Raw genomic sequence first — 72,089 nt, forward strand, 5'->3', positions numbered from 1 at the left:
CAAGAAAGTGATCGGTCCTCAAATTTGGTTTTAAATTTGTATACAGATAGTACTGGTTCCGCCCATCTGGGTTGTGCATACATTCAAGGGCAATGGTGCTATTTTCCTTGGCCACATGAATGGGTTAATTCAGATATCTTGCATGACATGACAACACTAGAACTTATCTCCAGTGGTTTTGGCCATCAGTTTATGAGGTAGTAAACTCGCAAAAAAGTACTATTCATATTGATTGATTGCATATTGTTTTACGTCAAGTCAAGAATTTTTCACTCAAATAGAAATGTCACCATATATCGGTGAATGGCTTCAAATTTAGACCTTTACTCGGCACTCAGGGTCATTAAGCAGTGAGGGTTCTTTATCGTGCCAATGCCTACCGTGACATGGGGCCTCGGTTTTTAAGGTCTCAACAACTTTCACTTAAAAGTACCAAGCTCTTGGCGAAGGAACAGTTGCTTCCTATTTTTTATCGACTCATGTCAGTCGCGGCCGTGATTCGAACACGACCTTCCGATCACGGAGCGAGCGCTCTACCGACTGAGCTATCGTGACGGAATTTCATATTGATAATGAGACATTGGTTGCAGTTTTGAATAAACAGTCAGCAAAATTCAATATAGTTATGGAAATAATTCGTCCAATTGTGTTAAACAACATTTTTTCCGTGCTGCTCATATCCGTACAAATGATAACATTATTGCTGATTCAATTTCTCGTCAGCAGTGGCACTGTTTCTGACAGGCTGTACCAAATGCACATACATATCACCACAACTTGTACCAATCAAATTCCTGAACCTCATATCTAGCATGCCATAAGCAAGTTGTTATGGGCAGTATTATCTGAAAACAATTGCAGGGCTTAACAAATTGGTTTAAGAGCATACTTCAGCTGCTGCATGCAACAGGGATTGAGTACACCTTAGCCACCGGCCTGTGAATTGTTTGCCACTTGCTGTGGCCTTCAACTCGACATTTCGATATATCGAAGACGTATATTATCAATTAACAATAGTTACTTTCATTCATATGTGGACTCGATATATCCCAGAGAGCTTGAAATAAAAAATACCACAGATTCTGACACATCTGTTTCATATTTAGATATTTACTAGAAAAAGACGTTTATGGTAACCTAACAACAAAGCTTTATGATAAAAGTGATGACTTCAACTTTTCAATCGTCAACTTCCCTTACTTATGTACATGTAGCAATATACCCTTATCAACTGCCTATGGGGTTTATGTCTCTCAGTTGATTCGATATGCCAGAGTATGCTCTACGAATGAACAATTTCTAAAACGAGGCAAGCTATTGACAAACAAGTTGACGAAACAAGGATATCAGCAGTCTCGTTTGAAGTCATCTTTTCGCAAGTTTTTCGGTCTATACAATAACCTTGTCAGTACACACACCCTATCATTGAGTCAAATGCTGACTGACGTTTTTTTTATACTAATTGTTAGGCCACTATTTATACACTGAACTGTCTACGAATTTTTCCCGGTTTTTGTTTCCCGATCATGACAAGGAGCAATCGGTGGGTGTGACCGGTCGGCAGGGGATGCTCACTCCTCCATGGCACCTGATCCCATCTCTAAATTTGAGGTTCGTGTTTGCTCTGCTCCAAATTTGCATCGTTTCATTGGGCTTTCGAGAATGAATACTGTTCGTTATCTTCATATTTCATTGTCAGATTTGTTGCACATTTGTCACTTAAGGACCTAGTTTTTTCTACAGTTCGATCTTACTTAGCTTCTGTAATTTATAATTGCAAACTTCAAGGTCACAAAAATCCAACAGAGGAGTTCATGGTTAAAAAGTTGTTACAGGGGTTGAAACGCACAGCTCACAGCATTGACAGTAGGTTGCCCATTACAAAGTCCATCTTACAGCAGATTCTTAAAACTCTACTCAGTGTATGTAAAAAATTATATGAGGTATCATTGTTTTTGGCAGCATTTTTTTATTGCATAATTTGTTATCCTTAGAGCAGGAGAACTTGCGGTTGTCGGCAAATCCTCAGAAAGGGTTTTTGCTTAGTATAAAGTGCTGTATGCATTAACTAAAATTCTCACTTCTCCTTAGATCGATGTATCAAGATTCTTGTTGTTCATACCTTAAAATATGAATTAATAATAGGTTAATAATAGAATTAATGTCATTTGTTGAAATGATCAAAACTCCCTATTTTTTATATTTCGACACTTTTTTCCCAGTTGGGAATCGGTATTGGTACCATTCCTTTTTAGAAAGAAAAATGATTAGCAAACTAATGCTGAAGTGTTACTAGAGTTTTTATCATATTAGTCAAGTTTGGATATTAATTTAAAATCTTACCAATTACAGTTGCAGATCTATGAGTAAGGATCCAGGGAAGGGGGGGGGGGGCAAACACATGTATATTTATACGTGCTGTTTTGGTAGCGTTGTATTGTGGCAGCCGTTTGAAAGGGAAGAGTGTTAAAACCATTGATAGTAAAAAAATGTTTTTAAATAGCGATTTTAAAAAAATTCTTATGTTTTGGCAAAGGATATAAACACAGAAAACACATGATAAATAGCACATGTATTATACATATGGTTAGAATGGTAAAGACCACACGTACATGTACATGAAAATATCCTAATTTATATTTATTAGGATTTGAGCGATAAATCTCTGTCATGAACGGGTGACGAAATTTGTTCATCTACGAGTATATTCAAAACATATTTCTCCTGATATATATAACATTCATAACTTTCATAACAAAAATATCATAAAAATAATATAAAATGAGATACCCAGATCTGAAGTTCTTTAATTGTTTTCGTACTCGCCATATCTTCTAAAATCTGTACATGCAAGATATACACTTAAAGCAAACACAACAAAGAAACAGAGGATAACTGCATTAAATTTATCATAAATACTATTTTTTTTTGTTTCAGCAATCCCTATTTCCTATTTCAATATATGAAGCACGATTCATTATTAGAAAATAGAAAGTGTTCTAAAAAGCTTAGTTAGCGGGTAAACCAACACCTTTTATATCTCAATTTTTCGGAGAGAGAGAGAGAGAGAGAGAGAGAGAAACACAGAATCCTCTCAATTTTTGTTAAAGTTTTTAAACATGATATCATATTTAAAGTACAATAACATTTCCTTTGTCAAAGCCGTTTTATCAAATATATGTTGATACAAAACTATATCAGTAAATCTTGTATAATTCACGGTTCAGATGACTCCATTCTATGTCCATGTACCAAAAAAATCTCCTGATTCAGCTATACAATTTACCAGTGTAATGCATTTTCATGTTTTCTCATTGGAATGATTGGAGACTGATGGGTTTGAGTAGAGCTTTCTCCTGCTGCTACAAGACTGTCGTCCGAATTTAACAGTCGTAGTCATCGATGTTTGCCTCGACAGTGGAATGTCTCCGTATTTAAACCGACCAATTCTTAAACAGCAAAAACATTTCTTAAAGAATGTTCGAAAAGCATTGCGAAATTTTCTGTTCATCCAAAAGTAAACAAATGGGTTGTAACAAGAATGGCTGGCGGAAATGACTTCACACGTGATCCACATGTACCGGATGTTCTTCACGTTAATGAATATGTCTGGATTTTCGTCAGTCGCCAGTTGCAGAGTATGCAAAGGGAGCCAGCAGATAGCATAAAGAAGAACTACTACGATCATCATTTTCACCATCTATTAAAAAAATTAAAATCAGATCAGGATAGAAATTAAATCAGATTGATATATCTTATTTTTTCCATATCTTAAATTTGTTATTACAATCTTCGAGATATATGCTATCTTTTTTTTATCAGAAGAATTGATGGTACATATCAGAATATCCAATGTTCTATGTCGAATACCAAACATTTATAAAAATAAAAAACTCGTTAGAATCAAAGGCATTTAATTTAATTATTTGCTGTGTTTTCAAATAATCACGACAATCTTTGACATCTAAAGTAGTGAGGATTTTGAAGTCTTCGTTTCCCTACTGTTTATAATGATAGAGCACTTATGTAAATATAGGTAATAAAGTATATTGTTTCAATAGATTAGAGGGAAATCGAGCAATGTATTAAAATGATTTGGTCCCGACTACTATGCAAGTGTATCAAGCTTAATACTACAGAGGTATAGTCTTTTTCAAACTTTTTTCGGGCAGTATATTTTCTTGGTCAAGTTTTTTTTAATTCAATAAACAGATATTTTGAGATTCTTAAAAACGTTTGAGTGTGGTTTCATATGTGTAAGAAATTACACGCTTAAAATATATCCGATAACTTTAGCATAATTTAAACGACAACATTAAGAACCCTCTATACACCAGTGCAAAATATTTTTTGGACATTGAGAAAAATATATTGTATGAAGGTGTTAATACTGAGCTTTTCTATTTACTTTTCACTATATGGTACCTGGCATTTACCCCCAGGAAAAAATGCTCAAATACAACACAGTATCAGTGAATAGAAATCATCGTTGTTTACCTCCATAGAGAAAATACATGTAAATAACGTTCAATTAATTTATCTTGGCCTTTTAAAATGTTAAGAATACTTGAATTGATTACAAATTGAGTAATATACTGTAAATTTCTATTTTTTAGAATTTAAATCTAAGGGTAGATCGATCACTCTCACTGCAGAAAAATACCATAGAATCAGAACTCTTTAGTGTGCAGTGTACAGAGGGTTCTTAAAGAGAATGTTCATTAAAAGATTAAAGTTATCTTTTTATGAACGATAAGCCTGACATTTATTGCCTTTGTTGATTATTCTGATTTAGGTTTGGTCTTTACATATTTTTTTTTTATATTTTTTAATTCTAATTGCATTATGTGTACACAAGCTGGTCGAAACCAACAGATAGTGTGGAACATAGGATTTCTAAATATATTATATCATACAAACCACTCTCCAACATTTCAGTAATCAACATCTACATTCATAATTCAAAAGGTTCCTATTTTAAACTAGAACAAGCGTTCTTAGAGCATTGCATAGTTATAAGAATTGCTGAATCTTTCTTGATTAAACTCTTGATGTTTTCTATTAGCGATTGCATCTGCACTTCATTATATATACGAAAGAAAATGCGCTCTGCAAACACTAGTTCCCTTTTAATTAAATGTTTTTAAAAAGACAAATCCTATTACATGCGAACAAGCTTGACTTAGAATTACATGTTTAAAATAATTTTTAAAAAAACGAGAGTTCTTAGACATTTCTATTTCATTACTTTTAGTTTTATGAAACATGTACATACCTATTCAACAGCACAAGAACAAACGGCATCAGTTATTTCTGCTTTCAAATTAAAGTTCTTTGCAAGTTTTGGTATTCTAATACAATTAAATACATTGATACATAAAACAATTGATAAAAATGCTCAGATGAAGGCATGGTTGTTTTGTTTTAGTTTATTTGAATTTTGAGAATATCTGTATGCTGTACTCTCCTGGTAGTACTCACACGACCATCTCAATTTCAATGCAGGATTTAACTAGCTTATTAAATCAACTGAAATTAGCCATTCAGAACTGTTTTTTCTGATGTGTAAAAATGATTTTCGTAACACAGTCGAACTTCATCTTGATCGCAGAATGATTACTGCTTTGGTTAGAGGTCAAAGCGTTTGAATCATTATGATGTTATTTGCTCAACGATAAATACATACATTCTTAAACCTCATAAAAGATAACTACCTCATTAATAATCCTGATAAAACACCAAATGGCAAGAATACTGAATCTATTTGAAACTTTTTAAATTATTTTGAAGTTTAATTGAAATTATCCGAACAAATACTCGTAATCAGACATTTTTCAAGTCGAGTTTCGGCTTTGTAGGGTAGTTGAACGAAATGATGTTGATGATGTAACAAGTTGATTTTTTTAAAAAAAGTTTATTCATTATTAGGCTATATTATTACTCTAATAAATTATGTAGAAGGTTAGGTAATAAAAGACATATCATGCATGGCTACTCGGGGTATAGTCAAAGTGTTGTCCCTCGAGTTTGATTGTATGAAAGATCTGAAATTATATCTAGAAGGCTGCTTATTTGATCTTACCAAAAAAAAAAAATATCAAGGAATTGGTAATAGTTTTATTTTAGGAAGGAACATGCTTTTTTATAATTGTCATTTCATACAAAAACCGTAGGATAATTTTAGTGGAGAAACATACTGTTACATTATGTATCTGATTTTATTTCCTCGGGGAAACATCTTTTCGTAATTAGAGGGTATTTAATCAATATATGAGAACTTTTATTTATGACTATATTTTACTCCGAGATCCTCATTATAAAAAAGTTAATAAAAAAAATCAATATTGCAGACATATGAAACGTGGCAGTTGAAAGACGGTGAAACATTTTAATCAAAGCACTGGAAGGACAGAAAAAATTGACATAACATTGTAAAAATCGGTATGATATTAAGCATCTGAAACAATGATTGATCATTTATACTTTTTCTTTTAAAAAATGAAAAAATTCATCCTAAGGATTTTAAGGTATGATATAAATCAATGCAAAATACTGTGAAGATTTGGTTAAACCATAGCATCACACTCATATGGAAGAAAAAAAAAAATCAAAACTAGCATTTGAAATATTAGGGAATAAGAATCTGTGCATGTAAATTACTGTATTTTTTTTTTAATTCTTTATTTATTAATTTTTTATTTATTTATTTTGTATTTTGTTGATAATCCGTACGTAAAAACAATACAATAACTAAAAAAGGATAAATAATTTTTGAGGAGATATTCCTTATGAACAGTATATTTAAAAAGTAAATTGCTGTGAAGGAGAAACTTCAGACGCACTGTGCTACAGCATATTCTACAAGAGGTGTGTAAATCAGATGTGAATTCTCAAAATCCCAAATAGATTTCAGAAAAATTAGAATGACCATTTTTTTCTAAAGCCAATAACAACAAAATTTTTCTATACTTTAACTATTCTTCGCGATAAATTAAAAACTACGCAATTTAATATAGACGACTGCTACTTCAATAAAAATGAAACTAGAAAATTTTCGTGCCTTGCAACAAAATTGCTTCTATAAAAATTTCACTGATTCTAAACAAAAGTACTCTGAGGCTGATATTAAAAAGATGACAACATTTATGTAGTCTTCAGAGACTGGATCTTCCTACAATCCGTTAAAAAATCCAGTGGGCACTAATTCTGTTTCTTCATTGGCCGACCTGTTTTTATATTCCCGTGAAGCTTGATTTATTCCTATAATTCTATACGAGGAGAAAACACTTGTGATCATCAACTCGACATTTAGATATATTGGCTATATTTTATCAATCAACAATAGTTACCTCCATTCATATGTCAACTTCAGATATCAGAGTGAACTTGAAAAAAGAGACCAGAGTCTGTCACTCTGTTTTATATTTGGATGTTCTACTGACTATAGACGATAAGGACCAGCAAACCCTAAACTGTATGGCAAACAAGATGACATCAGCTTTAACATCATCAACTTTCCTCATTTATGTATTAATATTCCATTATCAACTGCATATGGTGTTTCCAAAGTCTCCCATCCATGCTCAGAAGCATGCTCTGTTGTACGATCAGTTTTTAAACCGAGGCAGGCTATTGAAAGATAAGTTGATATTACAGAGATTTCCTCGGCTCCTTATCCCACCTTTTTAAAGTAAGCCTCGTTTAAAGTCAGCATTTCGTAAATTTTATGGTTGTTTAAATGTCATGTTAACAAATATAAACTATCATAGGTCGTATTTTTGCTGACGTGTTCCATACCAATTGTTAGGCCTTCATATTTATACTGAATTATACTACGGAATGTTCCGTCTACCTGAAAAATATATAGGTCTCACGGCGGGTGTTAACGGTCAACAGGGGATGCTTACTCCTCCTCGGCCCCTTATCCCACCTCTGAAATTTTCGGAGGTCCGTTTTTTATGACCTGTTCACATATTTGTATTGTTTGTAGGTTTTTGAAATCGATCACTGTTCCTTATCTTCATTTTTTTCATGAAAAATAGTGGTCAGTCTCATAAAACAATACGGTAGGTTGTATATACAAATAGGTCATTATGTTGAACGTAGAATTTGCTGATAACGGAGCTGTTGAAATTCTTGTAATATCATCCCTATTTGTCAGAAGCTTGTCTCGGCTTAAAATTGATCGTAATCAAAACATTCTCTTGCGTTTTGAATCATCTGGAATAGAAAGACACCATATGCAGGTGACAGTAGAATATTACTACTTAAATGAGAAAAGTTGACAATGGAAACGCTGAAGTCATCCCGTTTGTCATAGAGTTTAATCATTAGTTGGCCATTATCATCTATAGTCTGTAAAAAAAAAAGTCCAAATTGGAAACAATTGTGACAAGGATGTCAACAGTCTCGTTTATAGTCATCATTTTGCAAGTTCTACGGTCGATACAATGACCTTGTCAGCAAATTGAATCTATACATTAAGTCGAATGCTGACTGACTTTTTCATACTAATTGTTAGGCCATTATTTAAACACTGAATTGTCTACGGATTTTTCCGTTATCCTGACATTGACAATGAGCCCAAGATTTATCTGACTGGTTGTCAGGGGATGCTTACTCCTTCATGGCACCTCATCCCACCTCTGATGTTTTTTTAGAGATCCATGTTTGTTTTGCTCCCGATTTGTATCGTTTCAATGGACTTTTAAGCTTGATTACTGTTCGTTATCTCCATATTTCATGTGGGTGACTCTGTCATGTCTTTTATTTCGAGTTCACTGGGATAGATCGAGTCGACATTTGAATGGAGGTAACTATTGTTAATAGGTCAAACGTTGTCGATATATCTGAATGTCAAGTTGGAGGTCAACACAGGTGGGGTTTTTATGTAGAAGTTTTTTTTAAATAAATCTGCTTCATAGGAATATGAAAATACGTCGGCTCATAAAGGAGCACAATTACTGCCCATCGAAATTCGAACAGATTATTAGAAGATCTGATCTCCAAAAACTACATAGATGTTGTCTTTGAGGAACCCCAACGTCCTTTTAATATCAACCTTAGAGTACTTATATGAGAATACAAAAAATGCTGTAGATGACTGCTCGTAAGATGTTAAAATTTCAGAGTTCCATTTTTATTGAGGAATCAGTTGATTGTTATTTTTAAAAGCTTGCTCTTTAATTTATTGTGAGAAATAGTTCCACATAGCTTAGAAAAGTGATATGTTGATATTTGAAAAGCTTTGAGATTTATGTTTTCTAAAAGTTTTTGGAGTTTTGTAGATTGACATTAGCTTTACAACACTTCTTGAACAAGTTGTTGCACAATACGCCCGAAGTTCCTCTTTCACAGCAATCATTTTGAGGAGTAAGGATATGGGCTATAACTATAAAACACGAGACAGAAAATGCTCTTTTTGTTTGGGAAAATGGATGAAGAGCAACAAATTACATCGGTTTCACAGTATACCTGTAAGTGGCAATAATCTATTGATAAAGGTACTACATTTTAACCACTTACACCATTTAACTGGTTAGGCGGGATATGGATGGCATCTATTGTCAAAGAGATAATTTGCTTAAAGAAAAGTAAAAATATTTTGTTCCATTATAGCCATTTATCACAAATAGTACACAAATGGTCGGAAATTGAAGGTAATCCATCAAGGTAATCTGAAGATAAATTTTGTATAAAGACAAAGGCCCAACAATTTGTATGAAATACTACGGAAGCGTATAAGTTTTGTTTTTGTTTTTGTTTGTTTGTTTGTTTTTTTGTTTTTGTTTTTTTTTTTTTTTTTTGTTTTTTTTTTTTTTTTTTTGTTTTGTTTTTTTTTGTTTTTTTTGTTTTCTTTGTTTTTTTTTTTTGGTTATTTTCAATTGGAAATTCCAACGTTAATATTGGCTTTTCCAACTTTAAAAATGGTAATTCCAACTTTAAAGTTGGCTTTTCCAGCTTAAATCTTGGAATTTCCAAAATTAAAGAAAATCATTACGTAGCACTTATACAGTTTCGTAAAATACACTAGACGAAATTGCTAACGCACCACCAAAGAAAATTCATATTTAATTATTTTCAAAAATTATTAATGATATCGATGTGCTTAAAACATAAAAATTTAAAAATTCTAAAGTTCAATTTAAGTCATTTAAATGTCTAAACTGATACAGAAATGCAATGTTTACTGAAGCAAAACCATTTAATAATGGACATGAAAATCATGCTAATAGTTTTTGGAGGAATAAATTTTCATATTCTTCTTTGTTTTCTAAGCTTGTTCTAATAAAATACTCAGAACAATATTTATAACATATGCTAGGTTTGACCCGAGAAGAGCATGCTAAAATTATCATTGTGGTGTCTGCTGGTTGTTCCTTTGCAAACGTTTGATAAAAAATCAAATCAATTCAAAGAATTTTCTCTTTCTTCTAGTGAAAAATTGTTGCAGATAGATTAACACACCTTAGAATGTTTTCTACAGAGGGTAACAGCAATCAATTGTCCCCACACGACAATTGCAATATTGTTCCATTAAACTGGGACAACCAGAAGTGTGGTGGACGAGGAAAGGACACCAAAGTACTGGATGATGTAAATCTTATACGGTATTAATTTTGATGCACTAGATGTGCATTTCAACAAATTATGTCTCTTCAGTGACGCTCATGCCGAAACATTGCAAATTTGAAATATTTAAATATCAAAAAAAAAAAACCAAAACAAAACAAAACAAAACAAAAAAAATTTTGAAGAGCTGAAGAGGGGGTGCCAAAGGCACAGAGCTATGCATGAGGGACATAAAACCATCAATTTGAAATAGAATTCTAAATTTTACCACAGCAATTTTATATATCTGTATTTTCAAGCTAATAGTATCGAAGTACTTAACTACTGGGCTGTAGAGCAATTTTGTCTAGTGTATGTCAGTCAAAACAGGACTCAAAGATAGGTTGTACTTGCTAGCAAAGTCATTATAACAACCATAGATTTTAGGAAATGTTGATTTTAAGTGAGGTTGTTGAAATCCTTATAACATCTACTTATTTGTCATTAGCTTGTCTTGATTAAAAAAATAATCGTACTTAGAACGAGTTCTAGAGTATATACCTTCTTAAAAAAGGAAAATTTGACGATGGAAAGGATGAAGTCATTTCGTTTGTCATACAATTTATTTGATAGTTGGCCTTTATCGTCTATAGTCAGTAAAACATTCAAGTATGAAATAGTAGTAGCTCACTCTGTGGTGTCTTTCATTTCAGCTTCAGTCGTATATATCAAATCGATATATGAATAATAGATATTGTTGTAATTGATAAACCATCATCGATATATCTGAGTGTCAAGTTTGAGGCCACAGCAAGTTTTTTTTTCCCTTTTCATGTAGAACGTTTAGAATAAATTATGCTTTTTAGGAATATAAAAACAGGGAGCATTTTCATTTTGGACTGCTTAAATTCTAAATAATTTTAGTGCCATATGCATTTTTTTACTTAAGGTTAAGATGCTGTATGATCATCGAATGTGTAAAATTTACAATCAATTCATATCAATACTTCGTTTCATTTTTGTGCATTATTATATTGATGTACTAGTACTGATGAAGTCTAAAACCATTTCCTTATCAGATTCCCTGCTAAAAAACAAAATACTAAACACATTTGAGCCTGAAAAAAAATTTACCTTTCTTACCTATTAAAAAATATCAGTTCCAAGTTGGTAATAGTGAATTACACCTTCATGAAACTGATAAAAAACCATTTCTGTGTAAACATTACTCCATAATCATTCACTAAATTCGACTCTCTAGGCAAACGTGTTCTAGCTATACGTGTTCAGTTACCTACAAATTGGCGATTGCAATAACCTTAAATGAATCAGAAAGCATATCACTTGAAAATGTAATTGTAACTGTATTTAGCCTGGGAGAAAATTAAATAATTTGTGTTGTTACACGCACTCTTATTAAGTAAAATACACTTTAAACGTCAAGTTACGAGGAAAGTAAGGCATTAATTATTCCTTTTCCGTTTGCTATTTAACAAGGTATGAATTCAAACGTTTCTAAGATTTTTCAGTAATAGAAAACAGTTTAGATATTTTAAAACTTGCTTGACCATGATAGTGAGGGAATTGCAATGCCAAGTTTTAATTTCTAAAAACAATTACTGTGAAATCATTAATATTCGTTTAATGTTCGTTATTTTCGAGGGGTAAAAAGACCCACGAACGTAAGTCCACCTCGAAATTGAAAATTCATGTGCATGACTACTCAACACCTCTCCAAGTACGAAGTCAAATCCCCACAATGGTTATTATTTTCTCAAACCTCGAAAATTTGACCCAATGAAAAAATGGGATTTTACAAAACTTTTGTAATTGTATTTGAAAATGCCTTTCGGCATTTTGTAAGTACCCCTATAGAAATTACTAGTTACTAGTTTCAATGTCATTCTTTTTAAAATAAAAACATCACACTAAATTCTTTCCTTGACGTTAATATACAGTTAAAGTATATCACTGAGGGAATTAGCAAGGCCAGGATTATTTCCCTCGGCTTCGCCTCGGGAAATAGTCCTGGTCATGGGGAACTGGAATCTTGCTAATTGCCTCCATGATAAACTTTTAATTGTTTTATTATACCGATACAAAAGTAAAATTTAGAGGATTGAGGATAACCGGGAATTAGCTTTTGAAGCAGGGATTAGCCCATCCGACTAACGCACAAGGATTACTAAATTCACATCGATTTCTAGGGATTTATTTTCATCCATTATCAGAACATGAATGGACAACCATTTAGACATTTGATATCAATTTTCGTTTGCGTAGGAAAGCTTTCTTAGTCCGCCTCATCATCTGCAGGCTGCAGATGTCGGATCCCACATTTGTGAGAAAAAAATTTGTCAGCTGCATTGAACTCTATGTGGAGGCGACCAGTTCCCTTACGGGTATGTGTAAAAATGAAACAAGAAACAAAAAACGAAAAACAATGGAATGAAAGAAAACAACTCATGACCTCAAACTGTCAAACAAGGGAGCAGCGTGTGCTTTTGATTTTATTTTGTTAGAAAAACAGATGCTGAGTGAAATTGAACATCTAACATATATAATTAGGTCAGATTTATCAGCGACTGCGTACTGCAAACCCATATAGATTTGAAAGATTTAATTAGATATCAAACAGCTGAAAAGTACACAATTAAGGAGGGACCTATTTCGGTCAGAGCAGCGGTGTTTGATGCCATAATAGAGACTTTCGTTTTGGAAAACACAAGCTGTGTCCCTCAATTCGACATTCAAATATACATCTGATGTTTTTTTTTTCAATTAACAATAGTTATTTTCACAATAACAATTGTTATTATGTCGACTCGATATATCCCAGGGAACTTGAAATAAAAGACACCACAGAGTCTGCCACATCTGTTTCATATTTAGTTATTTACTGACTATAAACGATAAACGCCAATTAACAACTAAATTGTATGACAAACGAGATGACTTTAGCTTTTCTTATTTAAGTAGTCACATTCCACTAATCACCTGTTTGTGGTGTTTATGTCTCCCAACATATTCGCAACTCGTAAGCTTGTTCTGAGTATGATCAATTTTTAAAGCAAGGCAGGCTACTCACTGATAAGTTGATGTAACAGAAAATTCAACAGCCTCGTTTAAAGTCAGCATTTCGAAAATTTTATGGTCGTTATAATGACTTTGTTAGCAAATATACCCTATCATTGGGTCGTATATTTGCTGACTTGTTTCATAACAATTAATAAGACTTTGTATTTTGTACTGAATTGACGACGGATAGTTCTGCCTATCTGATCAATACTAAGTCTCATGGTGGGTGTGATCGGTCGACAGGGGATGTTTACTCCTCCTAGGCATCTTATCCCACCTCTGGAATTTTCAGGGGTCCTTTTTGAAGTCTTCTTCACATATTTGTATTGTTTGTGGATTTTTTTTTTATGTCGATCACTGTTCGTTATCTTTAACTTTTACATCCTTCATACAGGGGTTTGGAGTTGGGTCCAAAAGTTAGTAGCTTGGTACCTATAAATACATTTATCACTAAATAATAAATAACATATAGGAATTTCAAATGAGAAAAAAATTCAATATTCGAATCAGAGCAAGATCAGTCATATAACTAAGGGCTCAAAGCGACGTAGCACATAAAGAAATTGTTAATTAATGATATACAGTCAATTTATAAGAGAAAACGGATCTGGACAGCATGTGAAATAAATGCCCTGTTCACACGGAGAGTTTAATTCGAATTAAACGTAAGTTATCGATAATTCAACTTGAACCGCGTTCACATGGAGAATTTAATGCGAATTTGTTTAATGCGAATTAATTTACTGTGCATCAAATTATTTCGTATTAGCTCCATGTTTACGAGTTTCCTGTTTAGGAAAGCTGCGTGGGTCGCTGATAAATCTGACCTAAATTAGAGGTTTCCATTTCACTCATCATTTGTATTCTAACAAAATGAAAAAGAAAGTACAAGCTGTCTCCCCCCTTTTGACATTTTAAGTACTTTTGTTATTTCAATGCTGAATTTCATTCTGTTGTTAATCACTTTTTGTTTATCGTTACGTGTTTTTACACATACTCTTAAGGATTCAAATGTAGATGCAATGTGATCCCCGAAGTCAAAATGAAACAAAATGCAAAAGAAAAAAAAATAATGTGGAGGTCTGACCAACATTTCTGACTAAACATTCAATTTTTCTTTTTTACAAAAGAGTAAAGAGTTTGTTGCAAAAATCTGGCACATGAAAAGCTGTTTAAGTGCATAGGGAAACTGATGTTTGGTTTAATTAAAGGCGTTATTTCAGACATGAATTCATCATTACAGACTCAAAAAATTCCTTCAATTTGAAAGAATCAGATGTGTGGTATGGTAAGTTAATGTGAAGTGTATTTACAACTTACAAATATTAATTATACCTTTTCTGCACTCACCCTCCTTAATGATTGCGTATTTTTCCCTCTATTTTCAGGAATGTTATGTTCATGTATAAGGGAGGATACAGGGAAAGGATAAGATGAAGTATCCTGTAAAAATTATTTTCATTCAAATGTCTATTACAATATGTTGCTGATTTGAACTTAGGATATTATTTCTATTTTTTTTTTTTTAATTTTAAAATGCTATACATGTATATCATTTTAAAAAATCGAATATTGAATTATCACTGGTGCAACTCTTTTTAAAGATCAAATAACATGATCTGAAGATTTAAAATCCGAAAGTGACACTTTAAAGATATCTCTGTATCCTGAGCTCCATTTGTGATGATGTCTTAAACCTTAAAGCCGGAATCTGACTACCATCGTCGGATCCCTACGGGTGATCTCGTTTATTTATCATCACCCGTGGGCAAACTCGCCGGAGAATCGTCATATGTAATTTATATGCGCAGGTCATTTGATTGGCTGATGCACAGAGTCGCGATGGCAAACCAATAAACAAAAGTTTACGTTACGTATGTATGTGCGGCAATGACAAAAACTTTTCCGTAGTTATCACACCGATTGCAAATAAATCCACTTACCGGTGCATTTCGCAGTTTGAGAAAGATACTTCCATATAATTTCTAACTGGTATTTGATGCTAGTGTCCTGTGCGATTTGTCTTTAATCGTTTTAAAACAAAATTCGCACGTTTAACGGGTGTCAAGATATTAAATAAGTAGCAAGCGATTAAACGTGTTTTCAAAATTGAAGAGTTCTAACTTTCTGATGGTTCTCTATAATCTACAAATCATCATATTTTATGACGATATTTCATTATTGCCCACGGGTGAGGAGTAAAAGATGAGATCACCCGTGGGTATCCGACGATATTTGACCACGTATTTAAATCTTTCCACAATAGCAAGTACGATTCATGACCAAAGACTGAAAGACATGATTTTGAAGTGTCCTTGCCTTTTTATCTGTTTCCAAAGATTATGGAGTTTAGTCTCTGTATAAAACCTTTAAATTATACATGTATGTCACCATCTCTTTCTTTTTAAACTGTATGTCAGGTTGCAAAGCAGGTCAGGTTGGGGAGTAATTTCATCATAAATGAAATATGGAGATAACGATAGGTCCAAACAATACAAATAGAGAACAGAGCAAACACAGACCTCTAAAACATCAGAGATGGGATCAGGTACCATGGAGGAGTAAGCAGCCCCTGCCGACCGGTCACACCCGCCTTGTCATGGTCGGAAAATAACAATTAGTATGAAAAACGTCAGTCAGCATTTGACTTAATGAAAGATTGTATTTGCTAACAAGGTCATTGTATCGACCATAGAACTTACGAAATGACGACTTTAAAGGAGACTGGTGATATTCTTGCTTCAATAACTTACCTCGTTTTAGAAATTGTCCATACGTAGAACATGCTGAATGAACTGAGAAGTAAGGGAAGTTGACGATTGAAAAGTTAAAGCCATCAGGTTTTTTTTTTCATAAAGCTTGGTTGCTAGATTACCATTAACGTCTTTTGCTAGTAATATAACCAAATATGATGTGTCAGACTCTGTGGTATCTTTTATTTCAAGCTCACTGGGAAACATCGTATCGACATAAGAATGGAAATAACCAGTGTTAATTGACGGTACGTCGTCGATATATCTAAATCTCGATTTGAATGCCACAGCAAGTATTTTCTTCTTTTCATGTATAAGATTTTGAACAAATTCTGCTTTTAATGAATACAAAAATAGGTCTGCTTATAACAAGGCGCAATTGGTGCCCATGGAAATTCCAATAGATTGTTGGAAGACCTGGTCTCCAAAGACCACGTAGATACGAGGGGTGATCAAAAAGTTTGCGAACTATCTCTGTATTTAAAAAAACCCACAATTCAGATCAGAATGAAATTTGGCACACATATAGTCATACACATGTTCTATAAATAGCAGATGTTAAATAATGTTTTGCTCCGTGTTTGTGATGTCACAATGTGAAAATGACGTCAGTATATAGGTCACTTTTGATAAAAAATGGTTGACTCAGTCGTATTCGAGCAACGAACGGCTGTAAAGTTCAACGTATATCTCGGAAATTCCTTTGCAGTGGAATATGATAATTTGTAAAAGGTTTGTGAAGACAAAAGACTTGCCAGAAGTTCAATCATTTATTGGATTGAATGTATTAGTGAAGGCAGGGAGATGGTTTAAAATGATGTTTGTTCTGTTGCCTAGCGAAAGCAAGCCGTAAAAAGATGTGTCCTTAGTTGAACAATTTGTTTTGAAAGATCGCCAAGTTACAGTAAGAAAAATAGTTGAATATCTGAGCAATAATATAATTATTAAATCCCTAAAAAATCGTTTACTTTAGACTTCAAACATATGAGATATGAAAAAAAGAAGACGCCTATACTTTTTCCACATTGGATAGACGACGCTCCCGAGACAGAGGACTCGGGTTGTGATGGTCACCATGCTAATTCTGGGAAGGGATATCCTTATCCACCCATCCTATTGCCGAGATTTGGCCATTTCTGACAGATGGTCTCTTCTTGTTATACAAAATTACTTGCATGGTAAGAAATATAAGACTGGAAAAATCTCTTAGCTTCTGTGAACAGACCGCTACGAAGTATGTCACGTGATCGCCTGGTTCACGTGATTCGCGCATGGGCAGAACAATGGCAGATGTGCATTAAAATTGTAGAGGACTACTTTAAAAAATAATGAACACTGAAACCTCATTTTATTTCTTTTAAGGAAGTAATTCAATTAGTTCGCGAACTTTTTGATCACCCCTCGTATTGTCAATCAGAAACTCAGCATCTTTGTAATATCAATTTCAGAGTACTTGTGTGCAGTCAGAATGTTTTTAAACAAAATAATTTTGCAAATGACCAATGACAAGGTAAGTAAATTTACGAGATCCATTTTTATTAAAAAAGATTTTTTAATTCATCGTGGAGAATGGTTGTATATAAAGTGGAAAAGTCATAAGTTTTTATGCTGTTGATTTTATTTAAATTTTATGATTTCAAATTTTCCAAAAGTTTCTTGGAATTTTTAAGTATCAACATCTGATTTACACCACTTCTCAAATATATTGTTGCACAGTACTCCTGAAGTTTCTCCTTCACTATGAGCGTTACAAAGACAATGTTGTTTTCTGCTTTGTCAGCTGGAACCAGTACATACTGATCGTGTTGTCTATCTAATTCTTTTTTCACTTCTGGATTATTGATAATAGAAGGATAGATAGTTTTCATATTGCCCCTCAATCGCTTAGATTGCGAGACTTTAACATAGATCTGATACATTTAATCCAAAGTGTCATGGCCTTCTTTTTCATGTTTGGCCCATCGCCTGACGTATTCTTCCACAGAATTCATAATATTTATGAAAATAGGATTCCACTTGAAAAGATTGGGGTTCCTTAAATTTTGGCCCTTTTAAAATAAGTGATTTAAGTCCTCATTATTAATTATATTTACATCACCAGTAATTACGTGTACAGCAGGACTATAGTTGTATGGTGAGGAAGAACACAAACACGATGCAGGATTATGTTTCAGATGTGCAATATCCAGGCTTTGTAAAGTTTTATTGTAAAAAAAAAAGTTTGGAAGCAATAGTCGATGTATATTTATATAAATACAGGGTTTAGTCTTCAATTGGAAATATGGTGAAATACAAGACAGGACCCTTTTGTGATTAAGATTATCACTTATATTAACCGCTTAATCGCGTCAATTCTTTTGTTGAAATATTGAAGTTTAAGGGAAAAACGGGTAGGTTTAGTTTTATTTTCTTCTGTAAAATGTGGTGGTTTAAATAGCCATTGATTTGCAATATCCATAACCACAGATCCGAGCTTGTATTCTTTTGTCGAGGAATCCAAATATGGACTTTCCTTGACTTTTAAAAATAGACTATTCCAAACTTTCAAAGGGACAGCGTAAAGTTTGGTGCGAATGTGATGAAGACCTAATTGTTTATCTACATAAGGTAGTAGTGAATCAAAGGAGACATCGTGTATTAAAAGGTTTATTATAAGATCGATGTCCTATGCGTATGTCTCTTTGTACTGTTAAAAAGTCCCATCACATTCACATTGCTACACTGCGGCAATCCACAGTAAGCATCCCTGTTGACCGGTCACACCCGCTTTGAGCCCTATGTATTGATCAGGTAGACAGAATTATCCGTAGTCAATTCAGTACAAAAAAGGCCTAATAATTGGTATGAAAAAGTCAGCCAAAATACGACCCAATGATAGGGTATATTTGCTAATAAGGTCATTATGACGACCATAAAATTTACGAAATGCTGACTTTAAGCGAGGCTGTTGAAATCTTTGTAACATCAACTTATCAGTGAGTAGCCTGTCTCGCTTTAAAAATTGATCTTACTCAAAGCAAGCTTTTGAGTAGCGAATAAATTGGGATGCATAAACACCATAAACAGGTGATAGTGGAATATTACTACATGAATAAGGAAAGTTGACGATGGAAAAGCCAAAGTTATCTCGTTCGTCGTACAATTTAGTTAATTGGCCTTTATCGTCTATAGTCAGTAAAATATCTAAATATGAAACCGATGTGTCTGACTTAAGGATGTATTTTATATCAAGTTCACTGGGATATTTCGAGTCAGCATACAAATGAAAATCACTATTGTTAATTGATAAAACATCATCAATATATCTGCTGTATGATTTACATTATGACTCCTGGGTCAAGGCCTCTGCTGGTGGACTGTTAGTTCCCGAGGGTCTTTACAGCCCAGTAGGTAAGTACTTCGGTACTTGCTTGAAAAAACAGGTATATATTTAATTGTTGTGGTAAAATTAAAAAAAAAAATATTTCAAATTTAAGGATAATCTCCCCCATGCATAGCTCTCATTCTTCGATGTATTTGGTTCCAGTCTTTGGCACCTTTTTCAGCTCTTCAAAGTTTTTTTATTTAAATATTTTGGATTTCCGACGTTTCGGCTTGAGCATCACTGAAGAGACATAATTTGTCGAAATGTGCATCTGGTACATTAGAATTGGTACCGTATGCGATATATCTGAATGTCGAATTGAAGACCACAGCAAGTGTGTTTCTTTTCTCTTTTGGAAGTTTTTGAATAAATTCTGCTTCATGGTTATATAAAAACAGGTCAGCTAATAGGAGAATGATTAGTGCCCATCGTAATTCCAACAGTTTGGTCTCCGAAGACTACATGAATGTTGTCAATAAGGAACTCCAGCATCTTTTTTATATCAACTTCGGGGTACTTGTGTGTACAATCGGATTGGTTTTAACGAAGTAATTTTGCTGATGATCAATCACAATATGTAAACACAAGATTTGACTGAGATCTAAAGTAACTTTAACGTTTAAGAATTAATTGATATCTATAATTTCTTTTCTTTTTTTTATCGAAAATACTAAGTGCAGTAGATACTTAGTCACAGAAAGAAATCGTTCAGAAAAATTTAAGTGGTCTTTCATATATGTATTAGTTATTTCTAATGTCTATTCAGTAACTTTATACACCTATTTAAAGGTCTTTCCGCTATTCTTATAGATTCAGGTACAATACATTAATGGCTTAAAAGTTACTTAAGAATGAATTTAAATCCTGAATCAATTGATTAATTACATTAAAGCTTCGCATTCAAATCATTAAATCGATTAAATTCATAAAATCAAAGAGAAATTTAAATTTCTGGTTCATTGCAATAAAAATGGAATTAGCGAAAAAAAATTATAGCAGCTTATAAAGTAAAAACAAACAACTGAAAGATAGCTGAAAGGCAGCTGCAATGTTCCTGTCATTACGTTGACTTAATGGTCAATGAAATGTCACAGACAGGCTACTTTAAGAGATATTTCAGTGACATTTAATTAATTATTGTTTCCTTTCAGTTACCATTCCCTCAGCTTAAAGAAATAATTTCATTCCATGACAATGCTTTTTGTATCTATGTGCTTTTGTTTGTTAGGTATACTTGTAGCTGTGAATTATTGACTAAATTATTCATAATTACATCTACATTTCAATTGATATAATAATTTTTTAGTAACAAGGTCCATGATATTGTTTGCGAATACAACCTTTCTTTGGGTCGTATTTTGACTGACATGTTTCCAACCAATTGTTAGGTCATCGTTTTTATACCATTTTGAGTACGGGTTACTCCATTAACCAGATCAATGCGAGGCTCACGAGGGTGTGTGACTGCTTACCAGATCAATGCCAGGGCTCACGAGGGTGTGTGACTGCTTACCAGATCAATGCCAGGGCTCACGAGGGTGTGTGACTGCTTACCAGATCAATGCGAGGCTCACGAGGGTGTGTGACTGCTTACCAGATCAATGCCAGGGCTCACGAGGGTGTGTGACTGCTTACCAGATCAATGCCAGGCTCACGAGGGTGTGTGACTTCTTACCAGTTCAATGCCAGGGCTCACGAGGGTGTGTGACTGCTTACCAGATCAATGCCAGGGCTCACGAGGGTGTGTGACTGCTTACCAGATCAATGCCAGGGCTCACGAGGGTGTGTGACTGCTTACCAGATCAATGCCAGGGCTCACGAGGGTGTGTGACTGCTTACCAGATCAATGCGAGGCTCACGAGGGTGTGTAACTTCTTACCAGATCAATGGCAGGGCTCACGAGGGTGTGTGACTGCTTACCAGATCAATGCCAGGGCTCACGAGGATGTGTGACTGCTTACCAGATCAATGCCAGGGCTCACGAGGGTGTGTGACTGCTTACCAGATCAATGTCAGGGCTCACGAGGGTGTGTGACTGCTTACCAGATCAATGCGAGGCTCGCGAGGGTGTGTGACTGCTTACCAGATCAATGCCAGGGCTCACGGGGGTGTGTGACTGCTTACCAGATCAATGCCAGGGCTCACGAGGGTGTGTGACTGCTTACCAGATCAATGCCAGGGCTCACGAGGGTGTGTGACTGCTTACCAGATCAATGCCAGGGCTCACGAGGGTGTGTGACTGCTTACCAGATCAATGCCAGGCTCACGAGGGTGTGTGACTTCTTACCAGATCAATGCCAGGGCTCACGAGGGTGTGTGACTGCTTACCAGATCAATGCCAGGGCTCACGAGGGTGTGTGACTGCTTACCAGTTCAATGCCAGGGCTCACGAGGATGTGTGACTGCTTACCAGATCAATGCCAGGGCTCACGAGGGTGTATGACTGCTTACCAGATCAATGCGAGGCTCACGAGGGTGTGTGACTGCTCACCAGATCAATGCCAGGGCTCACGAGGGTGTGTGACTGCTTACCAGATCAATGCGAGGCTCACGAGGGTGTGTGACTGCTTACCAGATCAATGCCAGGGCTCACGAGGGTGTGTGACTGCTTACCAGATCAATGCCAGGGCTCACGAGGGTGTGTGACTGCTTACCAGATCAATGCCAGGGCTCACGAGGGTGTGTGACTGCTTACCAGATCAATGCCAGGGCTCACGAGGGTGTGTGACTGCTTACCAGATCAATGCCAGGGCTCACGAGGGTGTGTGACTGCTCAACAGGGGATACCTACATCCCCTAAGTACATGATCTCGACTCTGTTTTTCCAGGGGTCCGTGCTTTTACCCTGATCACGATTCGTTTATAAGATTAATCAAAGTTCCTTATCTCCACTTATAATACATTTATGAAATTTTCTATGAACATCTCCATTTATAGACATTATTGTAGAGTATATTTAGATTTGTACAAAGACCTTTTTGAACTAAAATCGTCGATAAATAATGGCCTAACAATTAGTATGAAAAACGTCAGTCAGCATTTGACTCAATGATAGGTTGTATCTGCTGACAGTGTCATTGTATCGACAATAAGACTTGCAAAATGATGAATATAAACGAGACTGTTGATATCCTTGTTTCATAAAGTTGTTTGTCAATGGCTTGCCTCGTTCTAGAAATTGTTCATAAAGCATGTTCTTGCCTATCGAATCAGCAGAGAGACATAATCCCCATTTGATGGTGTTTAGGGTATATTGCTACATAAGTAAGGGAAGTTGACAATTGAGAAGATGAAGTCATAACGCTTTGATGTTAGATTACCATTTACACCTTTTCCTAGTAAAATATCTAAATATGAAAAAGGTGCGTCAGCCTCTGTGGTTTCTTTTATTTCAAGCTCACTGGGATATATCAAGTCGACATATGAATGGAAGTAACTATTGTTAATTGATAATACGTCGTCCATATATTTAAATGTCGAGTTGAAGGCCCAAGCAAGTGTTTTCTTCCTCTCATGTAGAATGTTTTGAATAAATTCTGCTTTATTTGAATACAAATATAATTATGTCTTCTAATAACGGGACGCAATAGGTACCCCTGGGAATTCCAACAGATTGTTTGAAGATCTGATCTCCAAAGACTACATAGATATTGTCAATTAGAAACCCAAGGATCTTTTAATATCATTTTTAGAGTACTTGTGTGTAAAATCAGAATACTTTTTTTACAAAATAATGTTGCAAATGACCAATGACAAGGTAAGTATATTTCCGAGTTCCATTTGTGTTGAAAAAGCAGTTGTCTATGATGTAAAAAAGCCTGGAATTCAATTTATCGTCGGGAATGTTTTATAAAGTGGTGAAAAGTCGTACGTTTTGATGTTACTGATTTTAGTAAAAAAAAATTGTGATTTCAAATTTTCTAAAAGTTCCTGGAGTTTTTAAATATGCACATTTAATTTACACTACTTCTTGAATGTACTGTTGTACAGTACTCCTGAAGTTCCTCCTTCATGACAGTAAATATTTTAGTGAGGAGTAAAATAACAGGCTTGGTAGAACATTTACTGGAACTTGCTATGTATCTTTGTAAGGATTTTTATGAAGTTTAGGAGTCCAGTAAAGGTATGCTAATTCAAGTTCAATCATATACGTATAAGTAAATATAATAATGAGATTAACATCCAACGCGTACAGTATATATCAATTTTCAATAATTCATAGACAATGTTCTTGTTGCATTAGCTAATTGCAAAAAAATTCCTAGATTACATAATTCTTTCAAATTCTGTGTACTAAGTAATAGTACCAATGCATGTATGAATTAAAGAATATAAAATATAACAAATCTGATCGAATTCCATGATATATATATCTTGATTAACTATCGTTAAAAGTTTGATTTACTATTGTAAAAACTTTGATACTATAGTAAACTATAGTTGTTTTTTTTTGTTTTTGTTTTTTGTTTTTTGTTTTTTTTGTTTTGTTTTTTTTTTGGTTATAGTATTTTTGGTTAGGATAAATAAAGGAGAGACTCATTTTCAAAATGAAACCTGAAATAGTCAACACTTAATTAGATCAAAATGTATGAAAACTTTACAAACATAGTAATGTTAAAAATGAAAGGCTTTAAGGGACAATTAATCATTGCAGAGCAATATTAAGAACATCCTGATTGCTATGGTTTGATAATCAAAGACAGACACAAATTGAATTAAAGAAATCAAACTGACGTGATTTGATTCATTAAGTGAATTTTACAAAGCTTTATTAACCTAGGTTCGATACGACTGTTTGTCAAATATTTATTTCGTGCTAGGAAACATAAATTAATTTTTTTTTCTCACATTGCCGCTACATGTTTTTTATCATATCTACATTCTCTCTCTCTCTCTCTCTCTCTCTCTCTCTCTCTCTCTCTCTCTCTCTCTTTGCTAATTTAACGTGTTCTAGAAACTCTAGCAAAAGGTTAGGTCTATTCTGAAAAAAATTAAAATTTCATGATACCATACTTTTGGGGTTTTCCTAGGAATGTAAGAAGATTGAAACTTTGGAATGCGTGTTCATGTGATACCAATAATATTTTATAGAAAAACATTATGTATTTGATAAAATAAATATTAAATATTAGATTCTATTCTATAATTTTAAAAGTAATATATAGCCCTATCTTTACTCCTCACAGAAATATCAACTACTGTAAAAAAGAAACTTCAGACATACTGTGCTACAGCATATTCTAAAAGTGGTGTAAAAGAAATTAAAAAAATTAAGATTTTTCGATAATATAGACAACTGATTTTTCAATAAAAATATAACAAGGGAATTTAATACTTTGAGATTGGTCATTAACAAAATTACTTTGTTAAAAATCCGTCTGATTCTACATACAAGTACTCTGAAGTTTATATTAAAAGGATGCTGTAGTTCCTCATTGACAACTTCTATGTAGTCTTTGGAGACCAGGTCTTCCAACAAACTGTTGGAAAATCGATGGCCACTTATTTTGCTCCTTTATTAGCGGACTTGTTTTACATACCTACAAACCAGAATTTATTCAAAAACTTTGAATTCTACTTGAGAAGAAGAAAAAACTTGCTATGGCCTACAATTCGACATTCATATATATTGACGAATGTTTTATCAATTAACAATAGTTACTTCCACTCATATGTCGATTCGATATATCCATGCGAACTCGAAATAAAAGACAATACAGAGTCTGCTACATCTGTTTCATATTTGGATATTTTACTGACTGTTGACGAAGGGCCAACTAACAACTAAGTTGTGTAACAAACGAGATGAATTTTAATTGTCAACTGTCCTTATAGATCGCTTGATCACAAAAGGACGATCATGTTATGGTATCATTTGATGATGTTTATATTTACAATTATTTCCTTTTTGTAAAATCAAGGGAAAAAAATAACATTTTGTTTTGTGATTCATGTAAATGAAATATGGAGATAACGAACAGTATTCAAGCTCAAAGTCCATTAAAACCATACAAATTAGGAGCAGAGCAAAGAGGGATCTCCAAAAACATCAGAGGTGGGATCAGGTGCCATGGAACAGTGAGCATCCCCTGCCGACCGGTCACACCCGCCCGTGTGTTCCTTGTCATGATCGGGAAATAGCGAAAATATCCGTCGACAATTCAATGTGTAAACAATGGCTTAACGATTAGTATGAAAAACGTCAGTCAGCATATGACTTAATGATAGATTGTATTTGCTGACAAGGTCATTGTATCGACCATAGAACTTACGAAATGATGACTTTAAACTGTTGATTTGTTCCATTCAATTGTGAAGTCTTAGTTTTGTGTTCAACTGATTCAACATGCATTGATAAACTTTTGAAAATAAATATTCTTTTGAGCTTAAGATTTATTCCAAGTCCTGACAAGACCAGACAAGGGCTTTTCGAACATCATTTCACTGACTTTAAGCCGATCACTTGTTCATTAGAGTGTTTTTAATCTTTTCTGGTCACGTAACATGTCGTCTGATTCTTCGCTGATAAACCAAGCAAACATATTTTTTCTCGGTTTCTATCAGATATTCAAGTGCAATATGCTACAGGACATCTGTGGTGATATTCAAATGGCCTATTTCAAACTCTGTTATCTATCTATAAACGACTTTACTACAACTCCTCGCTTTTCTTCTTGTGATCGAAAAAGGCAATTTCAGGGACAATTGATTGCTAACGTATTCGTGATTGTCATGGTTTTACAGCGAAATCTAGATGTAAAATCTCTATATACAACAGTTTCAGCTCCAAAAATGTCGTTCTGAAAAATTGCAAACAAGGAATAACAAACTACATGTAAATGCAAGAGAGAGGACAAGACGACGATTTATCACATTATTATTTCATTTGTTTTATTTTGTTGCCACTACTAGTCAAAGACAGAGAGTAACATGTTGTAGGAAGTAAACCGCAATAATATAATATTTCCTTGGAATTTTTTCTCTCTCCTGAAATGGTAAAGGTTTCACAATTAAGGTTTTCAGGGGGAAAAATCCATCATTAGAATTATTTAACGAGAAAAGTTAACTGATGTTTTTACAATGCAGTAGCATCATCGTTAAATCGATTTATGTATTCATTTTTTCTTGATCCATAAAGTTAGTGATTGGTAACGAACGTTGTAACCTTTTGGAGTGATGCATAAAACTTCCACAAATGAGTTTACCAGTTTTTTTCCAGTGCATTGCAATTTTTGCATCACTGCCAAAGTGCGCTTTGAAAAACCATACTTTGCATAAATCCTATTAAACGGATGAAATATGAAGATAACAAACACAACACTAATCACTAATTATTATGAAACAAAGATACAAGACACATGCCTGAGTTGTGGTTTTTTGTTTTTTTTTTTTTAGATCAAACTAATGAAATTAGATTAAGTTTCGATTGGGATATAACACTTTGAAGATGATGTTTATGCTTTGCTTTTATTAGTGAATGGATTTCCCAGTAGTTTGACAACATCAAGTGGTCAGTCGTTTGATCATTGAATTTCAGATCCTACATGTATACTTTTGTCCAGTTAGGATTTCCTCACAATATAAGCACTGTGTTCCAATTCCAAATATGAGAAGTGAAAGTCCCATATGAGAAAGACTTTATATATCGATTTGTCCAAATCAGACTTTTTCGTCTTTAGTCTTTGTCGTCCCTTGTATCCGATGGGAAACCCATAGCAGGATCGGTTTCTATCCGCAGCTATTCAAATGGAAGCTTTTTGGTTGGTGGCTACCAATGAATGGAAGGGATCCCGGAGCAACTAACAGCTTTTTAAAAAGTATACTAGTATTCTATTCTGAACAATATAATCTGAAATTTAAAGAAGCACCCTGATATAAGAAATATACTGAGTTCCCTAGCGTATGGGTAACAATTCCGGCAGAAATCCTCAAAACCAACGCCAACACAGATGTTAGCTCTGTGACAGATTTGTGATCAGGCTCGCAATGCGAGCATTTATTCGTGATCACCCGCTTGGCGCCATATTTTTATTTTGTATTTAAAATGTTCTTAATTTTGTTACACTTTAGTAGTGAACTCCCTGCTATCGTGGCGTAATGGCAGGGACTTCGTCTGTACATCTCCAGATTTGAATGGCCAGGACTCTTGTGTAATTAGTTCTACATGCTCCCAACAACGTTTTTACCTGGAATAAGTTTGTCAAATTTACATAGAGAACCAATCGAAACAATGGTGACTTTATAAATCTGAAACTGTAAATTCTATCAGAAACTGGAAACAAAGTGAAGTATATTCATTATTTCTTATGTAAACTTTGCTGCATTTTTACCCCATGGCGTAAAATGGGCCACAAAGTCGAAAGCTAACCTAGGAGTTTGAAGATGACGATGACACAATTCCAGAAAACCAACAATGGACAACAAAGCAAAAGTCAGCAACACTAGATCTTAATCTTGGTCAGATTATTAATTACTGTCCTATGATATTGTAAGAGTATAATGTAAGAGTGAAAAACCTCGACTTCTTTAGAGCAAATATGACAATCTATAAAGCTACACTTCGGCTTTAAGTCATTCGGCGCCCATTTCCCTGATTTTAATGACATTATTTGAGTCAAGATGAGCGTCCCGATGACCTGTATCAGAGCCTACTAACATCCACTGTCATTACCAACACTCACAATAGCCCACAGTTAAGAACATTATGTTCTGACCTGATTTTCGTTGATAAACCCCTCACTGCCTCAAATTCCGAAGCAGCGTTAACGTTGTGGCACAGAACTCAGTGTACTAGTGTATGCATTGGTGTAAATAAAAACTGAAATATATCAGGGTCTCCCATCACTCTTTGAGGAAATTAGCAACAATAAGGATACCAGAACATTCCGCACACTCACACATAATAAGGCTATCTGTACTGCACATTATCAAAAACCAACAATGAAGTCATAAACCGTTCCTGCAAAGCGCACAAATACCCATTTTCTCTGCCAGTGCCGTTTTCTACCAAACAGTGACCTCAGACACATGGCAAAACAAGACAAATCCTCGGTATTCTTGACACAGATCAATACATGAACTCTGACATTGAACACCCTAATGAGAGAATTGTTAGTTTAGTTAGCAATTGAGTATTTATTCGAAAGTATCATATCTAGATATTTTCTCTCAAAATTTCATTTACGTTTCACATTTGAATCTTAAGCTACAGGTAACATCAACTGTGCATCAGCTGTGACTGACTTGAATGGTAAGGTCAGTCCCACTAACCAATCTCTTATTCAAATCTTAGTAATCTGAAGGTTTGAAGGTTGTGGACAAAACCAAATTGTGCTTCTCTGGAGATTTCCACTCATTTTTCTTTGAAGAACTTGTGATCAATAATCTAGATGTTGATGCTCTTGTTGGTATTCCTTTTATAAAAGTAATCGGCATTGCTGTACGATCTTCCGAGCGTCAAGTTCTTTGCGGAAACAACATTGTATACAATCAGTTACAACCTCTAATAGAACCATCTTAACAGCAACAAAGAGCATCATCTTTGTATACATTAGCCTCTTTAACAGTGTGGCCAGTGGACTATCTAGAGGTAGAAATGCCCGAATTCTTACTTTATCATAATGGTCTACTCGCCATAGAACCTAATGTATCAGGATCTTTTGTTACCCTTTCTATTTTTTCAAATTGTTGGAAATATAATTTTATGCATTAAAAATACTAGCAGTGGCCAAGTAACGATTCGTAAGCATTAGCAATTCACTTCTTTGATGTTTGGCAGGTTTATATTCCATCAACAGACACAGTAATTATCATGCCGATAATTACAAACACTAATTCTAGGAGCAACTCCATACATTCTACATTATATTTCTAATAGCAACTCAAGACATTTCACACCATATTCAGAGTTAGTTAATTACAGTAAACCTTGATGGCTTCTTCCCTCAGAGACAGTTCAAGCCTTTCGGGATATCCTTGCAAAACAACGGCATGGTTTTAAGTCCAGTTTCGGAAGGTTAAATGTATATGCTGGATACTTTAAGGCCGAGGTCAACATTGGAACTGTCATGTCACCACAGAGAAAAATTGTCGCCTGCCGCAATATTCTCGTAATCAACTAGAAGTACTTCAAATTAGATTATTCCACATGAGGCCATGAATATATTCAACAAACCTGAAAATTCAGGGGTCATAGCTGAGTAGTCCAACCCCCTCATTTCTTGTTAGGAAAGGATTTGGTGGATTCCGTCTCGTGACTGCCTTCTATGAGCCTGTTTCTGCAAGCTGCGACCCTCCTTGATGCCAAATGTTGATTCAATACTACGGAAAATTGGCCAGTGGAAGTGCCTTGGTGTGATAGATCTTACAAATGTATTCTATCAAATTCCTCTTGCCAAAAGTTTCATGAAATACAGTGGAGTTGTCACTCTCCATTCAGAGGCACCGGAGTATACAACCTTTTAGGCATTGAAATGCCCGGATGTAAATCATATACATTACTAATTTTGACGCGCATTTCGACAAATTATGTCTCTTCAGTGATGCTCATGCCGAAACGTTGGAAATCCGATAAGTATAAATAAAAAAGACTTTGAAAAGCTGAAAAAAGGAACCAAAAACTGGAGCCAAATACGTCTAAGGATCAGAGCTATGCGTGAGGGAGATAATCCTTAATTTTGAAAAAAAAATCTTTATTTTACTACAGCAATTAAATATATATATACATGTATTTTCAAGCAAGTATCGAAGTACTTAGCTATTGGGCTGTAGAGACTCGGGGACTAACAGACCACCAGCAAAGGCCTCGACCCAGGGGTCATAAAGTAAATCATCTGAGACAGCTTAAGAAGAGCTCACATACCCTGTTTTAGTCGACCTACTCGAAGGTGTGGTCATCAAGCTTGCAGGTGTTCATTACTGTGGACCAGACACACCGAATCGGTTCCTCGATAATTTTAGCAGGATTCTTGCAGTTTTGAATAAATTCAATCTAAAATCAGCCTAAAAACAGTTTTAGCGCTCTACATAACAACAGTCTTGGTATGGATTTGGCAACAAGGTCCCTTAGCGCTATCCCCACTGTACAGCTTCTTGATCATGAAATGTCCTATAAGGTAAAATCCATGCTTAGCTTTCAACATGCCTGTAAAGTTTTGTCACGAGTAATACCAAGCTCCTGATTGTTACCTCCACAGGAGGAAAGCATTGCAGGTTTCAAACCAAAGACACTATTTCGTGGTCTGATGATATAATTCATGCTTTTCTTCTAGCCCAACAAGCCGTGAAGGCTACTTAAACTATTCGTATACCATACTGGTATCGGTGTCTCTCTGTATGTTTCACCAGGTAACAACAAAATACTTCTCGCGGGATTCTTCAGTGATATAAATTCTCAAAACTTTTCAAACAACAATGCCACTAATCCATATTACTACGCTTTATACAATTCCTTATGAAATATTAAAGAGCAGGCTTCTTGAGATCAAAGAAAACTCCTTTCTTAATTAAAAAAACCTCGGTAAATTTTCACATCTAGTGATAGTCGTCTACAAAATTACTTCGTAAATATTATTTTAAATTCTACATACATGCCATCTGACCTTGATATTTACGAAGATACTGGATATTTGAAAATTTTTGTGTTGTCTTTGGAGACCAGGTCTTGGAATTTCGATGGACACTAATTGTACTTTTTATTAGCCGGCCCATTTTTATATTCCTTTGAAGCAAAATTTATTCAAAAACTTTTATTTGAGAAAACGAAAACACTCACTGTGATCTTCAACGCGACATTCAGATATACTGACGACGTTTTATAACTAACTGTAGTTACTTCCAGTCATGTATCCCAGTGAACTCGAAATAAAAGAAACCAAAGAGTCCGCCACATCTGTTTAATATTTGGATGTTTTACTGACTTTAGAGGATAAGGGCCATCTAACAACTAAGTTGTATGACAAAAGAGTTGACATGAACATGACCTTGTGGCAGAGAGAAATATTACTATGCGCCTCCTCTTGTCGAAAAGATAAGGGAAAAATTCTGTATTGCAGGGTTTTTAGCGGGCGTTAAATTTGGCGTTTTGCTTGCTTTAATCTATACCAATAATTTTGGAGGAAATGTGTTTGGCGGTGGACACACAGTTCCATGAGGTTGTAAAAAATACAAAGCCCACATCTTTTATATGAGTTTTCATTGCATTCTCTATACGTTTGAATACCGATTTAGGCAAGAGTTGAGTAAACACAAGACCAGATGAAAGATATTTTGTTTGAAATAGACTGATCAAAGTTATTTTTCATGTATTCAGTACTTGTACGCAGGTGTATAAATTTATCAAGTTGCTTCAAAACCGCTAAATTAGCCAAAGTTAGCACTCTTTAAAAATCCCTGCTTTACCGTTTTTTAGGCATAGAATAAATTCGAAAAAAAAATATTTATAGTGTTCATTTTTTGTGCTATGTATGAAATAAAACAGTATTTAATAAAACTGATAACTCTTTAGTAATTGTGGAGTAATTCATGACTTCAATGGTATTAATTCGACGTAAGTTGCGTGTGAGACACTATAATATGCGTTTTGCAATGCGTGAAGGACACCATAAAACATCTATCAAATATAAACTATGTTACATGTACACCAAATACTCTGCAGATTAAATACCGACGGGAAGATGTTTTCAATTTAATATTATGAAACTCCTGTGACTTCACAAAGATGAATCATCCTGGTCCTCTTTAGATAAAATGTATTTAAACATCATACTTTCAGTAAAACGCTTGTTCATTATCCGACGATTGTTTCGTAATTTTTAAGCCTTTTTGTGTACTTAATCATGTTAAGTGACACCATTGAAGTTTCTTTGTATGCATGCCGATATTTGTGTTATGAATTTGTCGAAATCCTGCAAATTGTCTCCCGCGCAAAGAAATATTCATCTATCTTAAGCAGTCAGTAGGATTTTCATTGAAAAATCATCTACTCATGAATAAATCTGTCTTGAGTTTTTTTTTAAACGATAAAAAGAATCAGTATTTTATCTCTATCCGAAGGGCTTCTAGTTGTCCATTCATTGTTATTCTTTCTGGAAATACTTAATAAATTAGTCATTTCTGCTATTAAAATCACAAAACTTATCAAAACTCAATACCACCAAAACATTTGACTTTTCATCGTTTTACACAACCATTCTTTAATGATGAATCACGGAGCAGGCTCTTAGACATCACGGACAACCGATTCTTAATAAAAAGGGATGGATTATACAAGTACTTTGAAATTGATATCAAAAAGACGCCGGAGTTCCTCATTGACAACATCTATGTAGTCTTCGAAGATCAGGTCCTCCAACAATCTGTTGGATTTCGATGGGCACTGATCGTGCTCCTTTATTTGCTGACCTGTTTTTTTTATATATAATCTTACGAAGCAGATTTTTTTTTTGGAAAAACTTCTATATAAGAGAACGCTTGCTGTGGCCTTCAATGTAGCAAAGAAATATGTGGACGTTTACATTTTATCAACTAACAATATTTATTTTTCTTTCATATAGTATCAAAGTGGCCTCTAATATTTAGGTGTCAGCTGGTTCTTAATGAAAATAAACGCTTATGCATATTTATTACAAGTAAAAGTATTACATTCCTAATTTCTAAAGAAAGTTGTGGTATATTGCTGTTATCCTGGTCCATTATTCCGTCCGTCAGTCACACTATATTCTTCCTAAAATTTCTCTTACAGAACCCATCTTTTGGAATATAATTGGGAAGGTCCTCTAGACTCGCAGTAAGGTTTGTTTTCATTATTCATCCGGGATCTGTATGGGGTCAACAAATTACGTTTTTCTACAAAAACCTGGTTCCCAGGAACTCATCTTACATTTTAGGAACCAGTAAAATCATCTTTTGCAATGTGACATGTGGTGTCCTATTGATATGCAATGAGGTTTCAGAATTGTTCTTTTCATCTTGGATGGAAAAAATGATGTTTATGTCTAAAAGAAAAGGTTACCGGAACTCAACTTGCATTTTACACAGTAGCCAAATCAACTTTGGAAAATTGTTTGTAATTTGATTTATTGTATGTTGCCAAATGTTCTATTCGAAAATGTTTCACTTGGATAGAGAAGTCACATGCTTTTACGTGAAGTGCCACATATTTTGACATATGTATGATTCTTAAGACCGTAGCAGTCAGGAATCTTTATCGTTGCAACACGTACCCTGACACGGAACATCGAATTTTAAGGTCTCATCCTAAGGACTCGTGACTTTCAAAGGAGCAGTCACTATCTATGTTAAACGTCTTAAGTTTGACGTGGGAACGAGAATCGACCCCCCCCCCCCCCCACAAAGCGAGCGCCCTACAACAAGCTCGAGGCAATTGCGACTGATTGTGTCTTATAGGTGTGCTATAAGGTTTCGGAATTTTTCATTTTCATTCTTGAAATCAAGTTTTTTTTTGTTCAAAAAACTTCGTTAGTACCCAAAACTCCTATTCCATTTCAAGCAGTGCCCAAATCTTTTAAAACTTGATTGATGGTGTCCTGAAGAAGTACTAAGGTATCAGAATTGTCATTTTTGTTTAATCATGGCGGGGAAGACCCATTAGCACTTGACCAACATGGTTTTCAATACATCGTGTCATATGCAACAAGAATATATTTGGGTTAAGAATTTTTTATCTCAACCGATTTATAGATATTTCAATAATTATAAAATGAAAGTGTTCGGGACGACCCTAGGGCATTTGCTCAACAGTATTCTCAATGCATCTTGATATATGCAGCAAAAATAAAACTTATTAAGGTCAAGATCTAGTAAATGAGTTTAGACTGTCTTTTTGGTGCTAGATCCATTATGACGTCATAATTGATTTAAAATTAATTTTTCCCGTACTTTGTGGCTATAATACCTTCATCACCTGCATACGGGGTATATATATCTCTCAGTTGATTCGATACGCAAGAGCATGCTCTACGTATGTACAATTTCTAAAACGAGGTAAATTATTGACAAATAAGTTGATGAAACAAGAATATCAGCTGTCTCGTTTAAAGTCATCATTTCGTAAGTTCTATGGTCGATACAATGACCTTGTCAGCAAATACAATTTATCATTGAGTCAAATGCTGACTGACGTTTTTCACACTAATTGTTAGGCCATTATTTACACACTGAATTGTCGACGGATTTTTCCGTTATTTCCCGATCATGACAAGGAGCACACGGCGGGTGTGACCGGTCGGCAGGGGATGCTCACTCCTCCATGGCACCTGATCCCACCTCTGATGTTTGGAGGTCCGTGTTTGCTCTGCTCCTATTTTGTATTGATTAATGGACTTTTGAGTTTGAATACTGTTCGTTATTCATATATTTCATAGAATTATGTAGAAAATGAAACATTTTCATGGAATTCAATTTGAAATCATGTCAAAATTAACCCCGATACCTATATTCAAGTTAATATCATTTTAAAGAAGAGGTCAAGAAGATATGAAAAACTGTTTTTTGAGAGACTGTAGGCAATATTGATACATTTTCTTTTTCTGAGAAGGAAAAAACTCCCATAGTTCTACCTGACTTCCTTCATTTTTTATTGAAAATAACAGTTTAAAGTACCTTTTTTCGTTGAGTTTACCGAAAAATTATGCATCGAAACATCAAATGTCGCCAAGTTATATTTGTAAAATCATTGAAAGAACTTGTTTCTCAAACTTGAGAAATCTGAAGGCACCTTTCATTTACTAGATCTTGACCTTAAGGTGTAAAGAATTCAACCGTTTTAAAGACATTTGAAGAATTATAAAATGACGGGGATGGGAAAGACCCATGGGCATTTGCAAAACATAATACTTAATGCATCTTAACATGTACAGCAAGAATATATATAGGTAAGTATTCTGTTTGGCAAGTTCCCAAAGGTCATCCCCACCCCTTTGATTTGTAATTTTTTAAAATCTTTAAAATGATTGAGATCCCCATCCCGTAATCATGTATATTTTGCAGGACAGGTCAAGATGCATTAAGTATTCTGTTTGAAAAGTGCCCATGGGTCGTGTCCCCCCAATTTTATGATTGTTGTAATGTCTTTAAAACGGTTGAGGGTCTCATCCCTAAACCAATATAACATGTTAACATGATAGGAAAAAAACATGCGTCTACCAAATAGAGTTTTTACCTGTAGATAAAATAAGTATGAGGAAAATTTGTCGCACATGTCACAATCAATGTAAACCTGTTTTTTTTTTTTTATTTCTGTTTTCTTCCCTTCTCAATCATGATTGTGTGTGGGTTTTTTTTGTTTTTGTTGTTGTGTTGTTTTTTTTGTTTGTTTTTTTTTTTTTTTGTTTTTGTTTTAAATGCCATATACCTAAATAAATCATGGATTATTATTAACGTTATCAAAACAGACGATTTTAAGTAAACAGTTACTTACCTTAATGAACGGGTATTCTGTTTTTTAGATTAATTTCGTGGACTTCTAAATATCTTAGTTGCAATTTTAATAATCATATTTATCCTTTATATTCCAATATATATAAAGCACAACTATACATGCAGTTTTTGAATTTTCTTTACAATTTCAATCATAAAATATATCTTCTAAATGAAATTGTTCGTGAATGTCCCTCGAACATTAGCATTTTTGGCTATACTTTACTGCTGATCTTTGAAAATATTTCCATATTTTAGATATTTGGGGCGGCATATTGTGCAATCTTGTACTACTGACTAATTCAAATTAAAATGGGGCTATTATATTCATGTCTTCAAAGTTTGTTTACCCCTTGGTATTCAGAGCCATCAACTAAATAAATAAGGAAAACTAAATCAAAAAATTGATTTGTGAAACGCTTGATCGAATCTGACGGTAAATAATGATAAAATGAATTTGAGAGATTTCTTACTAAACATTTATAATAATAAACATTTTTTTCGTTTTACTTTGAAAAATGTCTTTATTTCCGAATAACCGAGAGACAGTTTTACTAACTGATATTCGTTTTAACATCGTTCGAATGTTAACGGATTATTCCGGAACTTAATCATACTAGTTATAACCTTTATAAATATGACAAAAGTTATATTGCATATGATTTTTTTTTTATTTAAGTCTGTTCTATAACCAATGTTCTGATATGCAGAATGACATAAAATTGGAGATTTAATTCTATCATACATTGGGACTTTCACTGGTTTGAAAATTGATCATTTTCTCTAGCGTTTAGGAAGAATGATTAATTAAAACCATTTTCAATGAAGCAAGTATTACTTTAAAATATTGCTTTGACGTCATTCCTTTGTTCCTACAGACTACAAAATCACCTTTGTCAGCCCGATATTAGTGCGTAACAGTCAGATATTTTTATCAATATGATATTAATTGAATATCAGACCGTCTCAATACTGGAATTCTTCAAAAACCAACAATTAACTGAACAGAATGAAAAGAAAAGGAGATTATTAAACAAATTCAACTCACATATGAATAAAGAACATTACATGTGTTAGATATGAAGATAATAAATAGACATCATGCTCAGAAGTCCAATTGAACAAAACAGACTAAGAGCAGAGCAAATACAGACCTCTGAAAACTTCAGAGATTGGATAAGATAAGGTGCCATGGAGGAGTAAGCATCCCCTGTCGACGAGTCCTTTGTCTTAATAAGGTAAATAGAGTAACCCGTAGAGAATTCAGTATGAAGATAATTGCCTAACGATTTTTTATCATCTCCGCCAATATGCAGCTTAACAACAGATTTTTGCAAGCAATGTCATTGTGTCAATTACAGAATTTGCAAAATGTTGTCTTTAAACAAGATTGTTGATGTGGATACTCAAAAACTCCAAAGAACGATTAGGAAATTTAAAATCACAAAGTTTTTCAAAAGTCGGTAAAAGCAAAACGTAAGTCTTTTCTACACTTATAGAGCCATTTGTTAATAAAAATTAAAAACTTGTCGTTTTATATTATATACAATTGTTTATTCAATAAAAATGGAACTCGGAAATTTTCAAATCTTGTGATTCGTCTTCAACAAAATTTGTTTAATAAAAAAAAATACCTCTGATTCTACATATAAGTACTCCGAAGTTTATATTTAAAGCATGCTGGAGTTCTTCATTGACAACATTTATTAAGTCTTCGGAGACAAGGTCTTCCAATAAATTATTGGAATTCCAATGGGCTCTAATTTTGCTTCTTTATAATCCGACCTGTTTTTATATTCCTATATAAGCATCATTTTCAGAAGAAGAAAACACTTACTGTGGCCTTCAACTCGGCATTCAGATATATTGACAACGTCTTGTCAATAAACAATCTTAAAAGTAGTGCATCATGTGATTGATCAACTATAAAATTACTTTGTTGAAAATCTCTCTGATTTTACACACAAGTACTCTAAAGTTGAAAAAAAGGATGCTTGAGTTTTTAATTAACAAAATTCATGTAGTTCTTGGAGACCAGGAGTTCCAACAAACTCTTAGAATTACGATGGGCACTACTTGTGCTTCTTTATTAGCCGACCTTTTTTTTTATTTCTATGAAGCAGAATTTACCTTAAAACTTCTACACGAGAAGAAAAAACACTTGTGTCTTTCAACTCGACATTCAAATATATCGACGATGTTTCATCAATTAACAATAGTTACTTTCATTCATATGTCGACTTCGATATATCCCATTGAACTCAATATAATATAAGATACAAAAGAGTCTGCCTCATCTATTTTCATATTTGGATGTCTTACTGACTACAGAAGATAAGGACAACTAACAACTAATTTGTATGATAAAAGTGATTACTTCAGCACCCATCGTCTACTTTCCTTATCTATGCTATCACCGTCATATGGTGTTTACGTCTCCCAATTGATCGTGTCCATTAGTACTATCAATTTTTAAACCGAAAGAGGCTACCGATACATAAGTTGATGGTACAGAGATTTCAACAACCTCGTTTGAAGTCAGCATTTCGTAAATGCAATTGTCGTTTTAATGAGCTTGCTAGCAAATATAACCTATGATTTCGTCATACTTTGACTGACGTGTTTCTGACCAATTGTTAGATCTTTGTTTTATAGTAAATTTTAATATGGAATATTCCGTCTACCTGATCAATGCATAGGGCTCACGGTGGATATGACCGGTCAACGGAGGATGCTTACTCCTCCTAGACACCTGATCCCAACTCTGGAATTTCGGGAGGTCCGTGTTTTATGCCCTGTTCACAGATTTGTATTGTTTGTAGATTTTTTTTTAGATTGATCAATGTTCGTAATCTTTTTTTTCTTTTTCATTGATATCATGTATTACCTGCTTATTTGTTAGTATCTTGTCTCGGCTTAGAAATTGTTCATACGTGCAACATTGCAGTACAGTTAAGGTGCGCAATGGAAATATTTTTGTGATTAAAAATATACTCTTAATCAGAATGGCAATTCTTTTGAGTTCTTTATTTACATTGGACTAATGTAATTATGGTTATTAACTACATATTGAGGACGATAAGATTATATATTTAGACTTATCAAGTGATGCGGTAGTCAGTTGATTTTAGCACATATATTTGCAGTATTGAGGACACCTATAAATTTTACTACTGCAAGGGCATAACCTAGTTAAAATTCTAACTTTAGTGTATGAATATTTTTACAAGCATTTTCGTTTCTATAAAGTGCTGCGATCCTATATAGATTCTGCTATTTCATTGTTAAAATAATATTTGTATGACCGCATGCTGGTCAACGGCATTGAATATAGATATAATTAATTCTTTTTCAAAATTTCACCAGGATCACGGCACTTTTCAGATACCTTAATTATACCTCTAGAGTTTATTTGTAAAAACTTACAGTAACTATGATCCATTAAGCGTATGCCTTTGCACTAGACCGATTTATTAAGACCCTTTAGTTACATTAACCCCCGATGTACTTGCATACAAATATAGAGCAGTATCAATTAAATAGGAAATGTACGGAAAACACATGAATATAATCATAAATCATAAAGAAGACATTACATCCAAGTTAATGGCCTCTTTAATATTAATCTGCAAATAATATTTTATTTGATTATACAATACATTTTTCGTTGTGAAAATATTATTTGAACTGCCTCTCACTACACACAAACTGCGTCAAGTTTTTCGATATAACGTCAGATCGACAAGTGCATCGCGATCAATGACTTGTTTACACCTTGTCATGTTATAGTAAGTTTTAATGTATTTTGATAGTTTCTTACAGTTTGAAATAGCAACATTTCATTTTGTTGTATTTTAAAGAATTTATTCTGTCACAGATAAATTAATATTTCCAGTACAAATTAGGCTCCGCCCCCTTTTTGAAGCCTTAACTGTGCTACGATGTTTTTGAGTATTAAATCTCAAACTCAGATAGCATTCAGTCACGTAAGTGACTTCGGTGATGGAAAAGGGTATTTAAAACAATTTTTTAAAGAATTCAATCTTAACTAATAGCTGCAATTAGCTTTCAGTTATATAAAACAAAAAAAAGAGATATAATCTCAAATCTGTCTCATAACGAAATAGCTGATTAGAGCTAATGCGACATTGCAATGACAGAAAGATATTATATTCTAGACAATGTTCTACAACTGGGAATATGAGATGATTGGATAATATATCACGAACATCAAGGGAAATATATGTAAGTTTTTAAGGGGGAAATACACAAATAATATTGAAAAACAAAAAAGAGGAAAAGTAACAGTATGTTTGATTGTAACGGTGGCATTAAGCTGACATTAATTCATTTGAAAAATTTACCTTTTGTACGTCGAAGCAACTTGAATTATTACATTATCAAAGCAAATCATTCGTGTTTGGACTAATGAAAAGTAACTAAAAAGAACCACAGAGACACGTTTTGAATAAATGACTATTGCTAGGATATGAAACTTGTTTTCAATTAAAGTTTCTAACAAGAAAAAATGAGGATATCAAACAGTAATAAAGCCCAAGAGTCCATTGAAACAATGCGAATTTCGCTCGATCGCCAAATAAGTAAATAATGATCCTGAAGAAGAAGAGTATAATGTGATTATATGGCTTAAAAAGCATATTATGAACACAACCGTCACGAGCCACATTGCTCATTAGGATAATATTGCTCGACTGACGTATTAATACCTATCAAACCTTATTTTTTGCCACCAATGAATCCGGGAGCCGTGATTCTAATAAATCTTCAATATATAATATATTGATTTTTCCATATTGTATGGACAAATTGCGGTAATTGAAAGATTTCCTCGAGTTTCCCTCTAGACAGGGATAAGCCTTGTCATCCGTCTTTCATGGTAATGTTATTCATTTAACGGTATATGATGATACAACAAAAATGAAATCCTGGATTGATAAATATATTTTTAGATCTATTTTGGCTGTATATGATTCTAATCTCAAATTTTCAAAATATTAAGAAATACTTAACTTGCTATAATGTTCAAAAATTTTACATTTCTTCAATCATCCTATCCTATAAAATGAAATACGTAAAGATAACGAACAGTGAAATGATCGATCTCAAAAAAACCTACAATATTCAAATTTGTGAACAGGGCATAAAATAAGGACACTTGCAAATCCAGAGGTAGAATTAGCTGCTTACAACTTTGTGTTTTTAAAAGCGCTATCAAATAGTGATCAAAGCAATATTTCTTATCAATTACAAGGCCCTTGTTTTTATAACAAAGGACAGGGTATTGTAACAGCAGAATTCTGTCCCTTATTTGATATACAAAAAAAAACGAAGTTTAAACTGTGATAGTTTGCAGTTAAGAACTTTAAATGATGCTTGTTTGAAAGCCAGCAAAAATTATGATTCAAAGCATACACGGAGGCCACAAAAGTGCGACATTTTACCGAAGTTCCTCAATCCTGGTGGAATAACGTCAAATTTGAGATACTTTTCACTTCGGAAAACATAAAGCAATCAGCCTTTGAAGTTTCAAAAAGATTTACAGGATGAACCTGCACCTTTCAGTCAACTGAATAGTCATGTAAAGGGTCTAGAAAGCTCACTGATTATTTAATTGGCTGGCAAGTTACTGAGAAGGATGATATAAAAGAATTACCACTTTTCGTCTGTTTCCATGGCAACAATTTTTATTTTGTAGATTTTAAATTTTTATTACACAACTACAGTTGGTTATGATCAATTCTTTAAAGTAACATCAAAATTTTCCAGACCATCTACGAGAAAATACTCGGATAAAGTAATTAGTCGAGCGATAACAATATGTTAATCCGACCATCTTCGGGGTAACATAATATTTTTTCAATGCTGGTTAACAGTATTTTAAACTTAACTATTAAAGTCACCAACTTAAGAAAGCATTTATTTAACTCAATTTCATCAGCAATCATCACTGCTTACTTGTCGTGTGATTTTGTTGACAACTGGAGTATAGTTCTTTCCGTTGGTCAATGATCTCCTATTGAAACTGTTCGTTGACTCCATATGGTTGTCTTGCGAAAGTAGATTAACATTCACATTTATTAATGAAAAGTAATACAAGATAACACTTATCAGCAATTCGCAGTAATATATAAATATCATTTGTAAATGTTTGATAAGACCACTTACAATACCAATATTTCTCGTAAAGATAAAATGAGAATACTTCTACTTAAACGTTATGTTAGCTCCTGTATAGAACTATTAAATTATGTCAATATCTGAATGCAATATGACGGCGAACAAAGGACACTTGCACCTAAGCATTAGAGAATGGTCCCTTTTTCAGTGCCGTTTTAATCCAGAATATATTATCAAATCATTTTCTTTTGGTAATAGTTATACGCTGGTGGATATTTCTAATTTAAAATCATGTTAAACAGCACTAAATCAGCATGGATTTGAAACAATTGGAAATTTTTGAATGCCTTTACATAACCCAAATCCGGAAAAGTCGTACCGAACCTATTTGAATTTCGTCTATTTAAATAAGGGGGAGGAGATATTTAAATCGATACTTGAACTATCGGGTGGTGGATCATCAACGGGTGTGTTTGTCGTGTTATTTTATCTATGAAAAAATCCAATGAAGCTGTCTAGCACTTGCAATGATCAAACTAAGATTTTTGTGCGATTGCATTTGAAATAATAGAGTAAATATTAACTTAATTTAGTTCCTTTATCAATTTTAAATTACAAAACGATATTTAGGTGTAAAGGGTGAAATGTTTTACTGTACTACCATTTAAGAACAAAATTTGATTTTTTTATTATCAATGTTATTTGAACATGTAAAGCTGAATATGTAAGTAACACTGAGTTAAAAAGCTTTTGCAAATCATTTTCATTTAGCTTTGTAATCATGAGTAACTTTAAATAAATAATTGTTGATTATTAATATTTTTTCAATCTATATTTTAGGAACCCAATTGGAAACAAGCTTTAAAGCTTGAATGGGTTATCCTTATATCAAATGTACATACAAGTAATTTATTGTATTCATATGTACATGCATGTAATTTATTGTATTCATTTATAATTTCGTTATATTATGGCCGGTACCATTGTCTTTCATGAATGTTAAAAATCTTTGACAGTTTTATGCATGATGACATCTTAAAAGACACTAAACTCTCTTTACTCTCCCGTTGTTCTTCAAACCAAATACATACAAACATTTCTAAGCGACAAGATTTTGGTGAATGATATAAAACGTTCGTGGCTATGTTGCACAGTGAGCACCTTTGAGGAATGTTTACTTGGGTAGAACTCACGTGAATTTTTTAAATAATTTATTCCACAGGTGGGTTCAACAAAGGTCACACAGGTAAATTACTCTAGCTTGCTATAAGAAAAATGTTGAACTTTTCACACATCTTTTAAAATATTTAAGTACCAGCATAATGATGTACAACTGTGCTACTTTCACTTAAGTTTTTTTTAAATGTATAATGAGTCTTTCGTCTTTCACAAGTTTGTACAACGTTAGGCTGACTGTAAAGAAAGGCTTTGAAATGAAAGCCCCTCCTTTATTTACTTTATAAAATCACGAATGTCGGCCGACCCCTACCACATGGTATGGCTTTGCTCTTTATATATACATGAATTTCAGCGATAAAATTTGTTGAATCTTATGGTTTAGATTTTAGATATTAAAACTTATGATTTAAGAAGAAAAATTATGCTTAATTTGATTCTTCATCTTTTCACCTTCTGCCGGGGCCCATAAGTTCACTCGTTAATTCAATAGATTATCATACTCTAAAAATCCTTATGAACTTAAAATTCCAGTTATAATGACCTTGTTTGTAATACAACCTAAAGTTGGGTCGTTGTTTGTCTGACGTTTGATACCATTTGTTAGTTCATTGCTTTTATACTAAATTTGATTAAAGAGTACTCATATACCTGATCAATACAAAGGGTTCAATTCGGGTGGGACCGGTCAAGAGGGGACGCTTACTCCTCCTAGGGACCTGATCCCTCCTCTAGTGTTTCTAGGAGCCCGTGCTTTTGTCTTGTTCACGATTCGTTTTGTCTACTGTTTTTATGAGATTGGTCACTTCGTTATCTTTACAATTTACATCATTTACAATAAAACATAATTATCATTAGAATTAAATCGATAGACCACAGTGAGAATATGTCAAAATAATCTATAAGCTGAAAAAATATAACATAATGCTGATATAAGACAACCAGTTATGTGAACAAAATAGTTAGCTATATAGATGAATTGTATGAGTGAAAAGTCAAAACATCTTCACTCCTCCATGGCACCCGATCCTACCTCTAAATTTTGACGTCCGTGTTTTTTTTATCGTTACATTGGACTTTCGAGATTGAATACTGTTTGTTATCTTCTTATTTAATTCCTGTTGGTCTTTGTCTCAATGAAGACAAGCTTAAAGGTACTCTTATTGTAATTCACCTTCAGACAATAGTCCCATATACAAAAAGCGAAATGTGTTGGCATCTACAGTTAAGCTTGGGATAAAACAAATTGAAAATCCTTTAAAGCATAATTTAATTAAAATTAACGAAGCATTTCTTTATGTTCTTATAAATGCTGCATCACATATTTTGTCGAAGGTGTTTATTTTTCAATTTTCTTTTTTGTCGAAAATGATTGTGGTCACCCCCATTCCTCATTCTTATAATCTTCTGTTCTTGTTATTTATTTATTTATTTATTTATCTATTATGTTTTGTTGATAAATTTATTTGGAGGCGTTTCCCTTTTAAAATGAAAATTTTGTAAAGATTTTTGTGAACACAAAATAAGAATCTAGAAAAAAAATATATTGTAAAATCTCGTATATATCTTATGAACTCAAAGTTGGTAATTGTTTACAATACTAGTTTGTTTACATTTACTTTTACTATTAAGATCAATTTTGAATCTACCTTTAAGAATAAAAATATTAATGATTACAAATATCAGTAAGTTTTTTTTAAAATACTGGTTATAAACAGGTGACATCTCAAAAGTTCCTTTCTAAATTATTTCTTTTGAAAAACCATATTTTCAAACAGCAATATAATCAAAACTCAATTAAAATCAGTAACAAAATTCCATTCTAAATGTTGGTTACATTTTTGGGGGTCAACATACAGTTTATTGATATTTGTCAGACACTCTTTTACACCGTTCACCTTCAACTGTTTTAACTCTGTCTATACATTTACGACTTTCCTTTCCAGTTCATTGAGTCTCCTTTTAATGAGGTACTAGTAATTTGTTTAGCTTGGTAGAGACTTGCTCTAACTTATCTGACATAACCCGAACAGTCTCCAGAATACTTAATATGCTAAAATTGATTTGCTGATACCCTAGTAAAGACTAGATAGGATTTCCGATTCCTGAGGTCCATAGGGGGTGAATTGAACTATTGGACAATAATTTTGATAGCTTATAGCAGGTAAATGTGCAACAACTGTTATGACAAATACTGTTATTTTCCTTCCTCATTTGTGACTCCATACCATGATTACAAGGGACTGATTACTACTCATGAACTTAATGTTCCTTCTCATCGCTTACTTATTTTCCTTGTTACGCCTAAGGAATTTCATGTGTAGACAAACACACGAGTAAATTTTGTCTAAAATCCAAATAATTTAATGAATAAATATTAGACGAAAATGCCATTAATTTTGTAATTATAAGTGCACAAACCTGAATTTTATCATTCATAAAATTCAACAGAATGAATAAATTCTTTCGAGATTAATAAAAAGATGTATAAAATATGCTTTAAGATATTTATGTATAAAACATTTCATTTTCAGGTGATATAATGTAGATGTTTGATGAAAGTGTTAGATAGCTTCCAAAAATGTGACGGCGTGATATCCCTTGTAATAATTGTTTTCGTACTGAACAAATTGTTCAATTTTTTTTTCTATTTTATGACTCGGGGCTATAAAACAAACAGGTGTCAGCTTCTCCATATTTTGGTGGCATATTTCTGCCTCCTACTTGCAAGATAAATTGTGTTCAGATGCAAGAAAAGTATGTCAACATGCAAGATAATTATGTAGACGTGTAACTTATGTATGCTAACATGCAAGATAATTATGTTAACATGGAAGTAAATAATGTCAACATACGAGATATATATGTTTTCATGCAACTTATTATCTTGCATGTTTACATAAATAAGTTACACGTCTACATAATTATCTTACATAATGACATAAATAAATTGCATGTCAACATAGTTATCTTCATAATTATGTTGCATGTAAATATAAATAAGCCACATGTTGACATAATTATCCTGTATGTTAACATTAATAAGTCGCATGTTAACATAATTCTGTTGGATCTTGTTTGTATATGACGTCGTATACTGGCGTTAGTAAATAAGTTTACCAACATTAAAATTAGATTCTTTAAAGAAATTTGTAACTTGCATGTCAACATAATTATTATGCATGTAGACATAACTATCTTCCACATTGACATAAGTTTCTCGCATGTAAACACAATTTATATTGCATGTAGTGGGCAGAAATATGCCACCATTCCATATGTATATTTTTTAAATATATTTTTTGAACCAAGAGTATGGTCTTAACAACCAACACCCCCTCCCCACTTCCACTTTCCTTGTTGTCTGTCCCCTTAATAGCTTTGAGTCCTAATATTATTTATTATATATGCTTTCTTAGCCGACAACTACAAAGAAAGAATATAGGATTAATAAGGAGAGTAATAATTGGCACAAATGAAGGGCATATATAATTAATGAAAAAATAATTGCAATGAAATCATAAGTAACTCATGTGTCAGTTAAGCTTTATTGCAAAGTATCATGTCAGTTGTATCTGTTACTTTTTTGGCAAACATCTTGTTATTTTTATCTTTTTACTTATTTATTTTTTATTTTTTGTATAATCTTTCAGAGAAAGTGTTCGGGATTTGCATTGAGCTGACTATTCTCGAGACTGTAATTTTCTAAACACTCAGTTTGTATCTACATTGGGTATTTCAATAAAAATAAATTAAGTAAATACTGGTGACAGAGAAGCTTTTACAGTTTATTACAGGGAAATAGGATGTCTCTTATGATATATTTGGAAAAGCTTATTTTACCAAATCTTTTCGATAAACAAGTCCCCCTTCTACGAAAGCCTTTTAGTGACCTTGTAAGCAAATACAACCTATCATTAAGTCAAATGCTGACTGAAGTTTTTCATACTAATTGTTAAGCCATTATTTACATACTTTTGTCATTGGTACCCAGACCTAAAGCAAAAGGTCTTTGCTCATGCCTTTCTTAGTACGTAAAGCTATTTTAGAGGGACACCCAATCCCATGCTTGGTCTAATTCACAAAAATTACAAAAGTTTTCTTCAATAGATTTTGAATTTCTCGAACCTCTATTATTAGTTCCCTACCGGTGAAACCGGAGGGGACTATAGGTTTCCTTCGTCTGTCCCTCCGTCTGTTTGCCCCTCCGTCTGTCTGTCTGTCCCTCTGTCTGTCTGTTAGTCTGTCCCACTTGGTTTTCCGTACCTTTTTTTCTGAGTGCTTGCAGATATTGAGCTAATTTTTGGTATGTGAGTGTATCTTGATGATTTATAGATCAAGTTTGCATTATGTTTTGCTTCAATGATTTTTTTTTATGGAATTAGGCATTTTCAATTTTGAATGGGAACCAGATTACACTTGCACGTCGCGGACTTGTATTGCTAATGCAATACTCTCACGTATGCTTGTTTAAAACAGCATTTAACAAGATGTGTTTGTGAAACACTGATGCCCCCGTATGGCAACTTATAGCAAAGGTTAAACTTTCTCAAATGCAAATCAAATATGTTGCTACCCAAAGTAAGGTCTCGTCTCGAGAAATATACCTGTGAAATATGAAAGCCCTAGTAGCAACCATTGAATAGATATGGAAAAGGTTAAAGTTTTTCAAAAGTAAGTCAAACATGTAGGTCAAGGTCAAATGGTCAAAATTAATGGTGCCCAAGGAGAGGCCTTCTCACAAGAAAGACACATGTGAAATATGAAAGCCGTAGCACAAATCGTTCAAAAGTTATGGCCAAGGTAAAAGTTTTTCAAACTCCAAGGTCAAGGTCAAATTGTCAAAGTTGTTGGTATCCAAAGGAAGGTCTTGTCACAAGGACTACATATGTGAAGTATGAAAGCTGTAGCACTAACCGTTCAAAAAATATGACAATGTTAAAGTTTTTCAAAACTGGATCAAACTCCAAGATCAAGGTAAAAGGGTCAAAGTTGTTGGTATCTAAAGGAAGGTCTTGTTACAAAAATTACATATGTGAAGTATGAAAGCCCTAGCACTAACCATTCAAAAGTAATGGCCAAAGTTAAAGTTTTCCAAAAGTAGGTTAAACTCCAAGGTCAAGGTCAAATGGTCAAAGTTGTTGGTATCCAAAGGAAGGTCTTGTCACAAGAATTACATATATGAAGTATGAAATCCCTAGCACAAACCATTCAAATGTTATGGCCAATGTTAAAGTTTTTGCAAAACTGGATCAAACTCCAAGGTCAAGGTCAAAGGGTCAAAGTAGTTTGCATCCAGATAAATGTCTTTCACAAGTCTTACATATGAGAAATATGAAAGCCCTAGCACCAACCATTCAAAAGTTATGGCCAAGGTTAAGTTTATCAAAAGTAGGTCAAACTCCAAGGTCAAAGGGTCAAAGTAGTTTGTATCAAAAGGAAGGTCTTTTCATAAGAATTATATATGTGAAGTATGAAAGCCCTAGCACTAACCATTCGAAAGTTATGGCCAATGTTAAAATTTTTTGCAAAACTGGTCAACCTCCAAGGTCAAGGTCAAAGGATCAAAGTTGTTTGTATCCAAAATAAGGTCTTGTCACAAGTCTTACATATGTGAAGTATGAAAGCTCTAGCACAAACTGTTCAAAAGTTATGGCCAATGTTAAAGTTTGGTAAACTTTTGCAAAACTGGGTCAAACTCCAAGGTCAAGGTCAAAAGGACAAATATGGTGGTACTCAAAGAAAGGTCTTGTCACAATGAATACACATGTGAAATATGAAAGCCATAGCTCAAACCAATCAAAAGTTATGGGCAATGTTAAAGTTTTTGCGGACAAACAGACAGACAGACAGAAAGACGGACGGACAGAGCAAAAACTATATACCCCCAAATCTTCGATACGGGGGCATAAAAAAGAACGACGGAAAGAGTAAAGCTTTAATATAGAGAAACATCACGTGACCAGAATGTATTACTACGAGATCTTTTTTTCGTAATTACGAGATTAATATCTCTTGATAACGAGATAACTACATTGTACATGTACCTGTGATTTCGAGACAGTGAGAACGTGAATTTATTTTTTGTACTTGATACTAATGAAAAATGGAGATAACATAACGAACAGTATTCAAGCTCAAGGTCCATTCAGACAATACAATTCGGGAGCAGAGCAAACACGACCTCCAAAAACATCAGAGGTTGGATCAGGTGCCATGAAGGAGTAAGCATCCCCTGTCGACCGGTCACATCCGCCGTGTGCTCCTTGTCATGATCGTTAAAAACTGAAAAATCCGTAGACAATTCAAAATCAGATTTGAATTCTTCCTCCGAGGGTACTGAATCTCTTACCCTCCCCAACCACCTCAGTGAAGCAATTTTGTCATTTCGCAGTTCCTGCTAATCTAAATGTCTGTTTTTCTACATTCACGCAGTGTCTGCGTAATCTTTCTCTTCTAACATCAAATTAAAATGAAAGATCATGAACTATTTGTAAAAAAAGATACCAAGTAAACTCGATGTAAAATACATATTTTTTTATAAATATAAGAGAGACCAAAACTAAAACTGGTGTGTACCAAAAATACAGTTCTACTATGCTAAATTTCGTAATAAGAATACTTCATTCAAAGAACGAAGGGGCTTCTGGGTGCTTCGATGACAGGACTCATTGAGTCTAACGGCAGTCCAAGATTCCTTAAAAGATTTATCGCGCCCCCTCCTTATTCTGAAATCTTTCATCTGTCCCTGGCCTCCTTCATAATCTTCCTGCATGATTCGTTATCTAAGAAATAATTGTATAAAGTTTTGGTTTTAAAAAATAATCAATCGGTTTGTTTTCGTTGTAATTTGCATAAACGTTTCCGGCGACAATGCATAAATCACTTGAAAACATATTGATTTATTACATCATAAAACAGAAAACATAAACAAACCCAGACAGTTATTCCTTAATTATATTTACATTATTCTTTGAATATGCTAAAATGTGCAAAAATTTCTTTATTTTGAAATCATAAGAGATAAATTGTTCTGATAATTTTATTCACTTGGTACATTTTCCAGTTAACCAACCAAAATGCTTCTAAGACTATTCATCGTTTATGCAACTCGGTTCTTTAAATACAATTTTTTCTCGCAATTTTACGAGATCTTACCTCGTAATTACGAGATTTTTTTTCTCAAAATTACGAGATAATTTTCTTTTTATAGCGAGATAATTTTCCCGTAATAACGAGATCTTTTCTCAAAATTACGAGATAATTTTCTTTTTATAACGAGATAATTTTCTCGTAATTACGAGATCTTTTCTCGTAATAACGAGATAATATTCTTGTAAATACAATGTATTTTCTTGTAAGAGATATGTCGGGTCATACTTGATACTCATATGTATATTTTACTCCAGGTTTTTAACTTTCGTTTGGGAGAATGTTTCGGGGAAGGGGGTTAATGTACTTAAAAGGGTGGGATATTAATATGCAATTTTTCAACCTTTTTTCAGAGTTCAATACACATGCAACTTATTGTCTGTATCTAATAACTATGGACACTAATTGTGAAACAAGCTTCTATTACAAAAGTTTCATTCCCTCAACAATACAATTTTGTAACAGTCTTAATGAGAATGTTAAAACTCTCCATCATTATGAATCTTCAAAGCAAAGCATAAGATTCGGAGAGCAACAATTCAATCCAGTAAATACTTAAGTTTGGTAATAGCGAAGGAAATGTTTTACATCGTCAGTTTCGAAAAAGCAAGCAAGTTAAATGCACGTTCAAAAAATTATTTTCATCAGTTTACAATCATGTGAACAATGCGGCCTTTGTATTGAAGATACTGAACAATATTTTATATTGTTTGAAATATACGTACATAAAGATAAATTCAATGACCTCAGTGCTGTATTGGAACAGTAAGTAAATTTAAGGTAGTTATCCTCCTGATATTTTTTTTTCTATTTACTCATGTGTGATGCATGATCTTTATCATTGATTACTAGAATACTTTAGTATTACGTGTAAGTAGAACTTCTTGTCTTTGTCTTGGCCTATTATATATGAAGGCAGTATATAAAAGCTTTGCTTGTTTCCCAATTTCATATTCCTTATTGAATTTATTCAATAAATTGTTTTATACAGGCCCATAGGCAGAGAGCAGTTTTATTATTAACATCATCATTGAGGTGGAGGGGATAACAGGAATCTTTAACAAGCAAAAAAAAAAGTCATCGGACATTTTTGGGGGGGGGGGGCACAATAGCAAATAGTTCTGTTTTGTAATGTAAAGTAGATAGTATATACTTGTAAATTTATTGAGGGGGCACAACAGTAATCAAAGATAACGTAAAGGAGCTTTATTTTCCATAGTAAAGTATATACTAGCAATTTTTTTTGGGGGGGGGGCATCCCTGTGTGCCCCCACCCCCGCCTTCTACGGCCTGATTGAAGCCTTTCTTCCATACTACTTAGATTGACTTGCTTTTTTATAAAAGCGCTCCTATTATCGAAAATACTACAAAGATCTATGTATTTTTCATCAACTATCTTTCAAAGTAAATCTAGTTAAATCTAAGTGCCTTGATCAAGGATTTTTATTTTCGAAGTTCAGCATTATCATCTCCACTCAGAGATTCAAATTAAACGTATTTCAGGATTTAAGCTCAGCATTATCATCTCCACTCAGAGATTCAAATTAAACGTATTTCAGAATTTAAGTTCAGCATTATCATTTCCACTCAGAGATTCAAATTAAACATATTTCAGAATTTAAGTAAATTGAAAAGAAGAACGGAGCACAAAAAGCACGTTGCTAATGAACAATAAAAGAAGTAATAGTCTTAAATGATTGGAGCAAACAAACAATGGTGCAATATTATCTCAAGCAGTGTCATCATTTTGGTCAAATATAACCTTAGGATAAATGCACTCAAAAGTAACAACCAGTTCATAAGAATATTGTAAAACTTTAATTATTTTAGATTCATTAAATGAATTTTCTTGACAAAAAAAAATATATAAGCCCAAGTTGATAGTTTTTGACATTTGTTTTCAAACAAAATTTTCTTACTTTTTCCGACAAATGATAATGACTTTCACATCAGTTATTAATTCAAATAATAAGTTCTGGACAATGGTTTATGACAGAAACACTATTTTATACAGACATTTTATTGCTGTAATTTTTTTAATGGTTGGTACTTTTATTGAACAAGGTTCGGATTTAAACGACATTTATTGTAAAGGTACTTACTTTTCGCTTTGAAGAGGCTTGGCGTTCATCTTGTCGTTGAACAGCTTCTCCCGGAATTATTTTTATCCAGATCATATAAGCAATACGGCTGTAAGTCAACGTAAGTACTAATAACGGAATGAAATACTGAAGAAGCATGATGAAAAGACTATACGTTGATCTGAACTTTTCATCCATGTCTTCATAGCATCTTCCCTTCTGGCATATACCTGTTAAGTTTTCGAATGCTATTTTAACCCTCCCTGTAATGGCTGTGGGGATTGGAACTACAAATGCTATAACCCACACTGCTCCAGAAATACACACCGCTCCTTTGTGAGTAAGTTTTGGTCTCAGTGGATAAATGATTGCCGCATACCTATCTGCACTCATTGCAACCAGTGTAAAGGCACTGGCAAACACAGTTACAATCTGGGTATATAGAACAAAGGGACACATAAAGCTCCCGAAAGGCCAGTATGCAAGCATAAGGTTTGGAATGAAAGAGAATGGAACCAAAATAATTGTTTTCATTATATCAGCAACTGCTATGTTGAGCAGAAAAAGATTTGTAACACTCTGAAGCATTTTCTCTGTAACTATGATGTAACATACAACAAAGTTTCCGACAAGAGCAACAACGGTTATTGAAGAGTACAGAATTAAAAATACACATTCTGTGAGTCCTATATTTGAAACGCAGTCGTCTTCAAGAAGAATTTGGCCACTTTGGTTTGACATGTTTGTATTGTCCTCCATTTCGAATTGTAAGTTGTGATCCTCTGAAGCCTGTAATCGTTGCATATGACAACCGGTCTTTTCAGATAGGCTAAGACGCGTATCGCTCTGCGAATGATCGACAAACCTAGCTTGCTTAGCCTTTATATGATACATGAAGTCGATTCAATGTATAGTTTATGCAGGCAATAGAGCATAACTTGCATTGAGAAAAGATTAAATATCGGCATAATTGATATTTTATTTTCAGTTTTACCAACTTAATTCACCAGTATACAGCTGTATGTTACATGTTGTGGAAAAATATATCAATTTCTAAAAATATTTTAGTTCACCCTTCTCCTAGCGTAGGTTTAAACTCTACTAAATGGAGGAAAAGAAAATATCAGTTTTAAACATTTTGTTTTAAAAATGAATACGTTATAATGTGATCCATTTTAAAATTTATGCAAGAGCACGATAGGTTTGCTATTGAGGTCTTTTAGTAATGCATAAATTGGTGAGGTTGAATAGGTTATCACGTGCACATGCTTTCTAACAATACTATCGGCTGTGAATTTCACACTTGATTATATGCCATTCAGCTATACCGTATCTTGAACATTAATTAAGTGATCATATCTATTATTTTTCAAAACATAATGCTGAAAAATAGCATCTGGGTTCAATATGTAGCGTTGTAGAGAAAAACGTAACATTTGTTTTCCTTTTTAGTTTTATTCTTAATCTGTTTCATTGATGATTTTTAATGGTTTGTGAATGGATGATTTACATTTTACTGAAAGATGGTCGAGTGGATTTAGCTTTTAACCTGTAGAAAAGCTAATGCTGCTTAATTACATTTTTTATTCTATACTAAACAATTTTTATGTTTTGAAAATTTGTATTTTACTGAAAATCAAGAGGCCCCTGAGCCTTGAAGGTCACCTTGGAATCAAAATATTCTAAATTCATGATCAACTCAGTCCATCTTGAATTCTGGACTCGGTTAAACTGAACTTTACAGTTTACGATAAACTCAGATCCACATTAATACTTGAGTCATATATTCAGTTTGTTAATTGCTTAGTATTCTGAAATAAATAAAATTATCAAATATCACCAACTAAGCCCATCCAGGGATCGAACCCTGGGCCCAGGTTACGTGAATTTAAAAATTTTGGTAGAGGACTAGCTGTTCACTAAATCAATTCAAACAGTCAGCCTGTTAAGTGTCCATGAGTATAAAGAAGAATATTTTTAAATTTGTTTTATTTTTCAATTTATAACCAACCAGTTTCACAACCAAGCTGCGTATAAGCATCATGCAACCGGTTTGTCTGCGAGATTTCTAGGAGTGTCGAAATTATTTGTTGAATGCATCAATTTTGATGGTTCGGACACCTTCTTCATGCTCCTTTGGTTTTCCCTTAATCTAGAAATACATGTACTACATATTAACATTGGTCGAAACTTGCTCATCATATTTGAAGAAAGGCCCGTAGATCGCGAGGGACCCGGCCCAAACTTTTCTTCTGAGTAAAGTATTTAGCTATAGTAAATTGTTTAGATGCTGGTTAGTTAGCCCCCTCCCCACCCCACACACTTTTTGTTGCTTTAAGGTCGACCATTCTAGGTTTTGCTTGTCAGATTTTTTTTTTTTTTTGGGGGGGGGGGAGGGGGGTCCTCCCTTTTAAATCGATGCTACGTGCCTGGAAGAAGGTGGAAGTGTTGAAAGGTATGCGAATGATGCACGACGTCGGAACGGAACCCATCTGAGTGCCTCAGACAACCTAAATTTTAAAAAGTCTGATTATTTATGTTTTATTAGGAGAAATGCACACTTTAACCCAATTGCAGTAGTTTTAAGTAAAAAAAATATGAAAACTAATTTGATGAATTCTATCAGTGAAAATATAAATTTCTCTAAAGCTACAAACATCTTAAGATTCAACATTTATTCTGAAGTTACAATATTTGTACGTTTGCTTTCAAGTGTTTTAAATCATTATCATGCAAATTTGACAAAATAAAATTAACTTTGACAAAAATAAAATTTTGACAAAACAAAATTAATTAAACCTTCAATAATGGCGATTTAGCTCTCAAAATCACAGTAGGGCTGTACCATCAGTAATGTTGTCCCAGAGATATTTTTTATGATATATGACACTTGTTATACACAGATGGAATTTTATTCTTGTATAAAAAATCAATAAGTTATTCTCGATTTGAACAGATGCAAGTGTACAAGGCACTCTTTATAATATTTAATACCATCTTCCACGCAATGGGTTTCTTTCTCGAGTTTTCCATCAAATTTTGTTAGGACCTTTAGTCTGAAAATATTACATCATAATTTAGATACAGTATATTAAATATTAATATATTAAAAATTCCATAAACACTTTTAATTATAGGTTCTAACCGAACTTAAACAGAATAAAACGGTCAATCATAAATCGTCTAGATGAAGTATTTTTTTAACATCTGTATTTAAAGTTATTCAAGTATTTCTTTTATGTGCATATTCTGTTAATTTCTTGTGTTGGATATTGAATTCTAAGTCACCGGGAATATACATGTAAAACGAGAACATCAGAACTGATATCTATTGATCTCAATTTATTATAATAGTTAACTTGCTAAATTTTTTTCTCTTATATTTTGTGAGATCCATGTATAATAAGTCCAGATTTTTGTTACACATAAAATTGAAATAAAAGGATAAGGGACCCGATGAATTCTCTAAAGGAATATACGCCCTCATAAATTAACACTGCTTTCAAAAAAGAGGGTGAACTAGTATTTGTCGGTAAAAGTTTCAGTAAAATGGAAACTCTGTAATCCAGACATAACTTAATTTTTTTAACTAAAATATTTGTTTTTAAAATACTTGTACATTTTCAAAAAAGCCTTCTGGTTGAATTTCATATTGACTGACTTTAGTTTGTAAATATTTTATATTTTATTGATTTCCTATATTGACAAATGTATAAAGCTGAACTATTTGTGACTATTGTTTGGATGAAATTTTCGATGGGGGACATGATATTATGTAATATGATAAAGTTTAGCATTGCAAGTCATTAAGACTTCAGTTACTGCAACAATCACCAATTATGTAGCTATGTACTCAAGCATCAACTATTATCTCTGTAAACTTTTGATGACATAATATTCTGTATCATTAATTATTTGAGAATTTATAATCTAAAAATACCTTGTGTCATAAAAAATCAATGAAAATTTACCGAGAACACTGTATGGTTTATTTGTGTTTTTATATCATAGGTAGAAACGTTAACATATTCAGAAATTAAATCACATGAAACGTGAATGTAATATTTTAGGTACGTTAATAATAAAACGAAAACTTTTAGCGTGTAGGCCTAGAACAAAAATAATTATGTTAATTGAAAGAGGTAATGAATACATACTACGTAGGAGTATTTCCCAATAAAAGTCATAATGTAGTCAGTATTCTACGCCTACTTCTTTCAGCGGCATCGTTTTTAAACAGTTGCTGAATAGAAATGCATTTTGATAATTGAGGCACTGTAAGTCCTGAGCTCACAAATTCATAATCCTCGCTCCCATAAGAGTATAATGGCAAAGTCCAGCTTTTGTGAAGGAAAACCCCGAATATCTGTGCGATCAAACGGGAAATACTGAGGTGAACAATGGTTCCATGTAATAAAAATTCTGTGAAAGTTCAAGTAAATCTAATTCAATGTTAAAGGAGTTGCAGAGAAGAGATGGATTCCCCAAATATTAAAGAAAAATTGGCAATCTTCAGCTTTTGCTATGCCTACATGTATGGAAAACCCCGAATGTGTATCCAATCGAGACAAAAAAATTGGAGGTGCAAAATGGGTATCTGTAATAAAGCTTCTGTGAGGGTCTCATATTTTATTCAGTTGTACATGAGGAGTTGCAAATAGGAGATGGGTACCTCCAATATTGTAGAAAGGATGGCAAATATGTGTCTGATCAAAGCGAAAAATAAGAGGTGCACAATGACACTACCTTTACAGTCTCATCAAATTTTATTCAGTGATTTAGGAGGCGTTTCGGATAAGATACGGGTACCCCTAAGTGTTACATGTATGGACATATGAAAGGACGTACGGACCTACACCCCAACATGTTATACTCCCATATTTCAAGCGGGGGGTTTAATGTCTTCTTGGCTATTAGAACAGTTGTGGCCAAAGGTCGCTTTATGTCTCTCAGTTTATTTGATATGCAAGTGCATGCTCTACGTATGAGCAATTACTAAAACGAGGCAAGCTATTGACAAACAAGTTAATGAAACACGAATATCAACAGTCTCGTTTAAAGTCATCCATTTGCAAGTTTTATAGTCGATATAATGACCTTGTCATCAAATACAATCTATCATTAAGTCAAATTAATGCTGACTGATCATATTAATTGTTAGGCAATTATTTACACACTGAATTGTATACGGATTTTTCCGTTTTTCCTGATCATGACAAGGAGCAGACGGTGGGTGTGACCAGTCGACAGGGGATGCTAACTTTTCCATGGCACTTGATCCCACTTCTGATGTTTAAGAGGTCCGTGTTTGCTCTGTTCCTGATTTGTATTGTTTGAATGGACTTATGAGCTTGAATACTGTTCGTTATCTCCATATTTCATTCATTGCTAGGCTTTTGAGAACTATTCGCTTTCCTTCGCTTATTATAGAGATCTTACATCATTTCTACAAGTGACATCAGGCAATTGATTTTAGTATTTGACGCCTGTCTAAGAAAATTTACTCATAATAGAGACAAACCAAACTCATTGACTAATGGTGTTTATTCTCTAACGTACATTAATTCTATTTCTACAAAAAGATTCTATCAAGTAAAAACCAGCTTGCATCCAGTGATGAATTGAATCTAAGTATTACATGGTAATATTTTTGGAGAAACAGGGGAGGTTTTCACACATCAATGTGCAGAACACCCTTGATCAGCAAGTAAGTTTATATTTCAACTATTGAATCGGCCCTATGAAAGTCCTACTGAAGGACATTTGGCTCATTGACTTTCCGACGTTGAATGATCCGCCCAAACGGTCTAACATTTTATATCATAGACTACTTTACATAAGTTATCCTTCATTTTAGTTTCTGTTTTAAGTTGGATCTCTACACCAAAGTGGTAAAAGTGATTTTTATGTTGTAGAAATTTCATGTATATTTTTTTAAATTTTCCAAAGCTTCAGACTAGAAGATTCTTACTGAAGAATAATGTTAGAAAACTTGAAATAAGAAAGCTAAAATAATAAATGAAATGTACATAATTTTTATTTGAATCTTAAAAATAAACAACATTTTTTTTTCAGAAAAAAACTGCGGAATAGATTCCCTCAATTTTAAAATAAAAATATTTTTTGATTAGGTAACATGGAAATAATTTCTTTGCATATTTAATAAACGTGCAATGGTATTTTAAAACGATTTAATAATGCCATACTAAACATGTACACCGATTGTATTTTTTGTTTTCAAATAAACTTTTGAAAAGACAAGCAAATATCTAGTAAAAAAAAATCACTGCATCTCTATGATTTAGGAAAGAAATACTTACCGTTATCATCGAATTTGTATATGTAATGCTGCTGATGACATGGCTATTAAATGGTTACAAGCTGGTAAGAAAAGTTTGTATACCAAAATTCCCATTTCATTTTAAATATAATAGTATTTGATACAAAACATCTTATAATCAATGTTGATCAAGCAATTAATAAAATTCCACTTATTTTTAAGAGTTTTTGTGATTTCATGAAGAGTTTCAATTACACAGATTATATCCTTACATGCGGAAGCATACTCTATTTCGAACATAGGGCATCCTCTAAAAGGTTGTTAAGCTACTTTTTTCGTCCAGTTTCTAATTTTACAGATATTTTTGCCAGAAAACATATGCTTACGGAACAAAGCATTAACTTACGCATATATGGAAACGTATGACTATCCTTCTTTCTTTGAGGACCCAACACAAGATAAGAACAAGTTTGACACTACCATATGTTAATGATCAATGATTAAGTATCAGGACAAAGCTTTTAAATTATTTCATCGTCACTTTTCTATTACCAATAATTATATTTTATCTTTTTGCCTTAGAATGAATTTAATTGTATTCGGAGATATTGATGAAACATTTTTGTTTAAAAAAAGTATCTCGACCACGATACCGTCGCTCTGAGAGGATCTTTCACATCAAAGTATGCGTATAGCATGGTGAGGTATACCGGGTGAATTATCGCTCTAGAGTTAATTTGTTCTGGACAGAATCTGCTCACTTTGGACAAAAATGGCAATTCTAATGACAGTCAGACATTATGAAGAGATCTTACTTAAAATCTTTTTTCGACGCTTTCAACGTAGTTTCTAATTTTGGCAGTTATTCCAGTGTTTGGGTCGATTAATCTTGATCGAAGTATAATTAAACCGAGTCCTTTGATTACTGTAATATAAATGAATTTCTTTATGCAGGTAAATCTCCCAATAATAATCAAAACAGCACAAAAGGAAGAAATTCGCCCAACGATGTTTGCTATTCAGAAGAAATGTTTTGTTTAATTTGCTTATTGTAAAACTGCCCATTTTTGATTATATAAGAAAAGGGATAAAGGGGCAAGGACTAAGATTTGAAGTTACTATTTTCAATTTTTTTGGTTTATTATCAGGAATTACAGGTTGCGAGAGCATTTCAAATTGATATATCATAAAATCTTGTTTTAAAATTTTTTTATTTTAAAATTATTAGAAATGCAATTTTTTGGTGTTTTAATGGTCATACGTAGGTGAACTTTTTCGAACTAAGGTTTATCTTTGGTACTTATTTAAGAAAAGAGGGAAAATTGTGGAAAAATTATAAAAGATAAAGCCAGGGGCGTTTTTACTACAGTATATACGTCGTGATGAAATATGATAAAGAAAAGTCGGAATAAACATATGTAAAAGCAAAACAAACCCATCAGTGTTGTCAGTTCGTGTTCAGTGATGTATACAGAGTAAGCAAATCGAACACATCTGGAAAAACGTAAACACTAACGATAAGTAGATAGTAGATCCCCCTGTTTAAAAACACGTGTTTGACGTATTATTTTGAAGATGCCGTTGCCAGTGAGTTTTAAAAAATTGCATGTAAGTTCAATTTATTGACTGATTTTTTTTTAAATGAAAATAGATGTTTTGAACAAAACAATGCAAATGAGTTTATGCCCCTTTAAAGTCTGAAGACATTTCGTCATGATATACTTTAAATATTTATGATTATTTTTATTTTGTGACTTCGAAATTACTTTCACATTGTCTACACAAATCATATATACAAAAAAATTGTTATATTTATAGCAATTCAATTTAATTCCAATGGGATAATACCCTCTGGTATCTCGTACAAAGGCCTGATAATGTACCTATGTCAATCTTTAGAAGTAGATCATTTCCACCACAAATTCTTGGGAAAATTTATTTATTTATACGGAGAAAATGACACAAAACTCAGTATAGAATTTATACTTATTTATTGTGGCGAGTATTGGCCGTGGCACAAGAAAATACAAACATTGTGGGATGCCATTTCAACTGGGCAATCCCACCAAATTCAAACTTCATGTGTGTTTCAAAGTCTAACCGTCCCGGGTTTACCGCGGAGGGTCAGCACACATACAAACTGTTCAAAATCAACATACAAACTGTTCAAAATCAAAGTCATATCTCGAACTTCAAATATCAAGCATATCAACTTCATATATCAAATCTTGTACATAATATATCAAATATCTCAAACTTGATAGATCAAACATCTCAAACTTCAAATATCAAACTTTTTCATATTTCAAAGTTGTACTATATATTACAGCTCTAAAGTATATATCACTGTCACCAAGAGTAAGCTTATTAGCTTAGTTTACACTAGCATTAGCATATCAACAAGGTGACAGTTCAGTACAAGTTTCACACAAATATTCAGTTATCAGTTGACTTGGTGTGCGCAGACGCCACATGGCTGCAAGCTGGCACAGATTGCATCACCCCACACATTGGGGGAAGCAAAAACAAGTCAACTGTTCCACGACCAATACTGCCCAAGACCCCCCTTCCCGCTGGGTACTTACACACGTGTTAATCCTTCAGCAGACTGGGAATAAATTTTGAATTTTCCTCTATTAAGAAAGGTGCTATAACACATTAAGTAATCAAAACTTGCCAATGAAATATGTGGAGCAGAGCAAACATGTGCACAGACCTCTAAAACACAGAGGTGGGATCAGGTGCCATGGAGGAGTGAGCATCCTCTGCCGACCGGTCACACCCGCCGTGTGCTTCTTGTCATGACCGGGATATAACAGGAAAATCTATTCCCTATATGCTTAATAAAGCTTTGGTCTTGTAGAAAGAAACTTCCCTACTATATCCTGCTTCACAGATGTATATGCCACCTTGCAATGCATTTACATAAAGTTTACCATTGCTTGTTAATTTTGTTTTGAATTGTCTATTAGCCAAGACAAGTTTTATATACATGGTTGTAACTAATCAAAACAAATATCTGGAGATTTATAACCAAATAGGGGGAGTTTCATTCATTATCATTACATATAGCATAATTCTCAATCCATGAAAATTGCTAGGAAAGCCAATGCATATGCTGCTATTTGATGAATCAAGTTTCATGTCACCGAGAATTCACTCTCTTATTAGCAATTTTAAGTAGAGCTATTTGAAATCCTTAATCACATTTCAAAAACTCCAGTTTCAAGGTTGAATCTCACTATATTCCTATTGATACCTAAATATGCAAGTTCCTCGGGAGATTCCCAACCCAAATATAGATTACACAATTATAAGAATATATCACACTACTTAGTTATGGTTACCAATGGTTGTAGAACTGTTAATTATAATAATATTGATATTTTGAAAATATATATTGGTCTTAATGATATTCCTAGAAAAAGATACATTACCTGATACATGTAACAAGTTTATTCAAATTTATACTTACCAATAACCAGTTTAGCTGCAATGAAGATATCTGGCACGTTGACAGTGCCAATTTGAACCTGTGATTTTTAGGCTGCAATTTTATTACAGATGCTTGCAATACTAGTATACTCAACTAATCATATTTATGTGTTAATTCCTTTACCTCTGATAAAGTCTTTCAATAAACATTATTAATGCCTGTGACACAGGTATGTGCATCAGAACTCTATACAGCTCTGCATGACCATATTGTTCCAGTGTAGTACAAAATGCATAGCAAAGTATAAAATTCTTTTAGGTATAGATATTTGATTATTAATGACACCAATTGGAGATATATTTTCATATGCAATGAGCCTGAGTATAACTAGTACTGCTATCAGTATGGACTTGATCCAAAAAGGAAATTATATTTTTCTGGTGTTCTGATTAAAAACAAAACCGAACTCATTTTGTAAACCAAATGTACATCCTGAAGTCTTAGAATCAGCATTATATACATGTACAAAATTACAAAATATAAGCACCCTGTTAGGAGTTTTCAGATCCAAACACATTAAAATGTAAGCCCAATGCCCGAAGTCAAAAAATCAGCATTATCTGTATAAAATTACAAAATATAAGCATCCTTCTAGGACTCTTCTGAGAAATAGTTGCTACATTATGAAGAATTTAAGGTACATGTACTTTACAAAGTTTTTCTTTGGGTCAATTTTGATGTCTAAAGACAACTAAATATAGTTAAAATAAGACCCTATATTCATTTTGCAACATACAATCTGATGAATGTTCTCTATAAGTTTTAATTGCTTTACAGAAGTAATTGTAATATTAACTTTGGTATTTGGAACACTGATATCATAAATAAAATGGTTACTTCAGATTGACACCTACTCCTCAAGCATTCTAATATTGACATCTCAAATATCCGACATCTCAATTGAAGTTATTTCTTGTCCAATAAGTTCAATACAATGAGGTTTGACTGTATTTACTTTTTTGATTTAATAATTGGTCATTAAGATATACATGTATTCATTAATTTAATAAGTGATCACAAAACATTCTTGTACAAGATGTTGCAATTTCCAACCTTTCATTTGCACTCTACAGGATCATTACAAAGATATCCTAATTCCAGTAATAGAAAATGGATGTTAATATAAAAATATTTGCATATTCCTTTTCATTCAAACTTAATCAATATGAGATTGATAATTTATGTGGTTTAACAATGGTAAATCCCCCCTTTTTGTATTACAAGATCATTTCATTTTTAATAGCTAGCAAATAGAATCCTCGACGAGAGCACCTAAAGATACGAGACTTGAGAGAGGCCTTTTCTAGAGGTTTACTGCTCCCAGACCCCACACAATTAAGATCCCCCCATTTCAAGTCATATATATTGAGTTGGAAGCTCAACTCGAGTGTAAATCTGTAACAACTTGTGATATGGAGCATTTAAATAAATATAACAATACTCTTCTCTGGGCAAGATAGGTGGTTTCATTCTCCCTTTTATTTAAATTCATTACACACTAGAGATATGATAAGGAGTGTTTGCTTACAGATTTTATTTATTTATTTATTTTTATAATCTAGTGCTCTAACTTTAATTACAAATTCTTTCATGAAACAAGAATGTTAGGGCTTTCTTTGGTTCTGATGCTTTCATAAATTGATTGTTTCTCCAAACAAATCATTGTTGAGTCTGAGCCATGTTGTAAGTAGTGCCTAATAGTTGGATTTGAAAGATTCACCAAGTTCTACTTTACAATTACACAGAACATTGTATCTGTTATATTTCATACTACCTGAATTTACACAAAAACTAAACTTAATCCTCTCACAAATAGAAACCTAATATAAATGTATAATAGGTCCAGAACATTCTACTAATATAACCGGACAAATGGCAAAGTTAAGGCTGCTGTACAATGTGCACCTAACAATAGCATCTATGCACAATCTATTGAATTATTTTGACCTTAGTTTTGAACAATTCCAGGCAAATATAAGTCTTTTGTCCTTATTTTGAGAGAATTCTATGGTAAAAATAAAATATTATTTGAATGTATTTTTTGAAAGATTATTTTATTGTGACATAATTTTGTAGGATTTACTGGTAGTTATATTTATATACATTTTGTTTTCAGCTTGAATTTCCGGTGCTTTTGTTTGAAACTTACTAGTTTTTTCCTTAGTAAGCCCCCCCCCCCCTTCTTTAAAAATAGAAATAAATTCTAAATTTTAGAAGCAAAATCTATACACTGCATAAGCAGACTATTGCTTATATTTTTGTCTCATTTTACAATGGCAAAGATTAATCAAGTATAAACATTCACCGATTTATGTATTTCAAAGGTGTTGGATGTACCTGATATATTGGATTGTGATGATACGTATATTCAGTGTCTGGTTTTCCAACTGGGTACAGCCCACTAATTGTTTTCCCATAGGCTGCAATGTTAACGTTTCTTCACATAGCAATGTCCCTAATTTTCGTTCAGCATTGAGTGACCCCTCAAATCAAAGCACATCAAGTTGTCTTTCCTTGCTTAAAATCTCGAGATGGCATGTCAGATTCGTTTTCCGGCAAAATGCGTCTGTCTGCGTTAACCTCCAACTGGTTCACAGATTATATGCTTTTCTTTTCTTTGACTTATATTTTGACCCATCCTCACTGTGTCCACAAAAAAGGTCCGACCGAGTTTCCATACTGTTGTTCCCCTATTCTGGGTTTGCATTTTCCGATTTCGACGCAGTATGAAACAAAAAGACAATAATTAATGTTGATAACCAATATTTGATCATTTAATATCAATACAATGGTAAATTAATTATTTTTTGGCATAACCGCGTGTGCGTCGTCTGCTGCGTAAAAATTTTGAATCCAACATCATCCGCCTTATTTAATAAACATCAACAGTAATAAAAGCTTTAAAATGGTTGAAAAACAATACATAAATGGAAAATTATACGATTTTTTAAAATTACAAAGCAAAAATTAGATGTATTTTTTGCAAGCATTTGTTATGCGTCTTTACCTTTGAAAGGTTCAGCAGAAAGGAATGTGAAGAACAAACCCGACCATTTATATAGATACTTGCTGTGTCATCCAAGCCCGACTCTTAAAAGCCAATGTATAAGGGACCTATATACTAGTATATAGGTCCCTGCAAATATACTTTTCTCGTAAAATAAAGGCATCTATTTTGTATACACAAATAGATGCTAATATTAATGAGTAACGTATCAACTGCTGCTAGAAATTCTCAATATACTCTAATTGGGAATATTTATTTGTTATCGAATTTAGTCTGTCATATCCTGTTCGGTTGTTACAATTGTTTGCATTGTTGGCTATTTAAAGGAAATACATGTCTACAAAACACTCCACTTAGGATCCTTTAAACACTGTGCACTAAAGAGTTTTAATCTTGTGGTATTGTTTTGCACTTAAAGTGAACTGCCCTTATATCTGAAATAAAATGAATTAAAATATACAGTATATCACTCAATTTGTAATCAATCTAAGCATTTGTTGCATGTTATTAGACCAAAATGAATTAATTAAACATTCAATTTGCTCGTAATTTGGCGATTTATGTAGGCTACAGTGATTTCTGTTAGCATTATTTCTCTGTCTTTGAATATTTTTTTCTAGCGGAAATGTCTGGTACATTGTGTTGAAAATGAAATATACATGACAATGTTATTTACACCTGAATACGATATAATTTTCTCAATATACAAAAAACATTTTTGATTAGGGTATAGATTGTCCTTCTGTCAAAATGGAGTAAAGCACCTGATTTCTTTTTTATACGCCTACATATGAAAGGCTCTTTAATTTTTGTTCTTGTGTCAGTTCGATTGTTCATTTAAACATGTTTATCCAGTGTGTGATTGATTTGTGCCTTACAAAGCATCAACAGGTTACCACAAAGTTTTAATGCATAGTGACGATGTGACATAACCATGATTAAACAGTTAAACATTGCAAGGTTACTTTAGCGGATGATATTTCGAAAATGTTACGATTTGATTTTGAAAGGTCATTCTCAAAATTGCCGGTTACTTTAGCAGTTCATGTAACAATTTCAGAGCTATCTATATGATAATTGTATACATATGCGTCATGTGATAACCGATCTAGCCTTTAAAACGTTTTTCATTACTTCGATTTAAGGTGAGAGCGTAAAGGCCTTGCCCTTTGTGCATTCACAGTAGAATCTTAATGCACTTAAATGCAGGATATAAGAGTTTTTAAAAAGCATATTTGATACTTTATAAAAAAAACTTCTTTGCTTTGAGGTGTGTGTTTAGCTTAGATTTTTCTACTTTGTTTCGTTACACTAATACAACAATTATCATAAAGGAAATAATGTGTTAAGTTGAGGTACTGTGAGCGAGATCACAAACTAATAAACCCGCTGCATTTTTAAAAGTGCCCATTCAAATTTTGTATATGTAACTCCTTGAACTTGCCAAAAGGACTGGTGAAAAAAATCCTCTGGTCATAAGTAATCTTTTAGTGAAATGTGGACATGCAATGATTTTCTATTAGAAAATCATAGACCTGTCATAAATTTACACTGATTATAACAGTGACCTTGAACTTGCATGAATGGCCATGGGTCAAGATCGGAACACACCCTCAGGTCATAAACAATAAGAAAGGTGAAGATAATAAACAGTGATCGATCTCAGAACATTTATAATGAAATATATGTAGATATAACGAACAGTATTCAAGCTCAAATGTCAGTAATATCAACTTATATGTCAGTAGCCTGCCTCGGCTTAAAATTGATCTTACTCGAAGCACGCCCTTGAGTATCGAATAAGTTGGGAGATGTAAACACCATACAGGTAAAAGCGGGTTATTACTACATAAAAAGGAAAGTTGATGCTTTTGAGTATCGAATAAGTTTGGAGATGTAAACATCATATACAGGTGATAGCGGTATATTACTATATAGATAAGGAAAGTTGACAATCTCTGTATCAAGTATGAGCTTCCAATGATTCACCACTGCTATGTTATAGCTTCGATAAGAATTGTATACTTTTTTCTGCCAGTTACATTGAGCTTGCCGGAATGACCTTGGATTCAAGATCATAGCATACCCTCAGGTCATAAACAACCTCTGTACTGAGTATGAGCTTCCAATGATTCTCTATTACGAAGGTATAGCCAGAATAAGAATTTTATACTTTTTCTGTCAGTGACATTGAACTTGCCGGAATTACCTTTGGGTCAAGATCATAATACAACCTTGGGTCAGAAGCAATTAATCTTTCTCATCTTTCTACCAATTAAGTATGAGCTTTCAATGATTCTCTATTACAAAGATATAACAATATAACACGGACTAGAGTTCTACATTTTTCTGGCAATGACCTTGTAGGTTCCGAAATAACCTTAGGTCAAATTCATGAGGCACCCTCGGGTCATAAGGAATCTCTGTATTAAGTGTGGACTTCCTATGATTCTCAGTTACAAAGTTATAGCCCGGACCAGATTGCACGGATATCTGTGCGGATGGACAGATGGACAAGGTGATTCCTGTATATACCCTCCCCCCCCTCCAATTTGTTTACGGGGATATAATTATGGTAAATATTTACTACTATAAATGTGTTAGTAACGAATGAACAAATACTGTACTGATAAACAAACACCAGATCAACTTTTTGAAAATTTATTTTTAAAAAATTTTGCAAGCTTTAAGAAGGCCGTAAGGCTTTTAGTTAAAACAAATACCACAGTTTGGGTTGCAAAATATGGTCAGAATATTGTAGAATTTAATTTAATGAAATGTTATCTGGATGGTGCTATGAGTTGAAAAGGATTTAAAGAAGTAGATCGTGTTTAAAATAAAAATGATCATGCATAGATCAAACATTTCAGCTTATAATATTTAATTTAAATGATTCAGATAATCAGTAATTTTAAAACCATGCAAAAAATCCAGAAGCATCAGTAATTTTAAAACCATGCAAAAAATCCAGAAGCAGTTGTTGTAGAGTTGCATGGAAATAATTTAAAGGATAAAACTTCTTTTGTGTCGTACATAAACCAGTACGATTGTTAATATAATGTTCATCGAGTTGTACTTGAATCGGTGGTCAGTTCCAAACAACTTAATCAACTTGAAGGTCTTAACTGACCCAGTCTTAAAAATACATGCTTAACTGAGCGAATCTTTCAATTTAATAACTGACTTTAAAAAAAAATCATCTCTGCTTACAAACTTACTACATTTCTCAAATAATTAAACGTCGCTATTCCTTTTCAAGAGGGTCCAAAGCTGTGAAATACCACTCAAAGGTGGAAGAGTGACATACACAATAGTAACGAATACATTAGTAGATCCTGTTCTATCGAAATTTGATTGATTACTGTTTTACGCCGAATCGGCAATATTTCATCCATATATCGGCGAATGTAGTTTTCAAAGAAAAGCACAACTCTACGAATACCATGTACTTTATGGTACATGTATAATTATTAACGCATTTTACAATGTTGTTAAGATATATTTAAATCATTATTATCGTACCAAGCACAGCTTCCTCTATTCAAGACATGTTAATCTGTAAAGAAAGATGTGCACGCTTAATCACAGTACCTTTACAATAATTTGAGCTATTGAAATATGGATACAACTATTGAGGAAACTATTTGAACTTCAATATTATCGTTGTTGATTGACACGTGTAACTTAGTTAAAGTCATGTTTTTTCTTATTTTTTCCCAGACTAAATCTCATTTCTGAAATATATAAACAATTAATGCCGTAAGACGTTATCATTTGAAAGAAATCGAAACCATGGGAATAATATGTCAGCTTGGTAATACTTTTTTTTAAAAGAAACGTTGATGTTGTCTAAACAGCTATCTAGTCATACTAAAAGTAGACAAAATGGGACTGTTTACTCGCCCAGAGTCGCAGAATTAAGGTTTTTAGCTCCAAATAGCTGTAGCATATATATAACCAGACTATAATGGTGATCTTGCAGAGGAATGAGATTGGTTTTGTAGTTAAAGCGAATAGTACCGAATTTAATCCCAATAAAACATCGGGCAATTTGCAAACTAGAGTGCCATTACAGATTTCCCTCTTTTTCCTGAAAACAGTATTTGCGTCAGCTATTATGCAATTTTCCGTCTCAGTATCAGGTTTGATTATAACATAACAACATTATATGTAAACCGCGCTGATGCTGTTTTCTCGTTATACAGAGTAAAACATTGCTGTAAAACAAATTATAACCACGAAGTGAACCAAATTTGTGTAAGTCAAACAATATAGCAAAGGATAGCAACCGTAAATCAAAATTAATGTACGAAGCTTTGTAACAACCATTACAGGGAACAAAAATCCATTTAATATTGCAACATTTTATCATTTGTGGATTTTTTATCATTAATAATCGCTTCATTTGTAAGCAGAAATATTTTTTTTTAAAAATAATGCACGGGTAAAAAAAAATTCAACGCCTCATATTTGTCTTAATGTCTTTTTTGATAAAATAAATAAATTCTGATGATTCTTCTTCACATCCTGCGCTTGTGTTAACAAAAGTAAAATCATTTATCTATGCATTTATCACATTTGCTTGGGACGCAGAACATTCCCAGTGATTTTTTTCTCGTTTTCTCTTTCGTGTTAGCAAGCACAAAGAGTTACAGCTGCTTTATTAGCCGGCCTTTTTTATTTCTTATTAAGCAGGTTTTTTTTTCTCTCTCAAAAACTTCCACATCAGATGAAAACTCTTGCTGTGGAATTCAATTCAACATTGAGATAAATCTTGGACGTTTTATCAATTAACAATAGTTATTATCATACATGTGTTCAACTCAGTATATATCCCTGTAAACTTGAAATAGATACACCACAGACGTTGACTCGGCATGCTTTAAACCGCCACGTTTCGCGGGAAAAAAAATACAGCTCAAACAACACGTTTACTCTTTAAACTTCAATATACCAACAAAGGAATTAACACAGTTAATATAAGTAATATTCTTAATCACAGAAAGGTCCAGTCTTGTATCCAACCATATTTCAAGTTAAAGCCCATACCTCCTTTTCTTGTATTTCTTACAAATATACATCAACAATTGCTTCAAAACTTTTTAATTATAAAAAAAACTCTACGGTACCTATATATCGAGCATCCAAAACATAATCTTCCAACTTTCTACCAAGCCTCTTTCTTTACTCCTCACTAAAATATTTATAGCAGTGAAGGAGAAACTTTAGGAGTAGTGTGCAACAGTATATTCGAGAAGTGGTGTAAATTAAATATCTCCAAGGAACGTTTAGAAATTTGAAATCTTAAATTGTAACAAAATCAATAGCTTTTCAACACTTTATACAAGCTCTCCCCACGATAAATTAAAGGCCAGGTTTTTGACATCATAGACAGCTGCTCTTTAATAAAAATTGGAACTCGTAAATTTACTTACCTCGTCATTGGTCATTTGCAAAATTATTATGTTAAAAAGCAATCTGATTGCACACACACAAGTACTCTGAAGTTGATATAAAAAAGAGTTTTGATTGACAATATCTATGTAGTTTTTGGAGATTAGGTCTTTCAACAATCTGTTGGAATTCCATGGGTACCAATTGCGCTCCCTTGTTAACAGACCTATTTTTGCATTCATATGAAGCAGAATTTATTCAAAAACTTTTACATGAGAAGGAGAAAAAACTTGCTATGGTCTTCAACTCGACATTTAGATATAACGACGACGTGTTATCAATTAACATTAGTTACTTCCATTCATATGTCGACTTGATATATCCCAGTGAGCTTGAAATAAAAGATACCACAAAGTCTGACACATCTGTTTCATATTTGGATATTTTACTAGAAAAAGACTTTAATGGTAACCTTACAACAGAAGTTTATGATAAACGTGATGAATTCAATTTTTTCAATGGTCCACCTTTTTAAAAAGTTTTCAAATTTTGGAAATTTAATGGCCGTTAATGACCTTGTTTGCAAATACAATGGGTTGTAGTTTGATTGACATGTTTCTCACCAATTCTTAGGACATTGTTTTACCATTTTGACAATCGATTGCCCTATTAATCTGATCAAAACAAAAAAGAAAACGGTGGTCATGTTCAGTTGACAGGGGATGCTTACTTCTCCTAGGTACCTGGGGCCTGTTTTACAAAAGAACTTACGACTAAGACCAAAATTTAATTCTGCTTACATCTTTCTAATTTACATTAAATAGAAAATGGTTTTAATATTTTTAAAAAGTATGTAGAAAGATACTTTTCCTTTAGCAATTTTAAACAGAATATTTAATTTTGAAAAATTTTACAATCAACTGAAGTTTTTTGTCTTAGTCATACGTTCTTTTGTAAGACGGGCCCCAGATATCACCTCTGATGTTTTTTGGGTTCCGTGTATTTGTCCAGTTCACGTTTCGTATTTCCCACTGGATTTTTAAGTTTGATCACTGTTTGTTATCTTGTCTAAAACGTCAAATGACGTAATGAAATTGCGGGAAAACAAAGTCAAAAGCTGCATATTTCTACAAATATCTTTTATTAGCAGTCTAGAACTTAGTAATTCAATATTCAAAATCA

At 33.3% G+C, this 72,089-nt stretch overlaps 1 protein-coding gene across 2 annotated transcripts; it reads right to left on the reverse strand.

Annotated features, from left to right (window-relative positions):
• Positions 1 to 2,791: 2,791 nt before the first annotated feature.
• Positions 2,792 to 53,545, reverse strand: LOC133174872 (RYamide receptor-like). 2 transcript variants are annotated; one of them, XM_061309979.1, is made up of 2 exons: positions 52,752 to 53,545; positions 2,792 to 3,700 (listed from the first exon to the last, which is right to left on the reverse strand). In XM_061309979.1, the coding sequence occupies exons 1-2, from the start codon at positions 53,532 to 53,534 to the stop codon at positions 3,302 to 3,304; spliced, it is 1,182 nt and encodes a 393-aa protein (XP_061165963.1). In that variant the 5' UTR covers positions 53,535 to 53,545; the 3' UTR covers positions 2,792 to 3,301. The 2 variants fall into 2 exon arrangements, with proteins under 2 accessions (XP_061165963.1, XP_061165964.1); XM_061309980.1 differs by lacking the exon at positions 2,792 to 3,700 and adding an exon at positions 50,143 to 50,282.
• Positions 53,546 to 72,089: the final 18,544 nt, after the last annotated feature.

Source organism: Saccostrea echinata, unplaced genomic scaffold (genome assembly GCF_033153115.1).
Source record: "Saccostrea echinata isolate AGI-Se365-2 ecotype Australia unplaced genomic scaffold, CSIRO_AGI_Sech_v1 ptg000060l, whole genome shotgun sequence".
In the NCBI taxonomy this organism is placed as follows: Eukaryota; Metazoa; Mollusca; class Bivalvia; order Ostreida; family Ostreidae; genus Saccostrea; species Saccostrea echinata.

What these genes read in the sequence shown, in the direction of transcription:
- LOC133174872 (XM_061309979.1), bottom strand. Translation starts at nt 53,534, where the DNA reads ATGCAACGATTACAGGCTTCAGAGGATCACAACTTACAATTCGAAATG. An exon ending in AAGCCTCTTCAAAGCGAAAA is followed by an intron (nt 3,701 to 52,751) that starts GTAAGTACCTTT and finishes TTTTTTTAATAG; the next exon opens with ATGGTGAAAATGATGATCGT.